At 40.1% G+C, this 67,282-nt stretch overlaps 2 protein-coding genes and 1 non-coding gene across 4 annotated transcripts; 1 reads left to right on the plus strand and 2 right to left on the minus strand.

Moving 5' to 3' along the window:
- Positions 1-7,045: 7,045 nt before the first annotated feature.
- LOC133305616 (uncharacterized) lies at positions 7,046-53,681 on the minus strand. Of its 2 annotated transcripts, none has more exons than XM_061505871.1 (6): positions 53,281-53,681; positions 52,185-52,355; positions 35,109-35,343; positions 10,714-10,936; positions 10,367-10,519; positions 7,046-7,362 (listed from the first exon to the last, which is right to left on the minus strand). In XM_061505871.1, the coding sequence occupies exons 1-5, from the start codon at positions 53,647-53,649 to the stop codon at positions 10,384-10,386; spliced, it is 1,134 nt and encodes a 377-aa protein (XP_061361855.1). In that variant the 5' UTR covers positions 53,650-53,681; the 3' UTR covers positions 7,046-7,362; positions 10,367-10,383. The 2 variants fall into 2 exon arrangements, with proteins under 2 accessions (XP_061361855.1, XP_061361856.1); XM_061505872.1 differs by lacking the exon at positions 53,281-53,681 and adding an exon at positions 52,445-52,512.
- A 6,169-nt stretch (positions 53,682-59,850) lies between these two features.
- Positions 59,851-60,384, plus strand: LOC133305614 (uncharacterized). The gene has a single exon (XM_061505869.1). It carries the CDS (start codon positions 59,851-59,853, stop codon positions 60,382-60,384), a length of 534 nt encoding a protein of 177 aa, XP_061361853.1.
- Positions 60,385-63,374: 2,990 nt separating this feature from the next.
- Positions 63,375-63,479, minus strand: LOC133305620 (small nucleolar RNA R71). Its single transcript, XR_009750772.1, has one exon. It is a non-coding gene; the product is annotated as a small nucleolar RNA R71 (small nucleolar RNA).
- Positions 63,480-67,282: the final 3,803 nt, after the last annotated feature.

Here is a 67,282-nt window from a genome sequence, read left to right on the forward strand (position 1 = left end):
ACTACACTACACACATATATATAGGAGGTTTACCAATATTATCTTCATGTTGTAAACCCATCTCAATTATATTTACTATTCACAATACCACAATTTTCACCTATGATAAAACTGTACCTAAAATAGGTTTGTTTCCTTAAGTCCCCTTAATATTCATATTTTACTTACCGCCATCTCTGTCCAAGGAGCAGTCAACACTGCAGCCTCAACATTAGGCTAAGGACTTACATTCGGTACTCCAGGGTTGCCACGCAGGCTTCTTATGATGACCACACATGTAACAGAAAGGAATGGGTTGATCAGACCCCCACTAAGAAATCACATATGGAATAATCAAAAAGAGTCTACATACAACTATACAACACTTATCACAATCATACAAAATCAGAGTTCCCTAGCAAAACTGCTCTGATACCATAAAATGTAACAGCCCATTGTACACCGGTATTGTTAACATTGATTATGATATTAAGCGCAGTTTCAATCACAACAATTCATTCATAAAAATGCGAGTAAACTATTTCAGTTTATTACGCGAGCATTTAAAACAATAAAAAGCGTAATAAATAAAAGTTGTGACCACCTGTAAACTCTTTCTGGAATAATTATTTAAATTAATTTTACATCATATATTACTTCTCTCAAGTCACTAAGGGGTTCCCATAAACCCACTTAGCTAAAATCTCACTTTTACATTTTCTACCTATCCGAACATGGTTCGGTCTTTAATTTTCTGCGGACAGACCCCATACGACAAGACTCTCATCTTTTAGTATGTTATTCTAGACTTAATTACCTTTCTAGGAAGCTATCACATGAGTCATAAAGTTCTCGTTTGCTCCGGATATCGCCGTTTGAAGTTGGACAAACGAATCTGCCAGCCAACTCCAAAATGGCTCCAAACAGCCTTCACTCAATCAATTATTCTGGAAATTCCACTCAACCAATTGCTCTTAAATTCTTATACAAGAAACTAGACACCTCAAGCTTCAATTTGACATATCATACACTTAATTTTACTAAAAAAAGAAGCGGGAATAGTTTTCCCAATTTCGCACCAGAACTGCCACATGTGCAGTAACCAAATGGGCAGTCCATGTTCTCTGCCTTCTACAGGCCGACGCACAACCCAGAAAAATCCCGAATTTTACCACAACGTAGAGGACATCTCAAGCTTCAAAACAGTGTATGGCACGTCCCTATCGGACCTCTGTGGAGGGAGATATGCTCTTCCAAAGTTCGCCTAAATTCTACCATTTTCTAGAAAATTCGCCAAAGTTTCCTTTGTTTTTCCAATAATCCCCAAGTTTGCAAAAGTGTTATATGACCTCAAATTGTACCTAATAATCATTGGGCGGCACACACAAGGACCAGCAATGCCTTGGGGCTCTTACAACCCATCACAGTTTATATCAAATTACTCATTTCCCATCACTTTACTTATATTTTCAAATTTAACATATTTCAATCACCATAATCCATTTGCATGCATTCTTTGAATTATAAAGCATCATTCACATCCTAGAATAGGCCTATTGCCCTTTCATCATATTACATACTTCATGGTTACATCAATTCATGTACAATTACAAATCTCTCAAATGACATATTACACTTTACAAATCATAACATTCAAATAACATAATACATACCCCAAAATAAACATGGTACTCAAGACTAAACTTAGACAAAATATACATCATGAACAAAATGATAATAATTCTCCTAATCATATGCATTGTTCATGACCTAAGTCTAGCCTAGGCCCAATGGTCAACAAAATGCAAAATAGCAAACCCTACGTCTAATCACCCTACGGGCTTCTTGCCCACCGCTCCAGCACCACTGCTACCTCCTGAAATAAAGTCCCCGAAGCGGGGTGAGATATACGAATATATCTCAGTAACCCAGAGGTTCTAGAGAATACTCCGCCAAATGGCTCACTTCGATGCATATAAATAACATAACATCCGAAAACGGGATAAAGCAAGGGATTTAGTGAAATAGGGGAGCATAGGGATACAAAATACGACGAAGCTGGAATGGTCAATGCGAAAACCACGCAATGTCCAGCTTATTGGCTCGGCATATAAGCCTACGGGTTTCAAACCAAGGCGTGTTCCCAGAACATCAAATCAAGGCACTCTCCATCCATATCCACCCGAGACTTCCTAGTGTGCTCCTATCCGGATCACACACCACGACCCCAGGTCAACTGGAACTCCCTCTCGGAGACCTATCCAGTGGAAGTCCGTAACGCCCGAAGGCAAACCGTCTATTGGCCAGAGACACAGTACATCCTATGATGTACCAACACACATACAATATGCATGAATATTGTAATAACCCAAAAATCATGTACTCGAAATTAGCCTAATGGAATGAAATGAAAAGGGATCAAGCCCATATTCAGTGAACATAACTTTGAATAAGCAACATTAGTCCTAAGTTAGAACCCACTTTAAATAAGATAATTAATAACTTAGCCCAATGTGGTTTAAAGCCCAAATAAAGTTAAAGCCTTAACCATGCATGTGATTTCCTTTCTCCAAAAGCAACTCTCCTTTCCATACCCACCTTGGATGACACAAACATGATGAGAAAAGGAAGTTTGCTTCTTCCACACTCCAAGCCATGCATGACACATTCCAAAGACCAAGGTCTTCCCTTCTCCCTAAGCACACTCTACACGGCCACCAAGGAAGGATCACATGATCAAATCTTCTCCTCTCCTCACACATTCGGCCGAACCTTCTACAAGGATGACAAAGAAGACCTATCACACACTCCACACTCAAGCACCATCACCCACCAATGCATGTGAGTAGCTTCCTTCACACTCACAAGTAATATTCAAGCACCTCTAACCTAATACCCCAAGGAAATGATGACTAGCCTTGAATAAAAGAACAAGCAAAGAGCTTCCTCCTCCCCCTAAGGTCGTGAAGCACTAAGCATCGAGACAAAGAATCCTTCTCCCTCACACCTTGGCTTCGGCTCCTTTTCCCAAACAAACCAAGCAAGTAAAATACTCAAACACTTCATCCTTCTCTACTCCTAAGCCTCAGCCATAGCAAGTTCAAGGACCTAGGATCATCTCAAAATTATTCTAAGCTCTCCAAACCCTCTTGTCTTCACCCACATAGGTAAGGTAAAGGCTTCACCTCATTTAGTTTGGTGTAGACTAAGGATCCCTAAGTTTCCACTCTCTTTGTGTAGCGAGAGACCAAGAGGTTGTTGGAAGCAACTCTCAACTCAAGGCTCCTTGAAGATCAAGTGTGAAGCATTAGATAAAGTTGTATTATCATAATTAAGGTAAGACCTCATCTCTTCAAGCTAGTAGAATGAACCCTAACCACTCTACATGACTAGATCTTGGACTAATAAAGCCATGCATGCATCTATCATCCTAGAAATCATCTCCTATGTATACCATCTCTACATGGCCGAACTTAAATGATATGCATGCACTCTCCAAATCTTCAAAACATTGGCTAAACAACCTAAACCTAAAATGGCCGAATGTGATGTATAGGGAAGTATAGTCGAAAGTTTGATTTAAGGATCAACCATTTTATATGAGCATTTAAGCCATGAACATGTTATCAAAAATGTCCTATAGGTATACACCCCTAAATGGCCGAACCCTAACAAGCTTAGAAAAGAAATTTGTGAATGTTTTCTTAAGTATCATGATGTATGGCCGAAATGTATAGGACCTATGCATGAGAACAACTAGTGAAAATCATCTCCTAAGGCATTTCATCTAAAAGGGCCAAACCTATGTCAAGAGGAATATTAAGTTTAGATCTTTAATTTTAGAACTATGTACTAAGGATGGTTATGTTATTAGGCCGAACCAAAGGAACAAGAAAGGACCAGAACCACCTTGAACTCTTGGGAAGTGATAAGACAAGACTATTGAGTAAGTGATTTACGGTTGTTGTAGTGGTTTCCCTATGGTTGCCACCCCTTTATGTTAAAGTGTGGTCTGACTGCAATTTGTTGTATGATGTTGTACATGATATGTTTGGCTGTTTGGAACTAATGTTTTGTTCATGCAAGTTGTATTATGATGGCCTGTGCACTAATACCACAGAGGCAACCTGACGAGGACCCTGGGTATTCGTCCGTAAGACCATGGAGAGTAATTGTCATGGCAGGATTGGTATGATGAAATGAAAGCATGATTATTTTCCAAACTATGTTTCAAATATTCTCCATCATATTATTGTATATGTTATTATATGACAGTTGCAGGAGTAAGCATCATGGTTTGGAGGTTGCTCCAACTGTGAGTCCTTACTGAGACCCCCAATCTCACCCCTCTTTGGGGAATCCCTTTCAGGTAAAAGTCAAGAATGAAGATGCGGGTAAGGGATGGCAAGCGACTAGTACGCCTGGAAGTAAAGAAAGATGCATTACGTTTATTGTCGGATGACTGTACTAAATTAGTTCGTAACAAGTTATATGTGCACGCTATGTATTTCGTTTTGGATGAGATGTTAGGATATTATGAGCTTTTGGATGGATCTCTAGACATTGAGTAGTAGTACTTACTTTTGGATGAATGTACCTAACTATCATACTTTGAGGTTATCATGATTAAGCTTTAGACGTCTTATAATTTTAGCTAATATGATTGGAATTAGTGTGAGAAACCTTACCCTTATACAGACGTAACAATAATTGAAAGAGAAACCTATGCAAGGAACGTTTTTATAAGAAATCTTAAAGGTTTCAAATTATATGACTTAGATTAAGACCAAGCCTTTATGGTAGGATAAGTCACCATCCGCATAAGACACTTAAGCAGCCATCTAATTAGTAGTAGTCAAAGACGAAATTTATTCCGCTGTGATTAAGCTCCCGAAGTAACATATAAGTACAAGCAATGTTAACACAACAGCTAATAAAAATAGGGTGTTACAAACATGTTATCCTATATTATTTACATACACTTCCTACCACTACCCTCAACGGGCATAGTGGAACACACAAGGGGATCAAACCCCAGTACCAAGAGGTTACCTGTATAATCCTCTCCTGCAGCTCCAATGCAATATATTTTCCGAGCTAGTTACACAACAGAAATGCCTACACAGAGGACATTCCCAATCAACTTTCATTCACCAATTACATGTCAATTCTCAAGCATAAATGCATGATTTAAAATACTCACCACAACCCCTTTTGGTCCGGGACCAAGGGCAACCAACCGAGCTCACGGTTCGGGGTTCAAATCCACGAAAGGCAACCTACATTGATCATATATGGACCATTAAAACACGACAAACCCACCAAAGTACAAAAACATCAAAATCTCTTCCCCCCACTAGTGAGGTTCGGCCTTTATAGTGTAAAAACACAATATTTTCTTTCATTTTCTTTTTCTTTTTCTTAAGCATTCTAAGGTTACCCCAATGTCATTTTAGGTGCCAATTTGCATCCTATATCATCACAACCTCATTTTGTCATTAATTTCACGCTAGGTTCAATTTCCAATTTCATACAATCCAACCATTTTTCTCTTGGTTTCCAAAGCATTAATTTATCACACAACCCTTCTAATTATCAATTAACATCACAACATACCAATCATACAATTCCACAACCTCAAGTCCCCATTTTCCTACATATGGCCGAATTGCACCTTGTCACCCCTCGAGGGTTTTTCAATTCAATTCAATTATTCCACACCTCATACAATTCTATTATTAAATCATACAACCATACAACAACTCAATTACACGATCCTAAAACAATTCAAAATCACAAAGTGTTGGATTCCTCATCAAAATTTCCTGAGTTATGAGCACATTTCCTCAATAATTTTTATTGCATTTATCACTCCAACACATCATTCTAAGACATATTTATCTAATACACAATCTCAATTTGAGCTCTCTAACTCCATAAATCAAGCATACAAGCTCTAGGTTTTCATGAAATTAAATTCACCAAATCAACCATGAAAGGTGTTGAAACTTACCTACAATTAAGTCACAAGACTCCTCCAATTGATCTCCAAGCAATGGCTTGAGCAAACAACCCCAAATTCTCCAAAAAAAACTCCTCAAACTCATGGCTGATTTTTCCTTCTTTCTCACAAATGAGAGGGTTTCAAGGCTAATGGATGGTATAGTTGATTCCAGATCGTCGTTTACTTGAAGATTGGTGACAAACTTTTTGGATTTTGGTGGTTGGATGTTGGAGTTTCAAGTTGGCAACTTCCCCCCCCCCCCCTTTTTCTTCATGGTGTTTCACAGTTTTGAGAGAGAGAAAGAGTGATGAGAGTGATGATGAATAGTAATGAACATGTCTGTTTAAGTGACTTAAGTGAGGTGGGCCCTACCGCCAACTCACGCGATTTCAAACTAATTCGAATTTCTCTCCAATTTCACTAAACGTCCATAATTTCATAACCTATTTAGAAACTCTAATTTTTAACATTAACCATTGTCCTTTAATTACCCTTGATCAGATGAATCCGAAGTTTTCCGGTCGTTTAGAGAAATCGCAATTTTAAGCTGTTACGCACGCCGTAGGCACGCTTCCCCAAACTCGCTAATTTCCGTCAATTTTCATCAGAAATCATATTTCCTAGTCCTATTCACCATTTATAACCTATATCCAAACATAGAGTTCAAAACTCAATCAGCACGCTTTACGGTGCAACTGTAACGTGATATTTTTACTCGGTAAAAACACTATTCACAGAATTTTCTGAAACTTGCATAACCACTCAATTTTTCGTTCTGAATCCATTTCCAGGGTTAGTTTTCCCATTTGAGACCTTCTACTCAATTTTACCTTCTTAGGATTGCGTGTTTGGCTAATTACCGTTTTACCCTTCCTTTGTATTTTGACCTAATTTTTAAGATTTTCACTAATCCTTCTCTTTAATCCATGTTTAATATATTAATATATAATTTAGAAATGCGAGGTGTTATATGAAACTTAAACCATTTCAATTACATTATCTCATTTGCATGCATTCTTCCAAATACAAATAATCATAATTTAAAATAGGTTTATTGCCCTCTCATCATATATCATGCTTCAATAATACACAAGGTTCAATATTTACAAATTACATTTCTTCAATGAAAAGCATTAATACAATAAGTCCTCCTAGATACAACATAATAACCTCAAATACAACATGATAAATATACAACTAGACTTAGGCAAAATATGACATGAACAAATATGACAATATGCATAATCCTAAATCCATATACAATATTCATGCCCTAAGTCTAGCTTATGCCAAATGGTCTCAAAATGCAAAACAAGCTTTATATCCAAGTGCTCATCCCGTAAGCTTCTTGCCCACAGCTCCAGCCCCACTGCTACTACCTGAAATAAATGCCCCAACACGGGGTGAGATATACAAATATATCTCAGTAACCCAGAGGTTCTGGAGATTACTCCTCCCAATGGCTCACTCAGATGTAAATCAACAATATATTACAACAACCAAGGAGGGATAAAGAAAGGAATTTAGTGAAGTAGGGATGCATATGGAGTAAAAATACGATGAAGCTGGAATGGTCAATGCCAAAGCCACGCAACATCCGGCCTATTGGCCTCAGCATATAGCCTACGGGTTCTCATCCAAGGAAGTGTTCCCATAACAACAACCAAGGCACCCTCCATCCATATACACCTGAGACATTCCTAGAGTGCTCCTTAACGGATGACACTCCATGACCCCAGGTCTACTGGAACTCCCTCACGGAGACCTATTTAGTAGATGTTCGTAACGCCCGAAGGCAACAGTTTACTAGCCAAAAATACGGTACATCCTATGTACCCAATATACATACATATATGAATGAGCATGTTATAACACATTATCAACATACACCTCCAATCACTACCCCCAAGGGCATGGTTGAGCACAAACGGGAATTAACCCCAGTACCAAAGGTTTACCTTATGGAAGCTCCCTCTCTAGGTAGCTCCAATCAGAATACACCCGAGCTTGGTCCAACCAGAAATGCCTACACACAGGTCATTCTTATACCAATGAGACCCACATAACCACATCAACTTGGTTACACAAGAATATATGAAATTTCCATAAGTACTTACCACAATCCTTTTGGTCAAGGACCAAAGGCAACCCACCAAGCTCACCGTTCCAAGTTCACTTCCGTGAGAGGCAACCTACAATGATCATCAACACAATGGTGCAACCAATCAAAATACAAAGCACCATATACCCACCCACACACCATGATGGCCAAATGGCCCAAAAATACCCATGTTCTTAATTTTATTTCAAGATTCCACTAGCTTCCTACGCTTACCCCAACACCAATTCAATTCCTTAATTCCATTCCATTAACATTTAACATCATTTTCCTAATTATCTTCCTTCAGGCCAATTTCTACACTTAGACATATCCAATGGTTCCACTTCCAATCCACACGCATCAAACCAACATACAACCTTTTTAAACACAATCCACAACCACACAACACCAATCACATGATTTTTACATAATCTTTTCCTTACTTTCCTACATGGTTGAATTCTTCATGCAAGTATACCTAGGAGTATTCAATCCAATTTCACACTTCTACACATCATACAATCCACTAATTAAATCATACAATTACACCACAACTCAATTACACAATTCTACAATCATTCCATTTCACAAAGTCTTCAATTTCCACTCATGAAATTGCCTAAGTTATCAACTTTTTCATCAATAAATTTTATGAGTTCACTCACTATAAAACATCATTCTAAGACACTTTTATCTAATGCACATTTTCAATTTGACGTCTCTAACCATATTAATCCATGCACACTAACCCTAGGTTCATAAATTTCAATCCACCAAATCAACCAATTAAAAGGGTAGAAACTTACCCACAATCAAGGCCTAGGACTCCTCCACACAATACCCAAGCAATGGAGGATCAATCAACTCCAAGAACATTAAAATCCTCACCAAGGCCGCGGACATGGGTCATGATTTTCTCCCAAATTAGTGAGTTTCAAGCCTTGAAAATACTATAGTTGTATTTAGAAGATTGTTTACTTAAAGTTTGATGTAGTGGAAGTTGTGTTTTGGTGGAGTATTGATCGTGTTTAGAGGAGATGAAGTTTTGTACAAAAACTTGCACAATGACAAGGGGGTCGCGGGTTTGTGGAGAGAATGAGAGGAAGGAGATGGTGAATAGTACCTTGTGCACATGTGGCTCTGTCCACTTATGAAATAATAATTGCTAATTATCTTTAAGTTTCGAGTATCTTTGCCTACTGCATTTTTACCGCAAAACTCTCAATATTTATCCTTTTCTCAAAAGGTGCTTTAACTTAAAATAATTAAAATAATTAAATCTTCCATTTAATAATCCTTATTTAATTATTATTTAATTTCTAAAATTATAATTTAACGGTGCAGGTTCTTACAGTACTGATGGTCGTAATGTAACTGTTTAAGTTCTAATGTATTGATTGTTATATCATGATTAAAATGTGTTGTGGCTTGATATGCTGTGAATCATTTGTTTGATTCAAATACATGTACATCTGGTTGTGTTATGTGTAAACAAGCTGTTGTCGTCCGATCTAGTGCAGAGGCCGAGTATCGTGCAATAGGAGTTGCTACCTGCGAGCTAATATGGTTAAAGCAGTCAATTCAGGAGCTCCATCTTTATAGACAGAAACAGCCCATGACATTCATTTGTAACAATCAAGTTACGCTACATATATCCTCTAATCCTGTTTTTCATGAGAGAACCACCAAACATATAGAGATCGATTGTCACTTCATCCGAGAAAAGATTCAATCAGAAGAAATCAAAATGGCATTTGTCAACTCCAATGATCAACTTGCGGATGTCTTCACTAAAGCTCTTAGAGATCCTCGGGTTGAATACATTTGTAACAAGTTGGGTGCTTACAATATATACGCATCAACTTGAGGGGGAGTGTTAGAATAGTTGTTCTAGGTTATTTAGTCTCTTTAAATAGAGAGCTACTGTACAATTGTAATACTCAATTATTCAATCTAAGTATTATTCAATCTCAACTGGTCCTAATTGACTTGTTTGGCTTGAATTGTATCCTTGATCTCATAATCATGTTAATCACATGATTAACTTGTCACAAATTCCATCAAATACTTCCTTAACTCTTGTATATGAAACCAAAAGTAAGCAGCACAACCTATTCTTTTAAATGAATACTATTAGGACAACCATAGTTCCTAGAGTTATCAGTATTCTGAATTTATATTACCTACAGTATAATAAGCTAATGTGTTAAGTGATTAGCAGACTTCTCTAACCAAAAATATGGAACGGTGTGAATCTGATAGAATATATTTGTAGCAATCACCTGCATGCCTTCAAACATTATAATGGTTGTCTGGTGTTGTAAGTGAGCTCCTTACTTTCTTCCAAATATTTGAAGAAGGTAGATAGTGCAAATGTATCATTGTGAGTGTCTCTCTCAATCAACCAGTCCTCATGAATTTGGACATTTACATCCCTGTCAGAAATTGTGGTCCATGGTTATTAAAAGAACATAGGATGATTGAAGATAAGAGGAAACGCAGAATGCCAGCATGGATTTTCATTTATAGGCATGAACAGTGCTCCAGGAGTAAATGAACACAGCGCGAATGGAGATAAAACAACAAAAGCAAAGATGTGAAGGACAACTTAGAAAAGAAACATCAATACTTTTTCAAGGCAAGAACTTCATAGTTTCTCCGTAGGTAATCAGCATACTTTTTAAGGGCATCCTGTGCATATGGTCTGCCCACAGTCCTTACTGCAGCCGCATTCAATAAAGTCTCCAATGAACCATGCTTTTTAATAAGTTTTAGAGCAGTCTTCCGACCAAAACTAGGGACAAGATGTTGGATACCAGGAACGCCATCAACTTCATCCCCTACAATGCATCCTGCACATTCACAGCATGAACAAACAGAAATCTTAGTCATAATGGCATTAACATTTAGCAAGTAAATAATAACGCAATCATTTTTTGAGAGCTGTCAGAAAGAAATCAGTTAGGGGGACCTTATGTATATAGAAATTAGAAGAGAGCCCAGGTCTCAAATAACTGGAACAATGAAGTTAGTACATCTGCACTATGTTTGTATCTTCATTTTCTCAAAGCTGGAGATACAACTCCAGTTGGGTGTATATCAAAAGAACCAAAGTCAGATATAGAGGCAAGTGGAAAGGTAAAGTAAAAAGGTGGAAAAAAGACTGCAACACGAAGACTAAAAGAAAACTAACTGACGTCAGCAAATAAATACAACTAATATCGTTTGGTTTACAACAAACTAAACATATTAACCTAAAACTAAAACTAAAAACTGATTGTGTACCCCCCCCCCCCCCCCCCCTCTTTTTTTTCTCCCTCTTCCTCCAAAGATGGAGAGTAGATGTCTTTCTTCCCATCTTGGACAAGAGTGGAAACAAGGAAGAAGATGGTAATGGTTTTGCGTAAAGAACAATTTCAAGCTTAAGTTGTTAGGTGAAACTACATTAATAATTTTATGCTTCTCTAACACTCCCCCTCACACGAGACTCACAGGGCTTGAAGGGTGGATAATGCACATTTCAAGCAATGGGATCTCGAGATAAGACCCTCTCCAGTAAATCCTCACCTTGAGAACAAGGCGAGAGTTTTTGCGGGGGAAGGGGAGAGTCTTGATACAATATGTCCACCCTACAAAAAGAAATTCAATTCAAGCTGAGTTAGCAACCAGGCAGTTAGAAGGGAATATTCTCAATAATGACAAGGGCAAATTCAGTTAAAGGAGAGAGAGAAAGGATTGCTCACATAAAAATTAGTTGAGAAGGCTATGTATACGTGAGGGAAGGAAAAAGAGGGGGCATCAGGAAATTGGTACACACTTGTGCTGGGAAACCAGATTTGGGAGACTCTAGAGCCTCTCAAATTGCTCCAGAAGCCTATCTTTACTTTCTTGCATTTTTACCTTTTCAGTATTTTTCTCTGTTCTACACCATAACTTGTACTGTTGTTGATGAATTACCAACCATAGTTAATACACAGTCTCATTTTTCCATCCAATTCTTATTACTGTATTTCGGTTCCTATCAGTTTGCAAGCCAAGAATCTTGTATCTTCCATTAGTTGCAAGGTATAATGTCTTTGAAGAGCACGATACCTTGTCCTCAAGGTATGTCTTTGAAGTTGGTGTGGAGGAATTGCTTGACAGAGGCAATAGGGGTAGAGAAAGGTCTAATAATAATTATATCATCAACTTTGAGTCGCAATGCAAAAAATGAAGGGCCACATCCCTCTATGGAGAGAGAATAGTAAGACTTAGATTGCGTAAAACCAAATTGAAATAGAAAACTAGAAAATTTAGAATTCCATTACCAAGATGCCTGTTTTAGGCAATAGATACATTTGTGAAATCTGCAAGCATGCTTGATATTTGGGTTATGTTAGAATAGAAAATATTACATATGATTAGATTTGAATAGATTACTTCTTATCTGTAAATATTCTTTTTGTATTAGATCTGGGCTTCTCACTTAAGCCCATTACAATCTCTATATATTGTAACTCTTTGTATTAGCTTAATACACAACACGTTATTTTATATTCAAGTTGGTACCAGAGCTCTTTTGTTTTGGGGACCCTTGCTTCCGCTTAAAACCTTGTTTTCGCTTTAAAACCTAAGCCCACTGCTTAGGAGTCCCCTTTTCTTTGTCGTGCGTCCTTCCGGCAAGCCATCTAGGGTTGTCAGCCCCTTCTGAGTGATTTCCGAACGCGTCAGCACCTCCGACCGCCACTGGAACCACCGTCCGTCACTGTTCCGGCCGCCGGAGAAGTTTTCTGGCGAGTTTACAGCCCAGACAACCTGCGATCAGGACCCTCTCTCCCGGCGACCAGTTCTGTGGAGGTCCGACCACCGTCACGTCAGTCATGCGCCTTCACGCGCCGCCCGTCTCCTTTGCAGGTGGTGCTCACGCGCCACCTTCAACCGGCGCGTGTACGCTGTTCCGGTAGCTTTTTCCGGTCGTTCTTGGACAGAGAAGCTCGCTTCCTCCTCCTCTTTCCAAATCTGTGGTTGGTTCTTTGTGGGTCTCACTTTCTGTGCGTACCTCTTCTTGCTTTGCGATCAGGTTAGTTTTTATTCGCTTGGTTGTTTATCCTTGTGATTTATTATAATGGCCTGCTCTCTCGGAGACCTGTTCTCCCTCTCGTCCTGCCAAAAGTTCCCCTAATGTCATCTCCACCAATGTTCGGCCCATTACCTCTTCAAAGCTGAAGGGTTCTGTTAATTACAAGAATTGGGCCACCTCTGTTCGAGTTTGGTTCTTTGGACTGGGACATGAGAACCATCTCACAACTAAATCTACTGATATTCCTAAGGAATAAAATTCTGATTGGGAAAGGATGGACAACCAGCTTCTGAGTATCCTTTGCCAGTCTATTGATCCAATCGTCTTGGATATTTTCTATTCTTTTCAAACCTGCAATGACGTGTGGGAGGAAGCAAAACACCTCTACACTAATGATGTTCAGTAGCTTTATTCCATCATGTCTCAATTTATGGATCTGCGCAAATCATCTGACACTCAGATGGAGACATATGTTGGCAAAAGTCGATCTCTGATGCAGGCATATTTGGATATGTTGCCTACCCTACTGACGCTTCTGCATATCGGAAACAGGTGGAACTTCTCTTTATGGTTGCCACACTTTCTGGTCTCCTCGAAGAATATGATAATGTACGGGATACTATCTTGACATTGGGATCCATGGGTGTATTAATTGGTTTACACCCCAACATACCAATCTCTTCTAGGATATCCAAGGCATATTTCCTTTGACAGATAGAAATGCCCTGTCTAGATTATGCCACCTCAATTCCCAAGAAGTAACGCAGCTTCCCAAGGTCCTTTGTTTGAAATTGACTGAATAAATGCTGTTTTAACTGATGAATTCCAGCTTGATCAGTTCCGGTGAGAATGATGTCATCAACATAGACTAACAAATAGATGCACTTATCAGGAGATGTGATCCTATAAAATACAGAATGGTCAACTTTACTGCGGATTAAGCCAAACGCCTGAACAGCAGAACTGAATCGACTGAACCATGCTCGAGGAGACTGCTTGAGACCATACAAGGATTTGCGAAGACGGCACACCTTCCCACCTAAGCAACAAAACCAGGTGGTTGCTCCATGTAAACTTCTTGTTGTAAATCACCATGAAGAAAGGCATTTTTGATGTCAAGATGAAGGAGTGGCCAGTGACGAACAGCAGCAAGAGCAAGAAACAAGCGAACCGATGCCAGCTTAGCGACCGGAGAGAATGTGTCGCTATAATCAAGGCCGAAGATTTGAGTAAAACCCTTTGCAACTAAGCGTGCCTTGAGACGATCAACATGGCCATCAGGTCCAACTTTCACAGTAAAAACCCAGCGACAACCAACTATAGACTTTTCTAGAGGAGCAGAAACAAGGTCCCAAGTGCCATTGGAATGAAGTGCAGTCATCTCATCAAGCATCGCTTGGCGCCACCCTGGATGGGAAAGTGCTTCACCTGTGGTCTTAGGAATAGAAACAGAAGAAAGACTAGAAACAAAGGTGAAATGAGGAGGAAAAAGATGGTCATAGCTCAAAAAGGTATAAAGAGGATAAGGGTTACAAGTAGTACGTGTACTTTTTCTTTGAGCAATGGGAAGAGCCTCTGGTGAAGGAGCCGGAGGGGAAGAATCAACAGCAGGAGGCGATGAGTCAGCAAGAGTCGAATCGACAGGAGGCACAGTTTTACGACGCTGATAGGTGAGAAATGTACGGTCCTCAGGTATGGAAGCAATAGGTTGCTCATCTGGAATAGAAGTACCTGCAGCTGGCAAAGACAAGTCAAGAAAAGGAACAGGAAGAACATGATCAACCTGTGACAATTGAGATGGGATAGAATTAAAGGGTTGTTGATCAAGAAAAGTGACATCAGCGGAAACAAAGTAACGCTTAAGATCAGGAGAATAACAACGATAACCCTTTTGAAGACGAGAATAACCAAGAAAAATACACTTAAAGGCTTTGGATGTTAACTTGTCCTTACCAGGAGTGAGATAATGAACAAAACAGGTACAACCAAAGACATGTGGGGATAAGGGATAGAGAGGAACATTTGGAAGTAACAAATTATAAGGAATGTCATTATTAAGCACAGATGAAGGCATACAGTTGATGAGAAAACAAGAGGCAAGGACTGCATCGGCCCAGAAGTGAAGAGGAACATGCATGTGAATAAGAAAAGTATGTGCAGTCTCAATGTGATGCCTATTTTTACGTTCAGCGACTCCATTTTGTTGTTGAGTGTAAGGACAAGTAGTTTGGTGTAAAGTACCCTGTGTGGCTAAGAAATTAGAAAAGTCAACAAAAACATATTCCTTAGCATTATCAATACGTAAAATACGAATAGAAGCACCAAATAGAGTTTGAATTTCTTTGAAAAAAACAAAAAATAATTCAGAACGGTTTTTCATTAAATAAATCCAAGTACAACGTGAAAAATCATCAATAAAGGTAACAAAATATCGAAACCCTAAAACAAACACTACGACTTGGACCCCAAATATCTAAATGAATAATTGAAAAAGAAGCATCAGCTCGTTTATTGACTCGATTGGCAAAGGAGGAGCGTATGTGCTTCCCTTGCTGACATGACTGACAATCTAAAGTCTAAAGACCAGATAAAAGAGGAACCATCTTCTGCAATTTTGAAAGACTAGGATGACCGAGACGACTGTGGATGAGTTGTGGAGATTCTGTGAGAGAACAAGCAACTGAAAGTCTCGGCACAACCAGGTAGAACAGACCCCGTGACTCACGGCCCACTCCAATTGTCTTCCCCGTACCTGGATCCTGCACAGAAACATAATGGTTTGAGAAGGTAACAATACAATTAAGAAAGTTGATCAATATACAATACAATGTCAAGTTATTACCTGGACAGGGGGAGCCGTTATCTGATCCTGGTCGTTATCAGAGGCTAATTGGGAAGCTCAATTATCTTACTGTGACTAGGCCAGACATTTCTTTCGCTTTTAGTATGGCTAGTCAGTTCCTTGATTCTCCTTGTGATTCTCATTGAGATGCTGTTGTGAGGATCCTCCGATACATCAAAGGAGCACCAGGAAAAGGTTTGTTGTATTCGGATCATGGAAATACAGAAATTTGTGGTTATTCAGATGCTGATTGGGCAAGATCACCCTCAGACAGACGCTCTACTTCTGGCAATTGTGTCTTCTTTGGAGGAAACTTAATTTCTTGGAAGAGCAAGAAACAACCTGTTGTTGCTCGATCTAGTGCAGAAGCTGAGTATCATACAATGACAATTACTACCTGTGAGTTAATCTGGTTAAAGCAGTTGATTCAGGAGCTTCATCTTTGTGAACAGAAACAACTCATTACACTCATTTGTAATAATCAAGCTGCGCTACATATATACTTAATCCTGTATTTCATGAGAGAACCAAACATATAGAGATTAATTGTCACTTCATTCGAGAAAAGATTCAGTCAGGAGAAATCAAAACAGCTTTTGTCAACTCTAATGATCAACTAGCGAATGTCTTCACTAAAGCTCTTAGAGGTCCTCGGGTTGAATACATTTGTAGCCAGCTTGGTGCTCACAATATATACGCACCAGCTTGAGGGGGAGTGTTAGAATAGGAAATATTAGATATAATTAGATTTGATTAGATTTGAATAGATTACTTCCTATCTGTAAATATTCTTTTTGGACTAGATCTGGACTTCTTCTCACTTAAGCTCATTAGGGTCTCTATATATTGTAACTCTTTGTATTAGCTTAATACACAACACATTATTTTATATTCAAGTGGTTAAAAGTCTCCCCTTGATGTTAATTAAAATGTACGAATGTATTATATTCAATGGTTTATAGAACTGTACAAAAGTCCTCTATTTAAAGAGGTTAAAAGACCAAATGGGCCAAGCCCAAATAACCTGCTAGAATAACAGAATAATAAATATACAATACTATTTAATATAATATTATTTCTAACACTCCCCCTCAAGCTGGTGCGTATATATCATAAGCTCCCAGCTTGTTACATATATGATCTATTCGAGGACCTCTAAGAGCCTTGATAAAAACATCTGCAAGTTGATCACTGGAATTGACAAATGTTGTCTCGATCTCTCCTGACTGAATCTTCTCTCTAACAAAGTGACAGTCAATTTCTATATGTTTGGTCCTCTCATGAAAGATTAGGTTAGAGGATATATGTAATGCTGCTTGATTGTCACAAATGAGCTTCATGGGCTGCTGTTCACAGAGCTGTAGTTCCTTAAGCAATTGTTTAAGCCAGATGAGCTCACAGGTTGCATTTCCCATTGCCCGATATTCTACCTCTGCACTTGACCTGGCGACCACATTTTGCTTCTTACTCTTCCCAGAGATCAAGTTTCCACCCAGGAGAACACAATACCCCAAGGTTGATCGTCTGTCTGAAGGAGAACCTGCCCAGTCAGCATCTGAATAGCTAGACACCTTTGCATTCCCTTTATTTGTGTATAATAAATCTCTTCCAGTTGCTCTTTTGATATATCGAAGAACCCTGATAACTGCATCCCAATGGGAGTAACAAGGAGAGTCAAGGAATTGACTTGACACACTAACTGCAAAAGAGATGTATGGTCTTGTCACAATAAGATAGTTCAACTTTCCAACTAGCCGGCGATAACGACCAGGGTCTGCCAATGGCTCCCCCTGTCCGGGTAACAGCTTAACATTAGGATCCATAGGTGTATCAATAGGTTTACATCCCAACATACCAGTCTCATCTAGGATATCCAGTGCATACTTCCTCTGACAAATGGAAATGCCTTGCCTAGACTATGCCACTTCGATCCCTAAGAAATATCGAGGTTTGCCAAGATCTTTAGTCTGAAACTGATTGAATAAGTATTTCTTTAACTGATCAATCCCACTTTGATCGCTACCAGTAATAATGATGTCATCAACATAGACAAAGAGATAGATGCACTGGCCAGAAGACCTATGCCCATAGTAGTCAATAGCGGCGCTATTGCGCCGCAAGCCGCGCCAGTTGCACTTTGCAGAGCTTCGCCGCAACCATTTGCGCCGCGCCGCACCAAATCGCAATAGCGGCCGTTGAGGCCACATTTGCAGCCAAATCTCACCGCAATAGTGTCTTTTTATGGTTTTAACCCTAACCCACTCTCTTTCTGCCTCTCTGTTGTGCGTCTCTCTTCTGCCTCTTTTGCTTTCTTTATCGCGCTCGTTTCTTCCCTTCTCTACTTCTGTCTTATAGTATTGAAGTTCAATGTGGAAGTCATGACCGAAGAAGCAAAGCTTCAAGTGAGAGAAAGAGTGAGAGAGAGAGAGAAATAGTGAGAGAAATAGTAAGAGAGAGAGAGAACAGATGAAAGAGAAAAAGAGAAGCTGTGAGAGAGAGAACGGATGAAAGAGAAAAAGTGAGAGAGAAAGAGATTCTGATATATCTTTATTCAAAGAAAAGAAAAGTACATATGTTACAAAAGTGATTCACAAGTGTTATAGTAACAATGGGTAAAATTATTTCTATATCCCCAACAAAAAAAGAATGTATCATTAAAAGGTAACTAAGGTAAAACACTAAAGTAACTAAGATAAATTTGGTAAATCAGTAAAGTATAGTTACAACTAAAGGTAGTACAACTATAGCTAAAGTTTGGACACTTATTACTAAGAGGTAACATGTCAACTCTGCCTTTATTTTTAAATTTTTTTTATTATTTATCTTTATATTTTTTTTATTATTTGTACTTTTTTTAGGTGTTATTATTTTTTTAATAATTTATTATGTTACACACACACACACACAGAGATATATATATACATATAAATTGTTTTTTTAATAAATATATTTTTTCCGCTATTTCCGCAACCGCAATAATTCTATAGCGGTTTTGAGGGTTGGCCGCATCAGGCCGCAATCCGCATTTGATAACTATGCCTATGCCTATAGAAGACAGAATGATCGACTTTAAATCTGGTTAAGCAAAAGGATTGAACAGCAGAACTAAAGCGACTAAACCAGGCCCGAGGGGATCGGCCACTCTATTTTGTTGTGGAGTGTGTGGACAAGTGGTCTGGTGTAACGTCCCACGTTTCTCCAAAAAATTCAAGAGACACATACTATTTTGCATTATCACTACGCAAGATTTGAATAGAAGCACCAAATTGAGTATTTACCTCAGCACAATTTTTGATAAATTAAAAATAATTCAGAACGATTTTTCATTAAATACACCCAAGTACAACGAGAGAAATCATCAATAAAGGTTATAAAATACTAAAAACCCAAAGCAAACATTGTTCGGCTCGAACCCCAAATATCAAAATGAACAATAGAAAAAGGACCATCAGTTCTTTTATTGACTCTATTTGCAAAGGAGGAGCGGGTGTGCTTTCCTTCTGACACGACTGACAGTTTAAAGACTTAAAACTGGATAAAAAAAGGAAACATATGCTGAAGCTTGGAGAGACTTGGATGGCCTAGACAGCTGTGAATTAGCTCAGGAGACTTTGTGAGAGAACACGCTACTGGAGAAGGTGGTGCAATCAGATAATAGAGACCTCGTGCCTCAATGCCTGCTCCAATCGTCTTCCCCGTACTAGGATCCTGCATAGAGAAAGATTGTTTAGAGAAGGTAACAGTACATGAAAGAAAATGAATCAACTGGCTAACAGAGATTAAATTAAAGGGAATGCCAGGTATATAACAAACAGAGTTCAAAGTTAAAAAGGGAGTTGGGTTGGCTTCCCCAATTCCACGAGCAGAAGCCGTAGCACCATCAGCAAGAGTGACAAAAGGTAGGTTTTTAGAATAAGAAAGTGAAGTGAAGAAATCCTTATTACCACAAAGGTGATAAGTAGCACCTGAGTCTATTATCCAGGGCCCAAGAGATGATTGAGAAAGACAAGCAACATGATTGAGAAGTGGAGTTACTGATCCAGTAGAAGGTGGTGTAGCATCAATCTAAGCAAAGTAGGCAGTCGGTGTGCTTGCATGCATGGTCTGTTCCAAGCCAAGATAAAGGAGGAGGGTTGGCGTCAGGTGTAGCGAACCGGCCATAAAAAGCAGCTATATTTATGAGATGAATCCTTATGATTTTTTCGTTGGGGCGTAACCTTTATAGCAACGCGTTGCATCGGGCCCCGGGTGTAGCGAAAAATGGGATAGGGCCCTTGCCACAAGGCAAGGCACTGCATCGGGCCCTGGGTGTAGTGATAAATGTGCTAGGGTCCTTGCCTCAAGGCAAGGCGCCAGGTCTTCACCCGGATTTGGTGAGAAGATTTTCTTAGGAGGAGATCTAAATGGTCATGTTGGTAAAAGCAATGGAGGTTTTGGCTATAGGACGAGAAACGTGACTGGAGAAGATATCTTGAATGTCGCACTAGCCTACGATTTGATGCTAGCGAACACCTTTTTTTGAAAAAGGGAGTCACATCTAATCACATATCATAGTGGCCAAAATCGTAGTCAGATCGATTTCTTTATGGCTAGAAGGGAAGATAGAACTTCTTGTGTCGACTGTAAGGTCTACCCTGGAAAGTGTGTTGCTACGCAACATAAGCTGGTAGTCCTGGAGGTTCGGTTCAACAAAGTACTTACAATGAGGAAGAGGGCCCAGAACCCAAGGATAAGATGGTGGAAGCTTAAGGAGGAAAAGAGAGAGAGTTCAATGAAAGAATGTTGCATGAAGGACCTTGGGAGTTTGATGGAGGAGTAAATGCAATATGGAATGAGATGGCTATGTGTATTCAGAATATGGGAAGGAGAGTGTTAGGAGAAAGCAAAGGAATTAGATTTCATACAAAGGAAACATGGTGAAATGCAGAGGTGCAAGAGGCAATTAAACATAAGAAGGAATGCTTTAGATATTTGCATAAAAGCCCCAACGAAGAGAACTTGCAAAAGTTTAGATTGGCGAGAAAAAATGCTAAGAAAGCAGTGCGGGAAGCTAGAGGCAAGGTTTTCGCTGATTTGTATAAAAATCTTGGGAGCAAGGATGGTGAAAAAGGTATATATAAACTTGCAAAAACAAGACATAAGAAAAGTAAAGACCTTACCCAAGTTAGATGCATCAAGGATGAAAATCAAAAACTTTTGGTGAGAGATAAAAATGTAAATGAAAGATGGATGAACTACTTCAATAAGCTGTTTAATGGAGAGGGCGATATAAGCGAGGTGGACTTGGAGGATGCCTATGATGATTTGAATAGAAGATTTGTGCGCAGAATTGATACACATGAAGTTAAGGAGGCTTTAAAGATGATGAAGACTAATAAAGCCTTGGGACCTGATGGTGTCCCTATTGAAGAGTGGAGAGGTCTGGGGGATGTGGCAATAAAATGGTTGACTAATCTTTTCAGTAAGATTCTTCAGACAAATAAGATGTCTGATGCGTGGAGGAAAAGTATGATTGTGCCTATTTACAAAAACAAGGAAGATATACAGAATTGTTCTAACTATAGAGGCATAAAGCTAATGAGCCATACTATGAAGTTGTGGGAGAGAGTTATTGAACATTGCTTGAGGAGAAATACCAAGGTTTCTGTAAATCAATTTGGATTTATGCCATGAAGATGTACCATGGAAGCCATTTTCTTGATGCGACAATTAATGGAAAGATATCGAGAAAAGAAGAAGGACTTACATATGGTATTCATAGATCTTGAGAAAGCATATGATAGGGTTCCAAGGAAAATTTTATGGTGGGTTCTTGAGAAAAAAAAAGTACCATCAAAGTATGTAAAAGCAATCAAGGATATGTATGATGGGGCTACTACATGTGTGAAAGCTTGTAACGGAACATCAAGTTATTTTCCTATCACGGTAGGTGTACACCAAGGTTCGGCTCTAAGTCCTTATCTCTTTGCCTTAGTTATGGATGAACTAACAACAAATATTCAAGAGAAAGTGCCATGGTATGCTTTTTGCAGATGATATTGTGCTTATTGATGAGAGCAAAGACGGTGTTAATAGAAAACTTGAATTGTGCAGAAGCACGTTGGAATCTAAAGGATTCAGGTTAAGTCGGAGCAAGACTGAGTATCTGAAGTGTGAGTTTTCTCTGGTAAGAGATGTAGACCAAGATCCCATACATCTAAGTGGTCAAGAGGTACCTGAGAAAGATGCTTTTAGATACTTGGGATCCATTTTGCAAAAAGGTGGAGAGATTGATGAGGATGTAAATCATAGAATCAGAGCATGGTGGATGAAATGGCGTAGTGCATCTGGGTTTTTGTGTGACCGCAAAATCCCCCTTAAGTTAAAAGGAAAATTCTATAAAACAGCAGTAAGGCCTGCGATGTTATATGGAGCTGAATGTTGGCCAGCACATAGGCAACATGAACATAAAATGGGAGTAGCAGAGATGAGGATGTTAAGGTGGATGTGTGGTTATACGAGGATGGATAAGATAAGAAATGAACATATTCGACGAAAGGTAGGAGTATTACCGATGGCTGAAAAGATGAGAGAACATAGATTGAAGTCATTTGGGCACGTAATGAGAAGGCCCCTGGATGCTCCCGTAAAAACAAAAGTCTGTTACCAAGAGCTCAACACAAAGAAAGGTAGAGGTAGACCGAAACTTACTTGGGGGAAGGTTGTAAAACAAGACTTAATAGAGTGGGATATAGATTGGCGGACGGTGTGCCTTAGAACGGAATGGAGAAGAGCTATAAGCATGGTGGAGGGTTAGACCCGTTGTTATTCCTATATTCCAGATGGTCCATTTTTAGTTCTTTTCCTCTTTATTTCCCCCTTCTTTTAGTACTTTTATATTTAAATATATATATATATATATATTATTACAATTTTATTTATTTATTTTTATTTTTATATTTTATCTTTTTTCAATCTTTTTCGTATCTTTTATTCGGGTTCATCTACCACCGACCCCAATTAATTTGGGATAAAGATGTAGTTGATGTTGATATTGTTGATATTGTTAGCTACTGACCAAAGGCTAAAAAATAAGACCAATTGATTCATTCTGAAGCTCATCCTGGATTTAAAACTCAAGGGAGCATACTTACAAGGAGAATTTCTATCATTTCTAAATCGATTCCTCATATTATTCGTTAGTTTCATTACATGTACAGGAGGGCATTGTGGTTTACTGAGGACATTTTTATGCATTTCATTGGAGGTTTACCCAGGTCACAAATAGTGGATAACCAATTGGTGGTTATGGAAAGGCTTACAAAGCAATCACATTTCTTGCTCTTGAAGCATCCGTATACAACTAAGGAGATGGCCGAGTTATTCGTATAAAAGAAGTGATTAGGCTCCATGGATTCCCCATATCCATTGTATCGAATAGAGATAGACTATTTATTGAGTAATTTTTAGTAAACTAAATTCATGTTACTAGAACCTAGTTAAGGTATAGCACATCCTATCATCCACAGTAAAAGGACAAACCAAAGTTCTAAATAGATACTCAAAAACATATTTAAGATGCTTTTGCAGCCCAAAACCTAAACAGTGGCCTTCCTGCATCCTCGAATTTCACTCTCCAATATCTTGCTTTGTTTACACCTTCCCCTTCTTCCAATCCAACTCCTCCCTTCCTCCAAAATTATTTACTTGTGTCGTGTTTGTCCATATCTCTTCTCATTAGAGGTCCAAGGTCGAAAGTATCTTTTACTTAAGTAAATCCTTCCTATATCTCCTATATAAGGATTGTATAAACCTAGGTTGTCAGTAGCGGCCCGTAGCGCCGCTAAACCGCTACCGTAGCGGGTAGCGGCGGTCGGCCGCTACAAACCGCGATGCTACGCGACATTGGCCATAGCAGACGATAGCGGCGTAGCGTACACCACTCCCATGTTGGAATTTGATGGAGAATCCAGAGATGATGATGATTTTCTTCATTAGTTCACTTCTTGTACTTGACTATTTGACAATTTTATTGTTCATTTGTGTTTAGTTTTGGATCCTTCCTTGATGTTCCTTGTATTTGACATTGATTGTGGAATTATGTGTTTGATTTTGTGTGACTTCTTATGTTTGAGCATTAATACTAAAAGCGGTATTGCCTCGTTTCTTGACTGTTAGTATAATATGTGGAATTAATACTTCACCGTAGCGGCAATACTGCTACCCGCTACACCGCTATACCATTTTTGGGGTCGGCCGCTACCGGCCGCAAACTGCTACTGACAACTATGGTATAAACTTAGGATTTGATTTGTATTATTCTCATTAATTTCCAAGTTTCATATCTTCTTAGTTTCCTAATATTAGAGATTGTAAATAATGCATATATAGAAGGTGATACCATACTCCCTAATCTATCTCATCACTACTTCCCTACTGAGTTCCCTAAAATCTGGAGCCCTCTACTTTAATTTCAAGATTATTTTCCTCAATCTTCAATTTCAACATGTCAACTTTTTTAGTCACCGCTTTTGCATCGTCTTTCCGAAAGCTAGTTTCACGTTTTTTCAACCATCATCTACGTTTTAGTTAAATGTAAAAGAATACGTTGTGTATTGATCTGTGTCAGGGAGTTACAATATATAGAGATCCTAATGGGCTTAAGTGTAAGGCCCAAACCTAATCCAAACCTAATCCTAATACAGTCAGAATACAGTCAGACTATTTACGGATAAGACAGAATCCAATCATATCTAATCAAATCTAATCATATCATATCTAATATTCTAACACTCCCCCTCAAGCTGGTGCGTATATATTATGAGCACCAAGCTTGTTACAAATGTATTCAACCCGAGGACCTCTAAGAGCTTTAGTGAAAACATCTGCTAGTTGATTAGATGAGTTGACAAAAGCTGTCTTGATTTCTCCTGACTGAATCTTTTCCCGAATGAAGTGACAATCAATCTCTATATGTTTGGTCCTCTCATGAAAAACAGGATTAGAGGATATATGTAGCGCAGCTTGATTATCACAGATGAGTGTCATGGGTTGTTTCTGTTCACAAAGATGAAGCTCCTGAATCAACTGCTTTAACCAGATCAACTCACAGGTAGTATTTGCCATTGCACGATACTCAGCTTCTGCACTAGATCGGGAAACAACAGGTTGTTTCTTGCTTTTCCATGAGATTAAGTTTCCTCCGAAGAAGACGCAATAACCAGAAGTAGAGCGTCTGTCCGAGGGTGATCCTGCCCAATCGGCATCTGAGTAACCACAAATTTCTGTATTTCCCTGATCCGAATACAACAAACCTTTTCCTGGTGCTTCTTTGATGTATCGGAGGATCCTCACAGCAGCATCCCAATGTGAATCACAAGGGGAATCAAGGAACTGACTGGCCGTACTGACAGCGAAAGAAATATCTGGCCTAGTCACAGTAAGATAATTGAGCTTCCCAATCAGCCTTCGATAACGTCCAGGATCAGATAACGGCTCCCCCTGTCTGGGCAATAACTTAACATTAGGATCCATTGGTGTATCAACTGGCTTACACGCCAACATACCAGTCTCTTCTAGGATATCCAAGGCATACTTCCTTTGACAGATAGAAATGCCCTGTCTAGATTGTGCTACCTCAATTCCCAAGAAGTAACGCAGCTTCCCAAGGTCCTTTGTTTGAAATGCACTGAATAAATGTTGTTTTAACTGATGGATTCCGTCTTGATCACTCCCGGTGAGAATGATGTCATCAACATAGACTAACAAATAGATGCACTTATCAGGAGATGTGATCCTATAGAACACAGAGTGGTCAACTTTACTGCGAATTAGGCCAAACTCCTGAACAGCAGAACTGAAGCGACTGAACCATGCTCGAGGAGACTGCTTGAGACCATATAAGGATTTTCGAAGACGACAAACCTTCCCAGGCTCCCCCTGAGCAACAAAACCAGGTGGTTGCTCCATGTAAACTTCTTCTTGTAAATCACCATGAAGAAAGGCATTTTTGATGTCAAGTTGAAGGAGTGGCCAGTGACGAACAGCAGCAAGGGCAAGAAATAGGCGGACGGACGCCATCTTAGCGACCGGAGAGAATGTATCGCTATAATCAAGGCCGAATATTTGAGTAAAACCCTTTGCAACTAGGCGGGCCTTGAGTCGATCAACATGGCCATCAGGTCCAACTTTCACAGTAAACACCCAGCGACAACCAACTGTAGACTTCTGTGGAGGAGCAGAAACAAGGTCCCAAGTGCCATTGGAATGAAGTGCAGTCATCTCATCAAGCATCGCTTGGCGCCACCCTGGATGGGAAAGTGCTTCACCTGTGGTCTTAGGAATAGAAATAGAAGAAAGACTAGAAACAAAGGTGAAATGAGGTGAAGAAAGACGGTCATAGCTCAAAAAAGTATAAAGAGGATAAGGGTTACGAGTAGTACGAGTACCTTTTCTTTGAGCAATGGGAAGAGCCTCTGGTGAAGGATCCGGAGAGGAAGAAGCAACAGCAGTGGGCGATGAGTCAGCAAGAGTCGAGTCGACAGGAGGCATAGTTTTGCGACGCTGATAGGTGAGAAGTGGACGGTCCTCAGGTATAGAAGCAATAGGTTGCTCATTTGGAATAGAAGCACCTGCAGCTGGCAAAGGCAAGTTAAGAAAAGGGACAGGAAGAACATGATCAACCTGTGACAACTGAGATGGAATAGAATTAAAGGGTTGTTGATCAAGAAAAGTGACATCAGCGGAAACTAAGTAACGCTTAAGATCGGGAGAATAACAACGATAACCCTTTTGAAGACGAGAATAACCAAGAAAGATACACTGAAAGGCTTTGGATGTTAACTTATCCTTACCAGGAGTGAGATCATGAACAAAACAAGTACAACCAAAGACATGTGGAGTTAGAGGATAAAGAGGAACATCTGGAAGCAATAGGTTATGAGGAATGTCATTGTTGAGCACAGATGAGGGCATGCGATTGATGAGAAAACAAGAGATGAGTACAGCATCTGCCCAGAAGTGAAGGGGAACCTGCATATGAAGAAGAAGGGTACGTGCAGTTTCAATGAGATGTCTGTTTTTACGTTCAGCCACCCCATTTTGTTGTGGAGTGTGAGGACAAGTAGTTTGATGTAAAGTACCTTGTGTGGCCAAGAAATTAGAAAAATCAATAGAAACATATTCCTTAGCATTATCACTACGTAGAATATGAATAGAAACACCAAATTGAGTATGAATCTCAGTATAAAACTTTTTATAAATGGAAAATAACTCAGAACGATTTTTCATTAAATAGACCCAAGTGCAACGGGAAAAATCATCAATAAAGGTAACGAAATACCGAAAACCTAAAACAGACAAGGTACGACTTGGACCCCAGATATCTGAATGAACAAGAGAAAAAGGGGCATCAGCTCGTTTATTGACTCGATTGGCAAAAGAGGAACGTGTATGCTTCCCTTGTTGACATGACACACAATCTAAAGACTGAAGACCGGATAAAAGAGGAACCATTTTCTGCAACTTCGAAAGACTTGGATGACCGAGGCGACTGTGGATAAGTTGTGGAGATTCTGTGAGAGAGAGTGCCACTGAAGGACGAGGCACATCCAGATAGTAAAGCCCCCGTGACTCACGACCCACTCCAATCATTTCCCCCGTACCCGGATCCTGCACAGAAACAGAATGGTTAGAGAAAGTAATGGTGCAAGTGAGGGAATGGATCAACTTACTAATAGAAATTAAGTTATAAGGGATGCCAGGAATGTAATAAACAGATGTCAAGGCCAAGGTAGAGGTCGGACGAGCTTGTCCAATCCCACGAACTGGGGCTTTGGTTCCATCCGCAAGGGTAAAAGAAGGTAAATGATCAGAATAAGTAAGAGATGTAAAAAGTTCCTTATTACCACAGAGATGATCGGTAGCACCTGAGTCAAATATCCAAGTGCTAAGTGATGTAGAATGAGAAACACAAGCAACGGGATTACCAGTATATGGTTGAGACTGAGGAGAAGCTTTCTTGAGAAGAGTTTGGAGTGCAGCATAGTCCGCAAGTGAGAGAGAAACTGAACCAAATGATGCATTGTCTGACTGAGCTATATTCGCAGCAAGAGAGGTAGAATCCTCCGAGAGATCAGTGGACGCTGCTGCCATTTAAAAACAGAATATAAAAGCCGTAAACGAAGGCAAACGATATCCAATCAAGGAGAACCACGCGTCTAAAGTGAGACCCACAAAGAACCAAGCACGGATCCAGAAAGAGGAGAAGAAGGCGAGAAGTTCTGTCCAAGAACGGCCGGAAAAATCCACCGGAACAGTGCACACGCGCCGGTTGAAGGTGGCGCGTGAGCACCACGCGCAGAGGAGAAGAACGGCGCGTGGAGGCGCGTTGATGACGCGACGGTGGTCGGACCACCACAGAACTGGTCGCCGGGATGAGACGGTCCTGATCGCAGGTAGTCTGGGCTGAAAACTCGCCGGAACAGTGCTCTGGTGGCCGGAACAGTGACGAGCGGCGGTTGTTGGCGGCCGGAAGTGGTTCCGGTGGCCTGAACAGTGACGAGCGGCGGTTGTTGGCGGCGGGAAGTGGTTCTGACAGTTGAAGAAACAAGCCGGAGAGACACACGGCTTAGAGAGAAACTCGCCGGAAGAATGCACGGTAAAGTAGAAGAGAACACCTAAGCAGTGGGCTTAGGGTTTTAGCGGAAGCGGATCCCCAGAGCGAAAAAGCTCTGATACCAAGTTAAATGTAAAAGAATACGTTGTGTATTGATCTGTGTCAGGGAGTTACAATATATAGAGATCCTAATGGGCTTAAGTGTAAGGCCCAAACCTAATCCAAACCTAATCCTAATACAGTCAGAATACAGTCAGACTATTTACGGATAAGACAGAATCCAATCATATCTAATCAAATCTAATCATATCATATCTAATATTCTAACAGTTTTCATCCAACATCTTTTATGATCGGCCACCCAGGGATTTGACTCATCTCCCTCTACCCGGCCAAGCCCCAATGGTTTCATAGCCAAGTGTTGTTGCACACGCCATGTTTCTCCTTCGCACCGCTCCATATCTAAGCTTGTGTGAAGGCCTATTTTAGACTAGACCTTTGTGCTGATAATCAAGTTCTATCCCTAGATTCGCCCATACCTAAGCTTGTCATTCGCTTTAGAGTCTGTTTGGGGTGCTCCTGTCTCTGTCCAGCTTTGGGCCTACGTGTCCAACATGCCCATAGTGTCCTCTCATCCTTGAGCCTAACCATAACATCTTCGTTGGTGAAGCCAGAAAGCACCTCCTTCCACACAAGGGCTTTTGGTGTTCACATATTATACAAACCCAAGCAAAGCCATGGATTGGGATCCCACAAATCCAAAGATGAGTTGGAGTCAATGCCCTGACCCTCATTGATGGGAATTGTTGACATCCTTGAATAGATTTTGGAGCAACATAGTGTGCAATGAAACCCACACCTGTGGCAATTGCTTATTACCTTTATCTTTACCTATGGTTTTACGGCAAAAATTTTCATAGATGCAGGTTTTTCAGGCTTGTTTGGAGGATTTTCCTTTTAGTTTATATTGGTTCTTAGTTTCTCGGTTCAGAACCTGTGTTTGCATCATCTTAGCATAGATTTTTGGTTTCTTCTTCTCCATGTTTCTTTGTTGTTTGTCTCTTTTCCAATGCCAACATGGCATTGAAGGGGAGAAATTTCGAAGATGAAGTCTATCATGCTAGTCTATTATAATATATTCAAAGCATATTTTCTCTATAAAATCAAAATATTATTCCTTGATTGAACTACCTCAACTCTTTGCTCCAAAAGTGACTAAACATATGCTTCTTCAAAGACTTGTATGACAATTGACTGGTACAACAAACAACAAGTATATTGGCACTCAAATGAATCTAAACAATAAAGTATTGCCAGATCAAAGGGAACCATATCTCAATAGGTATAGGAGATTAGTTGGGAAACTAAACTACCTTACATTATTAACCAAATCAGACATTTCCATCACAGTCAATGTAATGAGCCAACTCATGCAATCTCCATGTGTTTATCATTGGAATTTTGTATTATGAATCATACGAAATATTAAAAATGCTCCATGTCAAGGATTGTTGCATGAAACAATGCTAATGCTCAAATTGGGGGTACTCTGATGCTAATTCAACTGGTTTGCCTATTGATTGGAGATCAAGTTCAGGATATTGTGTCTTTCTTGGTGGTAACCTTGTATCCAAGAAATGCAAAAAGCAAAATGTGGTTGTGCAATCCAGTACAGAAGTTGAGTATAGAGTCATAGCAATGGTCACTTGTGAACTTAATTTACTTCATGAGTTGAAGTTTGGAAATATTGATCATATGAAGTTATATTGTGATAAACTGATAATCAAGTTGCTTTACACATTGCATGAAATGCACTTTTCCATGAAAGGACCAAGTATATAGAAATTGATTGTTACTTTATCGGGGAGAGAGTTCTCTCTAAGGAAATTATCATTGAATTTGTTAATTCTAATGATCAACTTACTGATGTTCTCATAAAGTTGTTGTGGAGACCTCAAATACATTTCATCCTTGGAAAGTATCTTCTATTTAGGGAAACTCTTCATATATCTCCTATTTAGGGATTGTTTATACTTAAGATTTGGTCAGTATTATTATTTTCATTAATCTTCAAATTTCCTTATCTTCTTAGCATGCTAATATTAAAGATTGTAAATTCCTAGCTTCCAACTATTAGAAATTATAAATCATGCCTAAAAAAAAGGTGCTACAGAGGATTGTGTTGTAAATAATAGTATTTTCATACAATAGCTGTAGCTGATGGCTCACATACATCAGTTGCGAGTTCCGGTAACATATTTACAGCCTTCCTTACATCTCCAAAATGTTCTTTATGTTCCCAAACTCTCCACTAATCTTCTTTCTATCCATAAAATTACCAAAGATTTGAATTGCACTGTAACTTTCTTCCTTATTCACTGCGTTTTTTCAGGATCTCGCCACAGGGAAGACGATTGGGGGTGCTAAAGAGCAAGGTGGGTTGTACTATCTGGTGCCAAAATCTTCTGCAAAGTATGCTAAGATCACACCTTGTTGACTCAGTCTCAGTCTATTGCCGACTCTTTGATTTGGCTCCATCATAAACGCTTCGGGCATCCTCCATTTGTTTGCTTAAGTCTTTTGTAAAGAACCTTGAGATACACCACCCCAAAAACTAGCTCAAAGGGTGGGAGTGCCCAAGGTCTTATAAAGGCCACATTAGTTGCACATACAACCAATGTGGGACTATATATCTCAACACGCCCCCTCACACGAGAGCCCATTGGGCTTGAAGAGTGGACAATGCAACAGGCCCAGCCTACCTGTGCTAAGAAACTCCACAAGAGAAAGTGAGGAGCGGCGAAGCTCTGATACCATGTAAAGAACCTTGAGATACACCACCCCAAAAACTAGCTCAAAGGGTGGGAGTGTCCAAGGTCTTATAAAGGCCACATTAGTTGCACATACAACCAATGTGGGACTATATATCTCAACATCTTTATTTCCATAATTATTTTTGTCTAAGTTTGTTGAGTGTTTTCATTGTGATGTTTGTCAGTTTGCTAAACATCATCGTGTCTCTTTTCCTTCTAATACCATTAAAACTGTTGAGCCTTTTGATCTTGTTCATTCTGATGTTTGGGGTTCTTCTAAAGTTCCTCATACTTCTGGTAATAAATGGTTTGTTTCTTTCATTGATGATTGCACTCGTGTAACCTGGGTTTATTTAATGCATGAAAAATCTGAGGTACCACAGTTATTCTTTCGATTTTATAAAATGATTGAGACCTAAATTGGAAAAAGAATTAAAAGGCTAAGGTCTGACAATGGTACCAAATATGTCAATCAGTGTCTTTCCAAATTTATCCAAGATCAAGACATGATTCATGAACTTACTTGTGTGGACACCCCTCAACAAAATGGAGTTGCTGAGAGAAAGAATTGTCATCTTCTTGAAGTTGCTCGTGCCTTACTTTTTCGAAATCATGTACCCAAATGCTATTGGGGAGATGCCATTCTTACTGCAGCTTTCTTAATCAACCGTTTGCCCTCTCGGGTCCTTGACAATGTAAGTCCTATTCACTCAATGACTTCATTCTTTCCCTCTGTTCCCTCTATGCAGAGTCTTCAGCCACGAGTGTTTGGGTGTGTTGTCTTTGTCCACGTTCATAAACATCTTCGCAGTAAGTTGGATCCTAGTATCTTCCTTGGTTATGCCTCTGATAAGAAAGGCTACAAGTGTTATCATCCTGCTAGTCGGAAATTCTTTGTCCCAATGAATGTCACATTTCATGAATCTGAATCCTTTTTCCCAAGTCCTTATCTTCAGGGGAGAGCAGTTCTTCAGTAGATTCATCACCTTCTATCTTTGAGTTTGGACCTTCCATGCCTTCTCCTACACCTCTTCCTCATGTTTCTGATTATTTTGTGTCTGACCCATCTGATACACCGAAAATACGGAGGATTGTGACACCTAAGTTGCTATATCACAGGAGAAAGCAGCCCACACTACTTCACCAGCAACCTCAATTGTCTGAACCACTGGTAAGTCCTGAATCTTTTGTTTCTGATTCTAATATTATTACTTCTCTTGTTTCTGAACCTAATATTGTTGCATCTAATGATTTGCCTGTTGCTTCTGATAGCTTACCCAGTTCCTCTGATGACTTACCTATTGCCCTAAGAAAAGGAAAAAGATCTTGTACCCAACACCCTATCTCTCATTTTGTCTCTTCTACTAACCTTTTTGTGCAGCACAAAAACTTTATTTCAGCACTAGATTCTATCTCAATCCCAAAATCAGTACATGAAGCATAAAAAGATGAGAATTGGGCTCGAGCCATGCAAGATGAGATGAATGCCTTGGAAAAAAATAAAACATGGGAGGTTGTTGATAGACCTAATAGAAAGAAAGCAGTAGGGTGCAAATGGGTTTATGCCTTGAAATATAATTCTGATGGTACTCTTGAGAGATATAAGGCTCGATTAGTTGCCAAGGGCTACACTCAGACCTATGGCATTGATTATGAAGAAACATTTGCCCCAGTTGCAAAGATGAATACTGTGAGAGCTTTGTTGTCCCTTGTTGCCCATTACAACTGGGATATGAATCAATTTGATGTGAAAAATGTTTTCCTTAATGGTGAGTTAGAAGAAGAAGTCTACATGAAAATCCCACCTGGCTTTGGCTCTATGGATGAAGGAAATAAAGTTTGCAGGTTAAAAAAGGCCTTGTATGGATTGAAACAGTCTCCTCGTGCCTGGTTTGGGAGATTTACTAAGGTTATGCTGGTCTTAGGATATAAACAAAGTCAAGGAGATCACACACTATTCTTCAAGCACTCCCAAAATGGGAAGCTAACTATACTCCTTGTATATGTTGATGATATTATTATAACAGGTGATGATATTGCTGACAAAACATTTTCTACAAGCACGGCTAGCCTCTGAGTTTGAAATTAAAGATCTTGGGAGATTGAAATATTTCCGAGGGATAGAGGTAGCTCATTCAAAGGAAGGAATTTTTATCAGCCAGAGGAAATATGTCTTTGATCTTCTTAAAGAAGCGGAAAAACTTGGGTGTAAACTCTCTAGTACTCCTATTGAACAGAATCACAAGATGGGTTATGAAGAGGACAGTCCTCCAGTTGATAAAGGACAATATCAACGGTTAGTTGGGAGACTGACATATTTGGCTCATAATAGACCAGATATTGCTTATGTTGTCAGTATTGTAAGTCAGTTCATGCATAATTCAAAAGAAAAACACATGCAGGCAGTGGAGCGAATTCTTCAATATCTTAAAGTCACTCCTGGTAAAGGACTGTTGTTCCGGCATAATAGCAATATCTCTTTAAAAGTTTATCCAATGCTGATTATGCTGGATCTGTAACTGATCGTCGATCTACCACTGGTTATTGTATGTTTCTTTGTGGTAACCTAGTGACATTGAGGAGTAAGAAGCAGGACGTGGTTGCTAGATCGAGTGCTGAGGCTGAATTTCGAGTTATGGCTCAAGGCGTTTGTGAATTATTGTGGTTGAGAATTATACTTGGTGATCTTAAAATAAGATATGAAGGACCTATGAAGTTGTTTTGTGATAATAAGTCTGCCATTTGTATAGCTCATAATCCAGTTCAACATGATCGGACTAAGCACATTGAGGTCGACGGCCATTTTATCAAAGAGAAGCTTGATAGCGGGTTGATCACCACTCCATACATCCCTTCTGGACGTCAATTAGCTGATATTCTAACAAAAAGACTTCCCTCAGAAAGGTTTCAAGAGCTTACTAGCAAGCTGGGAATGATAAATATATATTCCTCAGCTTGAGGGGGAGTGTTGTAAATAATAGTATTTGTTTATTTATTTTCATTCTAGAATCTTCTTTGGGCTTAGCCCATTAGGTTATTTAGTCTTTTTAAATAGAGAGCAATTGTACAGATGTAATATATAATTTTATCAATAAGACTATCTCTTTTTTCAACTGATTGTTTTGAACAATTCAAAAATCTCTTTAAAATTTCACCTTGAGGACAAGGCGAAACCTTTACGACATCGTGTAAGCCAACTAAGACAGTTGGGAATTGATTGAGAGAGAAAGTTAGAGGAGAGACCAGGTCTCTTGAAAACTTGGAACAAAAGGGTAAGTGCATCTACACTATCTTAGTATCTTCATTCTCTCGTCTCTGATCTTGTATTCTGTTGACCTTGATACAGATCTAAAAATAGAGATTTTCTGTCAATAAACAATGTTTTTCTTTTTACATTCTGCTCCAGTTCTATCAAAATCCTCTTTTTTTATTTTATCTCCGTGATTACATTCTAGTTTTTCATGCAACTGGGTCCGTTGGATCAGCACACTTACAAAGAACGTAGTTTTGAGAAACGCCCTTCTAAGAGTAAATCAATACAACTTTAACATACAAATAATTAAAAAGAATTCAATTTTTTTTTTCTAATAGAAAACCTATAAATTGGTGCGAGGCATATTACAAGTATTTCATATATAGCCAATGGATATGATAACATAAAATGTAAACAGCACATATCAAACATGAATATAGCTAGTGTGTATGTTATACTTACTAAGGCTCAGATCAGATTGTGGGTCACAATCATACTGATCTCTGTAGTGCCTTAGGGTGTAGAAGGACCACCTTCGTAACTCAGGCAAAGGCATAACTATTTGCACATCTTCAGAAATAAGTTGCTTAAAATCCTTATCAGGGGAGGCAATCACCACTCGAAACCCTTTATTGAGAACTTGTCCCGCAAGTGTAGCTACAACATCATCGGCTTCATGGCCATCAACTTTTATAACCTGCATGCTTTAATCTTGTCACTAATGAATAATGTGATTGAATAAAAGTTAAAGGAATGATAATTCACATAATCTTCCAAAATTATTGATAAACATTAACGGTAACAATAATTTCCATATTGATACTTATCTGTAATTATAATATAATACACTCACTAGTCGGGTTTAATGGGGAGTGGTTTATGTTTATGTTTATGTTTATTAAGATAAAAAATCAAGACAAATGGCACCAACTGGTGTTGTCGCCATGTGACCCTGGAGGTCACAAATGCAAATCATGTAATCAGCATCTTGCAAAATGCAAGGTAAGGCTACCTATTAGATCCACACAATGGATCTAACCCTTTCCTGGACCCTGCGCAGAGTGTGAGCTTTATAATACCAGGTTATCCCATTTTTCATAAATAAAACCAGTGAAGCAACTGTACAATCATGACTAAGGTAGACATGTGACAAAAAAGAGCAAATTAATGTTCTCATTTCCTGTCAGAAAATTGTATCATATTTTAAGAGATTTTATTGTTTTAATATTCACAACTACGACATTTAAAATTATTACTTCAATTCTCATAATTTTTTATTTTACAGGTCACTTATTATTTGTTACAAATTGATAGGATTAAACTCTTTCTATCCAAAAATAGGGAGAAAACTGTATATTAACTGTATACTAACTATAAAACAAATAACAATTAGCTAAATCTGTATTCTCTCTCCAATCGCGCATGCACAATCCACGCAGATTCCTCCAAGTCATCATTTCCTCTGCTCCTCCACTTTGTTTTTGGGCCTCCTCTGATATACTATCAATGGGTCAGATCCCTTCTTCCGAACGGGCTTTGGATCAGCCAATGATTCAGCCACTATACCATTCTCATTCCTATCAATACCACCAGCTCTTGAAACTGCCTTGTCCTCAAGGCAAAATTCAGGAAACCAACCTCTAATGTCACTTTCCTGCTCCCAGGTAGCCTCCTCAAAGGTTTGGATTTCCGCAGAATAAGCCACTCCTCACAAGTCTTTCCTTGATCCACCGAACTGCGAAATGCCAATACAGATTCAGGTTCAAGAGAACGTGAATCATCCGTAGCCAATTCTGAGGGCAGATTACCCTCTACCACCACATCTCCAACAACTCTTTTCAATTGTGAAACATGAAAAATAGGATGAATCCGGGCAAATTCTGGAAGCAGCAACTTGTATGCAACAGCTCCTATTTTTTCCACAATCTGAAATGGGCCATAAAAACATGCAGAGAGCTTGGGATTATGCGTCGAGAAACTGAATTCTGACGATGAGGGCGTAGCTTCATATAAACCCAATCTCCTATAGCAAAAACCACATCTTCTCAATGGGCATCAGCCTGGCGCTTCATAGAATTCGGAGCATGTAGAAGATGATGTTTGAGTTGGCGCAAAGCCTCATCCTTGTCATACAAAACCCTCGCCACGGCATCTACCTGAGTTTCACCTGCCAAGTAATGCACAATATTGGGAGGGGGTCGTCCATAAACCACAGCAAAAAGGGTAGTATTAGAAGAGCTATGATATGATGTATTGTACCAAAACACTACCCAAGACACCCACAATGACCACTGCTTCGGCTGTTCAGAGGCAAAACAGTGAAGGTAAATCTCCAAACAGCGGTTAACCACCTCAGTTTGCCCATCGATTTGAGAATGGTAAGACGTACTCATACGTAATGTAGTACCCCGCAAGCAAAAAAGTTCCTTCCAAAAATTGCTAAGGAATAGAGGGTCACGTTCACTTAAAATGGAGCAAGGCAACCCGTGTAAACAAATAATTTCCTTGGCACATAATTCTGCAACATGTTTGGCTGAAAACGGATGCTTGAGCAGCAGAAAATGGGTATATTTTGACAGCCTATCTACAACCACCAAAATAACTTCAATCCCTGTGATTGCAGTAAACCCGTAATAGAGTCCATGGAAACATCCTCCCAAATCAATTAAGGGATCGGAAGGGGCTGTAGAAAACTTGTTGGTGCTAAGGTTTCATATTTATGGCATTGGCAGATATCGCAAGCCTTCACAAAATTCATTACTTGCTTATGCATTCCCCTCCGAAAAACACCATTTGCCAGCCATTTATAGGTTTTTGTGAACCCCGAATGTCCACCTGCAGGAGTAGTATGAAATTCTTGTAGCAAATTAGGAATAAGAGAGGATTTAGAAGACAACAACATACGCCCCTTATAAAACAAAAGGTCGCCTTGCAAAGTATAGTCATGAGGAGCATTCTGCCCAGATTTAATAGCTGAAATCAGATCCTGCAACTCTGAATCCTCCTTATATCCATCCTTAACTTTACTCAGATCTAACCAGTATGGAGTGGAAACTATACTCGACAGTTACATAGGTTCCATTACCCGGGACAGCGCATCAGCCGCTTTGTTCTCGAGTCCAGGTTTGTAAACAACTTCAAATTCATACCCCATTAATTTGGACAACCAACAGTGTTGATCTGAAGTTGTAATACGCCGAGTAAGTAAATGTTTGAGGCTTTTATAATCAGTATAAACAATAAATGGTCTACCCAACAGATAGGGCCTCCAATGCTGAATGGATAATGCAAGAGCCATAATCTCCTTCTCATACACAGATTTGGCCAGATTACGTGAAGCTAAAGCCTTGCAAAAAGAGGAAATACGTTTGCATCAGAACTGCTCCTATACCCAAACCAAAAGCATCGCATTCAATCACAAATTCTTTGGAAAAATTTGGTAAAGCCAACACTGGAGCAGAAGTCAGAAGCACTTTTTAATTTGTCGAAAGTCGAATTAGCAGCTTCAGTCCATAAAAACCCATCCTTCTTAGTTATCTCAGTAAGCTGTTTAGCAATTTTACCATAATACTTGATGAAACGACGATAGTAGCCGGTAAGACCAAGGAACCCGCAAACTCCTATAGCATTCATAGGTTGAGGCCAATCTAAAACAACTTGAATTTTGGAAGGGTCCATGGCTACCCCTTTGATCGAAATGACATGCCCCAAATACTCAATGGAGGTTTCACCAAACAAACATTTTTTTGATTGGACTACTAACTGATGTTCTTGTAACAGTTGCAACACATCAGTTAAATGGGATATATACCCAGGAAGGACTATAAACCGAAGTATCATAAAAAAAAAAACAGTCTAGCGAGCAGTTGCTTGAGTGAGAAGGAAAAGCTTGCGGGCTTGCTCGCTTAAGCAAGCAGCCTAGTGAGCTAATTATGGAGATGGCAATAGCTATTGTCTAGTTGGGAATTTGCTCGCAACCATGCTCGCTTGTGCGAGTAGAGCAGCAAGGAAATGCAATTGCTCGCTGATGATGCTCGCACAAACGAGGGACTTAACGAACACATGAAAATGAAGAAAACTGAGAATTAGACCATGAATGCTTATGGGAGCTTTATGGTAGCCAGTTAAGGTAAATGTATTATTGAATTGAATAAGTTTTAAGTCTTTCGCATAATGTTTAAGTTATAATTACAATTTTGACTTGAATTAAATACGGAATGAATTTAAATTAGAAATTGTTAACAAAAAAGGAAAAAGTTAGTCGTAATTTTAATTCAACTGCTGTAATCGTAGCTGCGCTTAATACCATATGTGATGATAACTAACTGGTACGTAACGGGGTGTTACAATTCACGATCATCTTAGTCATCCTAGCTTCTCTAAACTTCAACAAATGGTTCCTTTTTGTCCAGTCTTAAGTCATTAAATTGTCAATATTATCAGCAAGGAAAGCATAATCGCTCTTCCTATACAAATGAAGTCAATAAACGAGCTGATGCTCCATTTTCTAGTGTTCATTCTTATATTTGGGATCGGAGTTGAACTATAACTGCTTTGGGTTTTTAGTATTTTGTTACTTTTATTGATGATTTTTCTCGTTGTTCTTAGGTTTTACATAATGAGAAATCGTTCTAAATTATTTTCTATATATCAAAAAAAAATTTGCTAAAATTCATACTCAATTTGGTTTTTCTATTCATATTCCGCATAGTGCTAATAGCAAAGAATATTTATCCTTTGAATTTTAAGAATTTTTTGCCAAAAAGCGAACTTTATATCAAACTACATGTCCTAATAGATCCTAGCCATTATTGAAGACTGGTGCCGAAGTTGAATTATCTTATTGTAACAATACCAAACATCTCTTTTGCGGTAAGTGTGAAAAGTGAATTCCTTGGTTCTCCTTGTGACTCTCATTGGGATGCAATTGTCAGGATTCTCTGATATGTAAAAGGAGCATCAGTAAAAGGCTTATTATAAGGGACACATTGAAGTTTGTGGCTACTCAGACGCTCATTGGGCAAGATCTCCTTTAGACAGATGTTTGGCGTAAGGCTACTGCATTCTCTTTGGGGGAACCTGATATCTTTGAAAAATTAAGAAGCAAACCATGGTAGCTAGATCAAGTACAGAGGATAAATACCGAGTGATGGGAATAGCAACCTCTGTGCTCATTTGATTAAGGCAATTAATTAGAGCACCAAACCTCTACGAACAATAGTCTATGAAATTGATTTGTAATAATCAAACTGTGTTACATACATCATCTCACCTTGTCTTTAATGAGATAACCAAGCATATTAAAATTGACTGCGATTTAATCCGAGAAAAAATTCAATCAAGAGAGATTGAGACAGCATTTGTCAACTCCAACAATCAACTTGCAGATATTTTCACAAGGCTTTTAGGGGTCCCTGGGTTGACTATATTTGTAGCAAGTTTGGTGCCCATAGGATATATGCACCAGCTTGAAGAGGAGTGTGATACGAATCAACCAAGAAAAATTTGAAAACTAAGAAAAGAACAATGAGTCTTGCATTAACAATAGAACTGTGATACAAGCAGAGACAAATTACAAGTAATGAAGAACCAACACATGAAAACTATAAGAACCTGCACCGTTAATTTAGGAAATTAATTAATTAATTATGTGATTAACGAGATAATTCCATAATTGACCCTAATAATTATGAGAAGGCTTAAATAATTATGGTAAGTGATTAAAACTGCTGAAAGTCGCTTTTCGTCACGAAAAGCGCAGATACCGGTTCTGCCTCACGATATAAATGCGTACCGATGAAGTATCCCGGAAAATTATGAAAAGTATGTATATATTACTAGAATAATATATAGGACTTGTATAACAAGTTTGGGGTCAAAATAATGAGAATTTGTGCCAGAACTGATACTAGCTATGTAAAAGCGCGTACCGGAAAGGTGCTGCGAAAAATAAAATAAAAATATGACAAATCTTAAAAAAATGAGTAGGTTCAAAATCCTAAGTTTCGGATTAATATGCTAAGCGTAACTATTAGCGCTAATACTGTGCGATTAAAACTTAAGTGGCCTATATAAGGCATTGGCACATGATCCTAGGTTAAACTGCTGGTGCTTCTTACGTGAGTTTTGGACTTAGCTGCTGCCACCTCCATTCCTTGGCCATCCTTGCTTGAAAATCTCCCAAGTCTTCACCTTTCCTCTCATTTTCTTCATCTAAACACTTGGTTAGGTGTGGGTTAGCATTGTGAGGGAGAGGGTCAGCTACTTTCTGAGTGGGAGGTGCTGTTTATGAGTGTTTTAAGGGCTGACTTCACTGTTTATAGGTAAGGAGCCATTGTTCCTTGCTTATATGTGGCTTCAAGAAACAACCTTTGAGAAGAAAGGTCATTGCTTGCTTGGCATTTTCGTGTCTTTGTGGAGTCAGAGTCTTGTGGCTGTTGTGAGAGCTCCAAGAGCATTCATTTCTCTGTTTTGAACTGTTGGTAAGCTTCACCAACCTTGATCATGAGTTTCCTTAGTTAAAAATGAAGCCTTGATGCATGTAATAAGCCAAAGTTCGTAACTTAAGGTTAGGTAAGGTTAAACACACCTAGAAATGCATGTTTAAGCTTCTGGAATCATTAAAAGAGCAACCTTTGGGAAGGATATCTCGCGAAATGCAGAACTGCATTCTGTCGCGAAATATCCAGATATGGTATCCGGATATTGATATCCGGATATTGATATTCGGATATGGGGTCTTGTGATATCCGGATATGGATATCCGGATATGCCCCCGACATATATCCAGATATTCTGGAAATTTCGAGACAGTAGCCATACTGTTTATACAGAATGATATTTTGGGTTTCTGGACCCATGATTGATTAATGTGGACTTCTGTAATATTTAATCTAAGTCAGAATCTAAGTGGTTAAAGGCTTATGGCTTTGTGAAAAGCCTAAAGACATGAAACGTAAAAGGAAGGCATTGCCTTTGAGTCATATGCTTGTAGAGTATGAATATTGATATGAATATTGGTCTAAAACAGATTGTGATTCTGCTGTTTCTGGACTTTGAGCTCTATTGGACTCTTACTTGGATAGTTAGCTTGCGAGGTAAGCTTTTGTGTCCTCGGTTAGCCATTGTTGGTTCCACCATACCCCAAGGGGGAATGGTTTTTATGCATGATGTGTTTTCATGTATTGATTTATTGAAATGCTTTTGAGTTGTTTAGTGTCAATGCCCTATGATATGTATGTGATGTTTCGCCTAGACAGGAAGATGATCCTGTGAGCAGGTACGACGTGGGCGTGTACTATTGTGGGTTGTAGACGTACGTACATCCTGCATTTCTCTGGCCAATAGAATATCTTGACACACATGACATGATTATCTGTTGCATTGCACTGATTTTGGAACTGATATGGTATATTGCTTTTAGAACTTATATTGCACATGTAAGAGCTTGGGGTGGAGAAATCCTTGAGGACCCCTTGTCTTACTGAGATTTCTGTTTAGAGATCTCACCCCACGTTTGGGGCACATATTTCAGGTTCAGGTAACCCAGGAGTTGAGACCTCTAGTGGCAGGAGGCCGGAGCTTAGTTGATTGATATGCTTGCTGACTATGCTGATGTACCTGTTTAGTGATTATGCCTTATCCATAACCATGTTGTTTGTATTGAGACTTGATGAGTATGCTGTTTATTTGGTGAGCATGGGGATTGCCCATGCTACATTGATTTGACGATGTTTAAGTTTAACTGAGTTGTATAAACTATCAGGATCTCTCCGGTCTACGTGTGGTAGTTCCGTGACTAGAGACGCATTCAGTTATTTATTTATTGAGGTATTTCAGTTAGACGTGTAATTGCAATTTACATATAGGCGATGTTTTATGAAAAAGATTAAGTAATCAACTTGGTAATATTAATGACGTCATAATTGAAAAGAAAAAGTTATGATGTATTGCAATAACTTAGGATGTTCTGCTGTGAGTCTGTCTTGTGTGTTTTCTCTGATGGGTTTTGCTATGATGATGCATGGGTGACCACATTGCGTGAGCCTGATCAACTCATTCTTTGTGTAACTGGTGCAGAGTCATGGTAATGCCTAAGAGAAACCGAGAGACGAACGAGGATCAACCTGATCCTGTCCTGACTGCATTAGCCGCGATGCAGGCGGCTAGACTAGCCGATCAGGAGGCCGCTAGATTGGCCAACCAGGCTATGATGGATGTCATTAGAGAGACAAACCGGAAAGCCATTGAAGATGCTGTAGAGGCGAATCGACTGGCGTATATGACCACGGTTCGGGTCATATTGGAGGAGATGAGAATTGGTTGTTATGACGGCTAACATCCTCCGCTGCCACCACCTCCATCCCCACAGCAGTGTGGGAGTGGAGTTAAAGAGATGTTAGTTGGGAATGAATCCTCGCTGCTTAAGGGCATCCCGTGTGGAAAGACTCATACGGGTATTTGCTGGCAAGGACAAAAAGTATGTTTCAGATGTGGCAAGCCAGTTCACCTTATCAAGAGGCGCGCTGCCAAGGCGGGCAAGCTGCAGGAATACAAAATGTTTCAGTATGTCGCATAGAAAGGATAGCTGGATCAACCTCTAAAGATTTTGATACTTGCTTTCAGCAGGACAGTGATCTCGGGAAGATTCGTGTGAATCACGAGGCAAAGAAAGTCAAAGAATCTGAGGCTAAGGGAAACAGTGGTTCCACTTCCTCGAGGAACAGGAAGTTTGGAGGCAAAGGTAAAGGGAAGCAGCTACAAGTCAAACAACTGTGCAACAAATTCAAGAGGTCTGCTACTCTGGCAAACAACTTTGCTAGACCGTTGATTATCCCGAAGTGTATAGGTTGCAGAAAGGAGCATTTGGGACGATGTGCTACAAGAGAGTTGCTATGTCACAAGTGTGGGAAGAGTGGCCATATAGCCAAGGATTGTTATACTTTAGTTGCTAGGGCTGCAGCAATTCAGGCGGCCCCTCTTCAGATGATTCCAGCACCACCAAGGACGGACCGAGTCTATACATCGGATAGTCAGCAGATGGACCGAGCTCCGCACCTTGCGAGAGGTAATTCATGTTGGAGATACTATGGTGATGTATTGTTTGACTTATGGACAGCGCACTTATTTATTGCGAGTCTGATTGTTGTGGGGCTGAACTTGCCCATAATTGAGCTTTCTGCATTTCTGAGGGTTATTACCACTACGGAAGAGAAATGCGATACTTCATCTATTTATTTGGATGTGGTATTTTAGTTAGATGGCCGAGACTGCGTAGCAGGTCTTAAGTGTCTACCCATGGTCAATCGTGGGATCATTTGGGTATGGACGGGCTGTTGAGAAATTGTGTTGAGTTGTTGTGATTGCATAATATGATGTGTGAATTATGTTTATACATTGAATGTTGTATTGAAGTGTTTGATAATATAACCTGAGGAACTACGTTGATTGAGTGGGTTATTGGCCATCAGCGTATTGTGGACTATCCCTGGAGGGGATGTATCCGAAGAGGGTGCCTCTGAGGAGTTTAATTGGACGCTCAGTTGAAGTGTAGTTCATTGAATGGTCCTTGTGTACAAGGTACACTGGATTTGGGGATGGGATCCTAAGAGTGTTGACTCTTGGAAGTCCCATGAGGCACCGATTTGAGTTCGACTCATGGGTGATCCGGGTGCACGAGGTGCACAGATCAATCAATTTTAGTTTGCCTCATGGTAGAATAATGCATTAAGAGACTTGAAATATGAGTTTAAACTCTTCAACCACCAAGTGGTGGGAGGAGTAAAATATACGAAGAGTGATAGGTCAAGTTTGGCATGGAAGGTAAGATGCCTTATGCCATTACATGTCGTGATGGTGCTTTACTTTAAAAACGTAAGAGAAGATATCTTATGTTGGTGAGTGAGGAACACTCTCTTGTCAGGTTTGTTGAGAATGTGAAATTCTCTTTAAGGAGTTAAGTGTGTAACACTTAGACTTCGTGGCAAGGCCACGCGCGATCTGACATATGCGAGGCAAGTGTCTGTACAGTTGGTTTGTGGGTTGAGTGGTCTCCATGACTCTAAGTTAATATGAAATTAGTGATTTGTTCCATATGTAGATTGCATGCGAACACCACGAATAGTACTAAGCATGAAGTAAATGCCATGAACTGGGTTAATACATCGATGTTGTACCATCCTTTATTGACTTTTGATTTTGCAGATGCCATGAAGATTGAGGTATGATGTTGCATAGAGTAATTATTTATTATGTTATTTGAACGCGAACTAAGGCACGTACTATGTGAATTGGTATATCAATTAACATGTATTAACTGAAATGAACATGAATATGATTTTGTATTGCGAAAGTAATATGATTTCATTTTGAAAGAATGAATTATAGAAATTGTAAGTCAAGTCGAGACTAGAGTCATGGAATAGGACCTAAACTCACCCAAGTTATTGTGAGGAGTTTGAGTTATATTGTGACGCCTCCGGAAAGGGGTTGGGCGGTATGTGGATGCAGCTGGGCAAAGTGATTTCCTATGCAAGAGACAATTGAAGCCCAATGAGGAGAACTACCCGACTCATGATTTGGAGTTGGCTGCTATCGTTTTTGCTTTCAAGATTTGGAGGTATTATCTGTTTGGCATGAAGTGTGCCGTGTTCAGTGATCACAAGAGCTTGAAGTATTTGTTTGATTAGAAGGAGCTGAACTTGAGACAGAGGAGATGGATGGAGTATCTGAAGGACTACGACTTTGAGTTGAAGTACCATCCTGGCAAGGCCAATGTGGTAACTGATGCTCTGAGTCGGAAATCCGTGAGTCTATCCAGTTTGACTATAGGTGATTATGATATTATTGAGCAGTTTCGAGATCTGACACTGACCTCTTTGTTTGGGGGTGCACTTCTCGAAATAGAGATTGTGCAAGTTGAAAGTGAGCTCACGGAAAAAAATAAAAAAAATAAAATAAAATAAAATTTAAAGAGGCGCAAGTGCAAAGAGAGTTCCTGATTACATGAAGAACCAGGACGGTGTGTCTTGGAGTGAGGATGGATTGTTGACATTTCAGAAGAGGATTGTGGTTCCTCGAGGTCCTTTGACTGTTGAGGTGATGACAGAGGCTCATAAGGGCCAGTTTACTGTCCACCCTGGTGCTACAAAGATGTATCAGGACTTAAAGAGAAACTACTGGTGGTCGGGCATGAAGAAGGATATAGCGATTTTGTGTCCAAGTGTCTGATTGGCCAGAAGGTGAAGATAGAACACCAGAAGCTGTCTGGTAAACTTCAACCTCTTGAGATTCCGGAATGGAAATGAGAGAGCATTTCCATGGACTTCGTGGTGGGTTTGCCGAAGACTTAGGCTGGTTGTGACTCTATCTAGTGCCCGAGAGTATCATCAGTGATAGGGACCCGAAGTTCACATATCGGTTCTGGGAGGCGCTGCAAGGAGCTTTTGGTACTCAGTTGAGATTGAGTAAAGCCTATCACCCTCAGACTGACGGACAGACTGAGCGGACCATCCAGACCTTCGAGGACATGTTGAGGGCTTGCACTTTGGAGCAGGGTTCAGCATGGGATAGGTACCTACCATTGATTGAGTTTTCGTACAACAACAGTTTCCATGCTAGCCTGAGCATGGCACCCTACGAGGCGTTGTACGGTAGGAGGTGTCGGACTCCTACCTGCTGGTCTGAGGTTGGAGATAAGGAGTTTTTTGGCTTAGACTTTGTCCAAGATACTACCCAGCAGATCCAGTTGATTAGAGAAAAGTTGAAGCAGGCGCACAATCGCCAGAAGAGCTACTATGATGTTAAGCATCGACCGCTAGAGTTCAGTGAGGGTGAGCACGTGTTTGTGAGACTTACACCTGTCACCGGTGTTTGTCGGGCCCTCGGAGTGAGGAAGCTTAGCCTGCGATTCATCGGGCCATACCAGAACCTTGGTAGAGTAGGACCTGTTGCCTACCGGCTTGCCTTGCCTCCGAACTTGGCCAACATCCACGACGTGTTTCACGTCTCAGCTTCGGAAGTACATAACAAATCCTTCGCACGTGGTGCAACCTGATGATGTGGAAGTTCGGGAGAACTTGAAAACTCTCGTCGAACCACTCAAGATTCTCGATCGTGGCGAGAAGAAGTTGAGGAACAAGATCATTCTAATGGTCAAAGTGCAAAGGACGGGAAGAACTCCTAAGGAGTGTACTTGGAAGCGAGAGGACAAGCTTCTCCGGCAATACCCCGACTTTTGGGACAGGTATGTTTCTGATTTTGAATACAAAATCCTTAAAAAGGTGGGGTGAATGTAAGAACCTGCACCATTAATTTAGGAAATTAATTAATTAATTATGTGATTAACGAGATAATTCCATAATTGACCCTAATAATTATGAGAAGGCTTAAATAATTATGGTAAGTGATTAAGAATGCTGAAATCCGTTTTTCTAACGAAAAGTGCAGATACCAGTTCTGCCTCACGGTATAAATGCGTATCGATGAAGTATCCCGTAAAATTATGAAAAGTATGTATATATTACTAGAATAATATATAGGACTTGTATAACAAGTTTGAGGTCAAAATAATGAGAACTGGTGCCAGAACTGATACTAACTATGTAAAAGCGCGTACTGGAAAGGTGCTGCGAAAAATAAAATAAAAATATGACAAATCTTAGAAAAATGAGTAGGTTCAAAATCCTAAGTTTGGAATTAATATGCTAAGTGTAACTATTAGCGCTAATACTGTGCGATTAAAACTTAAGTGGCCTATATAAGGCCTTGGCACATGATCCTAGGTTAAAATGCTGGTGCTTCTTACGTGAGTTTTGGACTCAGCTGCTGCCACCTCCATTCCTTGGCCATCCTTGCTTGAAAATCTCCCAAGTATTCACCTTTCCACTCATTTTCTTCATCTAAACACTTGGTTGGGTGTGGGTTAGCATTGTGAGGGAGAGGGTCAGCTACTTTCTGAGTGGGAGGTGCTGTTTATGAGTGTTTTAAAGGCTGACTTCACTTTTTGTGGGTAAGGAGCCATTGTTCCTTGCTTGTGTGGCTTCAAACAACCTTTGAGAAGAAAGGACCTTGCTTGCTTGGCATTTTCGTGTCTTTGTGGAGTCAGAGTCTTGTGGCTGTTGTGAGAGCTCCAAGAGCATTCCTTTCTCTGTTTTGAACTGTTGGTAAGCTTCACCAACCTTGATCATGAGTTTCCTTAGTTAAAAATGAAGCCTTGATGTATGTAATAAGCCAAAGTTCGTAACTTAAAGTTGGGTAAGGTTAAACACACATAGAAATGCATGTTTAAGCTTCTGGAATCGTTAAAAGAGCAACCTTTGGGAAGGATATCTCGCGAAATGCAGAACTGCATTCTGTCGCGAAATATCCAGATATGGTATCCGGATATTGATATCCGGATATGGGGTCTTGTGATATCCGGATATGATATCCGGATATGGATATCCGGATATGCCCCTGACATATATCCAGATATTCTGAGAATTTCGAGACAGTAGCGATACTGTTCATACAGAATGATATCCGGATATGAATATCCGGATATGCCCCCGACACATGACATGATTATCTGTTGCATTGCACTGATTTTGGAACTGATATGGTATATTTCTTTTAGAACTTATATTGCACATGTAAGTAAGCTTGGGGTGGAGAAATCCTTGAGGACCCCTTGCTTTACTGAGATTTCTGTTTAGAGATCTCACCCCATGTTTGGGGCACATATTTCAGGTTCAGGTAACCCAGGGGTTGAGACCTCTAGTTACAGGAGGCCGGAGCTTAGTTGATTAATATGCTTGTTGATTATGCTGATGTACCTGTTTAGTGATTATGCCTTATCCATTACCATGTTGTTTGACTTGATGAGTATGCTGTTTATTTGGTGAGAATGGAGATTTTCCATGCCACATTGATTTGACGATGTTTAAGTTTAATTGAGTTGTATAAACTATCAGGATCTGTCCGGTCTACGTGTGGTAGTTCCGTGACTAGAGACGCATTCAGTTATTTATTTATCGAGGTATTTCAGTTAGACGTGTAATTGCAATTTACATACAGGCGATGTTTTATGAAAAAGATTAAGTAATCAACTTGGTAATATTAATGACGTCATAATTGAAAAGAAAAAGTTATTCCGCATTTTTTTATTAAGCGTGGCATAATACGATGACATGATAACAAACCGGGTATACACGGGGTGTTACAATAGTTGTCAGTAGCAGTTAGCGGCCGGTAGCGACCGACCCCAAAAATCGTATAGCGGTGTAGCGGTATTGCCGCTACGGTGAAGTATTAATTCCACAAATAATACTAACAGTCAAGAAACGAGGCAATACCGCTTTTAGTATTAATGCTCAAACATAAGAAGTCACACAAAATCAAACACATAATTCCACAATCAATGTCAAATACAAGGAACATCAAGGAAGGATCCAAAACTAAACACAAATGAACAATAAAATTGTCAAATAGTCTAGTACAAGAAGTGAACTAATGAAGAAAATCATCATCATCATCTCCAGATTCTCCATCAAATTCCAACATGGGAGTGGTGTAGCGGGTAGCGGTATTGCCGCTACGCTACGCCGCTACCGTTCGCTACGGCCAATGTCGCGTAGCGTCGCGGTTTGTAGCGGCCGACCGTCGCTACCCGCTACAGTAGCGACGCTACAGGCCGCTACTGACAACCTAGATGAAAACAAAAGAAAACAAAGATATTCATGAGCAATTCGAGAGGCTCAGGGGTCTTTCCCAATATCCAAAAGGATCTCAATACTTCCCAAAGATGATTTCTCTCCCAATACAACTTTCTTTTATAATAGCCACATAGTCTTCATGTTGCCCACGCTGCCTAGCACATTTTCTTCCCATAGTAATTATCCAATGGCCCAATTCATGAATATTCCATCCTAACTGCCCAATTGCTGACTCAACCTAATTGGTTTTCCTAAATTGACCTTATGGCGATATTGTATTAATACTCCCCCCCCCCCTTTTAAGCACCTTGTCCTCAAAGTGCAGGTTATCGTAAAAAAAATATCCTCCTAGATCCCACAGTTTGAATTGTAGGACCCCACAAAAGCACCACCAGCTGTGACAACTTCCACTTGGATCCCATACCTTTTCTTCAATTTCCTAGAAATCAAGTCATCAACCATACCCATAGCCCATTTGTTCCAGTTAGATACATCTACCTTCTAAACTAACAGGTAAAAGAATTCAACATCAGCCTGCATTAGCAACCAACCAAGTGGGAGACCCCTCCTATTACCAGGAGTAAATATACAAGCTTGGACCTCAATAAGTCTATTTACTGCTTGATTTTCACTATCATGATCAAGAGAAAGAATGTTGTAACTAATTAAGTTTTCTATTTTCTCATCAACCTTATTTTGAGTCTCCAAAATATCATCATAAACCCGTATATACTTTCGTTCAGGCATAACCATGGAGTCTCCATAATGTTGCTTACCTTGCCTTACCTCTGGTCGACTATGGACAAGATAAAAAGGGTTCTTTTGCTTGCTTACCTAGATGCACTGCTTTGGTGTTATCATGGGCTCCAACTCACCTTCGATCCCAACATGGAAAACCTCTTCGAATGGCTAACCACCCCTTAATCGCACCTCCATGCATCCTAACGGTTCCTACGACCACCATGGAATAGCAACAGCACCGCTTCGATAATCTTTGCTCTTGTATTGTTCCCTGCACCCATTGGGTTGGTTTGCATTATTCCATTTCACCTTAGTTTGCAGGTTGGAGACGTAGTAGATCAATGGATCACAAGCTAACTGAATGGGTTGGCTTGTGGGTCTGCATTCCATGAAAGTCCAATCCAGCCCACTTTGAGGGCACCCTATTTTTTTAAGTCAATTAGACCTAGGTAGACTGGAGGGTTCCCATGCCTCTTCCATACATAAAATAGACAACTAGGAACCATACACTTCATTTTGGGCTGGCCTACCATTTCTGCATAAAATATTGGGGCAAGATCTATCATTATTAGGACTGGGTCATTCATTTGATGCATTTCCCTTTTTTACCCAAGATCTTTCTCCTAGCGTTTTAATTGTTGCAGGCTCTGTCAACCGTTGCTTATAGCGTTTCGAACCCAGTCTCTTAGGCAATGACAGTGGGTCCACTACCACCACCTGTGGGTATGGCGTCTCAGCTACCAGTGGTGCCTTCATTGAATTCATGTCCTTCCTCGGCATCTCTTCTTCTTCTATGTGATTTTGTTGCGGCTTCTTCTCAATGGTTTCTAGTGAACATTAAATCTCCCCTTCTACTTTTTCTTTTTCATCTTCACTTGCATGTGTCTTTTGATTTTGTTCACAAATGAATTGGGGGGACTCCTTATACTCATAAAGATCGAAGTTTGTTGGCTGTGTCGACAACGTTACTTGCACATCCTTCATTTGCGACTGTTTTTCTTCTTCTTTTTTGTTCTGAATTTTCCTCTCCACACAACAGCCGAAATCTGGTTGTCCGAATGAAGATGTCGGTTGCGCAACCTCCACAAGAGCTTCCTCTTTTACAATCTCTATTTTTGGTTTTAGAAATTCCAGTTCATCTTCCTCCTCCTGAGTCTCGATCGTCTTGTTCTCCTCAAAACTTTTGCCCCTCCCTCTTGTACGTGATCGTCTTCTAGAGTGACGCTTGGTCTTTTGAAGAAGCTCTTCAAGGAGTCCGAGTATCTCTCTATGATTTGCTTCAACTTGTCTTTCTCTTTTCTTCCAATTTTCAAATTTGTTTTCTAGTTGCTTCTCTTCTTTCTTCCAATCTCCAAATTTGTTTTCCATATTTTTTCTTTTTCTTTTTCTTTTTTTTTCTGGTTTCAGCGCTCCTGGATCTAGAGCTCTGATACCAATTGATAAGAATCAACCAAGAAAAATATGAGAATTAAGAAGAGAACAACATGAGTCTTGCATTAACAATAGGACTGTGATACAAACAGAGACAGATTACAAGTAATAAAGAACCAACACATGAAAATAAAAGAAAAAAAAGATATTTTTGAGCGATTCGAGAGGCTCAGGGGTCTCTCCCAACAATATCCAAAAGGATCCCAATACTTCCCAAAGATGATTCCTCTCCCAATACCTTTTTCTTTTATAACAGCCACATAGTCTTCATGTTGCCCACGCTGCCTAGCACATTTTCTCCCCATTCTATTAGTAATTATCCAATGGCCCAATTCATGAATTACTCCATCCTAACTGCCCTATTGCTGACTCAGTCCAATTGTTTTTCTTAAGTTGACCTTAAGGGGGTATCATTTCGAAGTGTTAGAATATAGATTGTTTAGTTATTCTTTATTAGCCCTACATCATGTAAATAGGACCCAAACCCATGTACTCTATTATTATAAGTATAAGCCTTGTGTCATACTGTCATCACATTAGACACACAGTTCATTAACTTCAAATAATATATTACAATAGATGAAGTATATTACTCATCAGAAATAAAAATTATATAGAAATATACCTAAAATATAGAAAAGAAATAGAATTATAATGATGATGAACAACTCACTGGCACATTGCATTTTCCAAGAACATCATTGATAACTTGATAGGACCTCCCAACATGACCTCTTGAAAATCTTTGCAGAGGTGACAAGTGTCTCATGAATTTTTTCCTATGCGCTTTATAAGAAGGTAGCAACTTTCTGCGATTCTCACAGCCTCTTTCTCCATCAACAACCTGCTTAGTCATATGCATGCCTAAGAAAGGAGGTAAAAAAGTACAAAAAGGACAAGGAAAAAGAAGAGATGGAGAAGGAAATACTAGACCTAATCAAGCTTTTTCTTCTTTTTTATTTTGATTTGAGAGAAGTGTTATTGATGAGAATTGAGACAAGAAATATATCCGGGCAAGGACAACGTATACGCAAGAGCTCGAAAAAATGAGACAAAGCAAAAAGAAAAAAATGGAAGCTGGCAATCCAGGAATGCAGCAAAGCAGCCTAATCCATTTGCAAAACAGAAATTACAACAACCATGGGACAAGCACCAGATAGAAGCTAAGCTGATAACAAGGATAGAGGAGTGTTCAATGATGCTTGTGTTCTGCTCCAACCACATGCACCAAAAAAATAGCAAAGATTACACATTGCCACATAATTTGTCTCCTTTAAAAAAAACAACCCAGCAAGAACTTCTCAAGGATAGAGGAGCACGCCAACTGCTCATAAAAAAACTCAAAAAACTACCAACTGGAATACTTGATTTCTGAACCAAAATGGTAATTGCTAAGCACTTCAACTAGTGCATCCAAAGTTCCTCCAGTTGACAAATCATACGAAACAAAATCACTCCACTGATGTAAAATTCTTAAACTTTTTTTTTGTTTTCTTCATTACCAATTGTTTATACACAAAAACAGCCAGCCTTATTGTTAAAGGTTAGTTTGGTATACCCTCAAAAAGTGGGGATGAAAAACTAAGGGATGAATGTTCAATGTAATTTTATACAATCAATTATTCCCCACCCCCCCCCCCCCCCCCCCCCCCATTTTTAAGGGTATACTACATTGGCTATAAGACCGACCATGACTAAACTTAAGGGCACACGCGCAATAATAAAGGGGCAAACGGAGAAATATAATAAACACCAGAGAGAGAGATTACAGCAATAACAGGGTCGGCGTGACTGACTTGAGAGAGAAAAAGAGAGAGCCAATGACCAAAAGAGTGTAAGCTTGGCTTGCTTCCTTCATAACAGAGCGGGTTAACGTCTAAAAAGAATACCCTTTTCTTCACAGTCTTCTTTGGAGGCAGAGGTTGCGCACCAACTGTTTGATTGAATGACCCACTAAATGTCTTTCCCTTTCGTTGTTCTGTTTTCTTGGTTGCGGTTATGCTTAGTGTTGCAGTCTTTTGAGTTTTGCAGCAGGAAACAGAAAGGGTTGGGTTGCAATTGCAAGGGAAACGAGGTTGAGTGTAAGGGCCTGCCAACAGGGTCATTTCGAATGTTCTTATCTTCTCTACAAACATCATTGTTACCCTCTCACCTGTCACCACTCTCCTGCGGTATGCCCAATTGGAAAGTTATTTTTCTCTCGTTTTAGTAAGGGCCGTTTGTATTCACTTTTTTTAAAAGTTCTTTTTATCACTTCTTTATTTTAAAAGTATTTTTTATAAAAGTTACAGCTATTTAGATTTTTAAAAAAATATTTGATTTTTGAAAAAAAATATTTGACTTTTGACTTCTGCTTTTTTGAGAAGCTAAAATTTTTAGCTTCCAAAAAAAATAAGTTTTTGGCTTTTTTTATGACTTCTGCTTTTTTGAAAAGCAGGCATCCAAACAGACTTTTTTCGAGAAGTGCTTTTTTTTGCTTAAAAAAAACAGCTTTTGAAAAAAAAAAAAAGCTCATCCAAACGGACTCTAAATACAGTGAAGTTTGAGCAAGTATTGACTCTTATCCGGTTTTTAATTTGAGTAAGGTTTAAAAAACCCTTTATTATTTTCCTTGGAATCACTTAACGCCAGCGTATACTTCTTTTTAATTACATTTATTTTTAACACAATTAAAAATTTAATTATTTTATTTATTTTATCCTTCTATAGAAAAAAATAGATTGATGATAAAAATAAAACAATACCAAATATATTAGACGCTCATAATGTATTATTTATGAGTTCGCTTTTTCTGCAGTTACTGTAGATAAATTATCTGCAGTAAGCCCAATACGACGTCGTTTTGGGACGAAAATCATGGTATTTTTATAATTTTAATGTATTTCAGGGTTATAATAGTATTTATATTTATAATTTTTTAAGATTTTAATACCAAAACGACGTCGTTTTGGGAATAAATGCAGATAACTTATCTGCATTAACTGCAGAAACATTTTTTCCATTATTTATTATGCGTGAACATTTCTTTTGGCCTTATATGAAACGTGATGTGGAGAAAGTATGGGTGTGTGTATGACAACCATTTTATTCCCTAGCATTGTTTCTGAAAAGAAACAATTCTTTTCTATTTCTATTCCTTGGAACAATTTCTGAGAAAAAAAATGTGTTTGATAACATGTTCTATTTTTATTCCGAGAATGAGAATTACGTTTGATAACCTAACAAATAATATAATAAAAAATAATTCTTATTAAATGTACAAAAAATTCGGATCATCACTTTCCTTTCTATATGATGTGGTTGTGGTGGTGGCTGCGGCGGTACGGTGGCAGTGACGTGGTGGTGATAGTGGTGGTGGTTGTGATGGCAGTGGCAGTGGTAATGGTGGCGGCGGTAGTGGTGGGGGTGGTGGTGGTGGAGGTGACAGCAATGGTTGCGACAATGGTGGTTGGTGGCATTGGTGGCGGTGACAATGGTAGCGGTGGCATGGTGGTGGTGGTTATGATGACATCATGGAGGTGGAGGTGGTGGTGGCGGCGGCGGCGGTACGGTGGTAGTGACGTGGTGATGATAGTGGTGGTGGTTGTGATGGCAGTGGCAGTGGTAATGGTGGCGGCGGCGGCGGTAGTGGTGGGGATGGTGGTGGTGGAGGTGACGGCAATGGTTGCGACAATGGTGGTGGGGATGGTGGTTGGTGGCATTGGTGGCGGTGACAATAGTAGCGGTGGCATGGTGGTGGTGGTTGTGATGAGATCACGGAGGTGGTGGTGGTGGTGGCGGCGGTATGGCGGTGGTGGCGTGGTAATGATAGTGGCGGTGGTTGTGATGGTAGTGGAAGTGGTAATGGTGGCGGCGGCGGCGATAGTGGTGGGGATGGTGGTGGTGGAGGTGACGGCAATGGCTGCGACAATGGTGGTAGGGATGGTGGTTGGTGGCATTGGTGACGGTGACAATGGTAGCGGTGGCATGGTGGTGGTGGTTGTGATGACATCATGGAGGTGGTGGTGGTGGTGGCAGTGGCTGTGGCGTTAGGTGATAGTGGTGGTGGTGGTGGTGGTGGTGTAATGGTGGCGATGGTGGTGGTGGTGACGGTAGTGACTGTGACGATGGTGGTGGTGGTGACGGTAGTGGCTGTGACGATGGTGGTGGTGGTTGGTGGCGGTGGCGGTGGTGGCTGCAGCAATGATAGTGGTGGTGATGGTAGCGGCGGCGTTGTGGTGGTGGTAGTGGCGTGGTGATGGCGATAGTGGCGGTGGCGGCAATGATTGCGATGATATTGGTGGTGGTTGATGGCGGTAGTGGTGATGGTGGTGGTTACGGTGATGGTGATAGTGGTGATGGTGGTTGCAACAGTGGTAGTTGTGGTGGTGGTGATGGTGATGGTGGCATGGTGGTAGTGATGGGTGAAGGTGGTGGTGATGGTGGCGATGGCATCATGGTGGTGGGGGTGGTCACGACACCACTAATGGTACGACGGCGGCGGTGACGATGATTGTGGTGGTCGTGTTGGGAAGATGGTGGTGGTGGTGGTGATGATGGCATAGATGGAGAGTAATTAAGCGAGATAAGTGTTTCTCATTTTGTGCCCGGGAAAAAAAAAAGCAGAAATATTTTGATTCTTTTTTCTGTTCCACAACACAAAAATTAATCCGGTTCATCCCGGGAACAAAAAAATAAACCGGTTTTACCAAACGAGTTTTCTATCCATTGCTGTTCCCGGGAACCGAAATTAAAAAAAAAAATTTGATTCCGGGAAGGTTGTCATGTGCACCCTATGTGAGGGATGCATTTCTTGTAAACAAGCTAAATCTAAAGTTAAGCATCATGGGTTGTATAATCCTTTGTCTATACCTAATGAATCTTGGGTAGATATATCCATGAATTTTGTTTTAGGATTGCCTAGGTCACAAGAGGGTAAAGATTCAGTGTTTGTGGTTGTTGATAGATTTTCAAAAATGACACATTTCATTCCATGTCATAAATCCAATGATGCATCACATATCTTTGACTTGTTTTTCAAGAATTTGTAAAATTGCATGGTATTCTCAAAAGTATTGTTTCCGATCGAGATTCAAAGTTCTTAAGTTATTTTTGGAAAACTTTATGGGGTAAACTAGGAACAAAACTTTTGTTTTCTACTACTTGTCACCCACAAACAGATGGCCAAACAGAAGGGGTCATAAGACCTTATCTGCATTATTGCGTTCTTTGAATTAAAAGAATTTGAAATCATGGGAAAAATGATTTCAATATGCTGAATTTGCATATCATAGGACAGTCCATTCAGCATCTAAGTTTTCACCATTTGAAATTATATATGGGTTTAATCCATTATCTCCTTTGGATTTAACTCCTTTACCAGTAAGTGAACATGTTAACTTAGATGGAAAGAAGAAGGCTGAACTTTTTAAGCAGATTCATGAAAAAGCTCGGCAACACATCGAGAGGAAAACTGAACAACATGTCAACCAAACCAATAAAGGGCGCAAGAAAATAGTTTTTGAACCAGGAGATTGGTTTGGCTACATTTGAGAAAGGAAACATTTTCAGCCCAAAGATGTTTCAAACTACTTCCAAGGGGAGATGGACCATTTCAAGTGATTGAGAGGATAAATGATAATGCCTACAAGCTTGACCTTCCAGGTGAGTACAATGTTAGTGCAACCTTTAATGTTTCTGATTTATCTCTTTATGATATAGGTGCAGATTTGAGGATAAATTCTTCTAAAGACGGAGGAAATGATATGAATAAGGAGACAACACCCAATGATCTATTACAATTACCAAATGGGCCAATTACAAGGTCAAGGGCCAAGAAGTTTAAGGAAGATCTTAGTGGGTTGATCCAGCAAATGTGGGCTAATCATGAAGACATCAAGTCCAAATTAAATCATAATCAAAATTTAGTTAATGTCATCAATGCAAGGAAAGTTTAGTGGAATAATTAGCAATTTTCAATATCATTAACGCTTAGTGGGGCTGATTAGCACTTTCAATGTTATTAATGTTTAGTGGGCTGATTAGAGTCTTTTTCATTTTTCAAGTTGTCAACATTAAATTAGTGTCTTTTCATTTGTTTGTTTGTTCCTATTCTTGGAGGGATATTCCAAGTATAAATAAGGGAGGATACAACTCTTGTAATCAGACTTTTGAAATTATAATAACAATAGAGAGGTTTATACTCTTTGGTTCTTATCTAGAACTCTAAACTTATCAAGAAGCTTGTTCTTGTGGCATTCAAACTAGACTTATCAATCACCTTCTTCTTTCTTGAGTGTGGCGTCTTTATCCTTTTTTATACCTTTGGTTCTTATTTTCCATAGATAACGGGTCAAGGTTCTTTATTTCTTATTTAAATTTCTGATTATTGAAACTGTTATAGACTCGTAAAAAAGACCCAATCCAAGATTCAAATCAAGTATAATTACGGATAATATCCATCAAGGATACTAATCCTAATATGACAGCTTAGCAGACAGGCCTGGGCCCTTATCAGAGGTACTAAAGGCCCACATCATACTACCCACATGTAACCTCTATAAATGAAAGGTAAACCCTAAAGGTACATTACGCTCTCTCCCTTACTGTTATGTTGTCACTGTGTCCACACGCACACCCCATTGGCAAAAGCCGTTATTAGTTCGTTATGCACAGTGATCTGCTTGGCTCAAGGGTATCTTCTTCATATATACCTTGGAGAGGGAACTAGATCCAAGATCAACATACCAGTCTATTGGGCTGGACATCTCTGTCTCCAAGACAGGACATTGGCGCCGTCTGTGGGGAATTCTTCTTTGAATTTGACATTTTGACTGAAGATGGCAGTCCGAACAAGGAGTAATAGCCAACAGTCACGCCCTCAGAATCAGCCGCTGGATCCAGTTCTGGAAGAGGTGAATCAACCTCGAAACCAGCCTGAGAATGAAATAGATTATAATCATGTTCATGACAGTGAGGATGTATCAGATACAGCCTCCACCCCAGCACCCCACGACCGAGTTGCAGCTCCAGCTCTGAATAATCCTCCCCAACATCCTAGGGATATTGCTGATGCTGCTCGCTTTGCCCAACCTGCGGATCTTGATTCCAGACTCGCTCAAAATGCGGTGGCTGCAGTTTTACGGTGAATGGAGGAGATGGAGAATCGTAACAACCTCCAGCGGCAAGATTTCCAGATAATGCAGGAAGAAAATACCATGAAGATGCAGGGGTTGGAACAACGCTTAATGGGGATGACATGGCCTAGAGTGAGAGAGGTCCAAGGCCGAGATGCTAATGGCAGAGAAGGGAACCAACACCCAAATCATCAAAACCGAGTTACTGGGGTAGAAAACCAAGGAAGGCCCAATCTTGGGATCATATCGGGTACGAACCCGAGAAACAATGGAAGGCCCAATCTTGGGAGCACGTTGGGTCCGAACCCGAAGAACATTGGAACAGGTGATCAGAATGTTGTTGCGTAAACTTTGACCTAGAATGCTTCAGCAGAGGCAAATGGGCAGAGAAACCGGGATGGTACACACCCCAACCTTAATGCTCAAACCACTAGAGGACGCGTGGAACCCGGTCGGTACAGGAGGAAATACAGTAGGGGGCAATATAATAACAGCCTCATCACTGGCGAGATACTGAATGCTCCTTTTCCATAGGATTTTGATTCAGCACGCTTGCCGAAATATGACAGAAGTCAGGACCCACAGGTCGACATAGATGCCTTTGACACGGACATGTATATTCAAGGAATAGATAAGCCCCTCATATCTCGGATATTTTCCATAACCTTGACTAGGGCAGCGCAGGCATGGTTTTCAACCCTTCCTGCCAATTCCATTGGATCTTTTGAGGAATTTGGAGAAAAGTTCCTTCTGAATTTTGCAACCAGCAAAAAGCACCCAAAGTCCAAATTCGCACTAGGGAAGATACGACAACAACCCGGAGAAACCCTCTAGAGGTATCTCAACCGGTTCAAGGATGCTGCCTTGCAAGTGCCGGGTTTACAAGAGAATGTCCACGTCCACCTCATTGTGGCTGGCCTAGATGGATCATCTAGGCCAGCCAAGTCGGTCTACAAAGACCTTGTGAGGACGTTGGAGGACTTCAGAACTCGTTCCAAGAAATACTTGGAACTCGAACAAATGGAGATAGCAAATGCGCTATCAGAGGAAGGTAAAAGAGAAAGTCCAAGAAGGAGGAGCCCGACCCCATGAGAAAAGGAGCGACCCGATAATAAATAGAAAGACTCCAGAAGCAGGATCCTGGATGATAGAGATCGAATTGGAAGATATGATAAGTATACACCGTTGAATGCCTCACGCTTTCAAATTTGGAGGGAAGTGACAATGACGGAGATGAAGAAAGTAGATAAACCTCGGCCCATATTTGATAGAGGAGGTTTGGATAAGTACAAGTATTGCGCCTTCCATGATGGATCGGGTCACAACACTGATCGATGCTGGGATCTCCGAGATGTTGTGGAGAAATTTGTTAGAGAGGGGAAACTACGCCAGTATGTGATCAAAAATCAGGGTGCCAAAAACAACAAAAGAAAGTCTGGAAATCGGAAGAGGAGCAAGAGTCCGGTCCCTGAGAAGAAAAAGAAAGAAGAAAGGAACCAGAAAGATGATTCCAATAACGATGAATTCCCGGTAGCCGAATTCGATTATAATGTAATCAGTGGAGCTTTGGGAGGAGGAGGAGACACGGTAAGTGCTAGGCGAAAGTACCTAAAAGAAGTGTTGTCGATCCGAGATCGTCCTAAATTTAAGGAAAATCCCAGCAAACCAGATCCTCTTCTGCTCTATTTTACAAAGGAAGATATGCAAGGGGTTTTGCCAGGGCATGTAGATGGACTAGTTGTCACTGAACCCTGGTGAATTGCCGGGTTAAAAAGATCTTCATAGATGCAGGAAACAGTGTCGACATCATACTATGGGATGCCTTCAAAAAAATGAACCTTGATGAGGAGGACCTCAAACCCTGCAAGACAACCTTAATAGCTTTTAATGGCGAAAATACACCTCCTAAAGGCTACATAGATCTAAGGTTGACCTTGGGAACGAAGGAAGCGTTCAAATCAGAACGAGTGAGATTCGGTCCTTAGGCCATCATTTGGTGCCTCTATTTTTTCGCTTAATATAACACCACCTACAAGAATTAAGTGTGAGCTATTTAGGCTTTTAGCATGCTGTCTACATCATTTTTATCACATGTAAAGCTTGATAAATTCGCTAGTCCAAAAGAACAGTCCATAAAATGATGAGGTTGTTATTTTCCAAGCTCCAAAATCGATTTTGGCTTGCATGCACCAAGGGCCATGGTGTTTTCCAACGAAACAGAAAGCAAGGAAGGAGAATGACAAAAACATATTCTCCGTGTTTACATCTACAAAGCCGAAATAGTGAGGGTGAAAGGGAAAGTTTGATTTGCGAAATATACCTCTTGCATGTACCCAAATGCTCCCAAATCGGTTAAGGAAGACAACCACCAAAGGATGAGCAAGCACTGATAGTCCTCAAGAGTTGAGGCCCATTAAGTGTAAATTGTTCCACAAAACCCATGTTTTGGTTATAAATCACTCTCTCCAACCTTCTTCTTTTCATATAGAGCAACTGTTTTGAATAGTGGACCAGAGCAATGCCGAAAGTGGGAATTAAGGTAGACCTGGAGCAAATTTAACATTATCTTTTTCACATATAACTATTGGGTTAGTTTGCTTTGTTCAGGACACCTAAGGCCCATCAAAAGGAACCACAAAATGAAGAGAGAAGAAGGAGTGTTGCGCAGAAAGGAAAAAGAAGTCTGCTATAGTACAACAGCAGTCAAAGGAAGCAATGGGGAGCCGCCACGTCAGCTACAACAGAGAAGGTGGAGGTGCTGCCTCTGCTACAGTACGAAAGCAAAGAAGCTGAGCAATGGGGAGCCGCCACGTCAGCTACAGCAGAGAAGGTGGAGGTGCTGACCTGAATCCGATACCCCTACTCACAAAAGGAGCCAAAAGCAAGGGGGGACCACTTCCATTTAAGGCCAAGCTGGCAAGAAGCAAAGCTACCATTGGAGAGGATTTAGACAAAGCGCAACCCTTGATGAAAGGAACAATGGAGATCAAATGAAGAACCCTATAAAAGGAACAAGCAATCCTCATAGAGAGGCAGAATCAGCACCCATCCTAGGACCGGTTGTCTCTTTGTTTTCCTATTTCTTTGTAAAAATGCTCACTAGGAGCTAACTTCCTCTAAGTAGGTGAGGGTTCCATAGAAGTAATCCCTTTTGTCTTAGGATAGCTTTGTAAGGAACACATATTTTATAAATGAATTTTGAGTTGCTCTTTGGTTTAATTTATTGATTTTGTGAAACCCTTTGGGCTGGCAACCTCATCCCGGGACCACTCGGTTGATGAAACACTGACAAAGGCGTGTGGAGCATTCTCAAAATCCTGGGGTAGTTTAGCCTGAAGAAATGAGGGATAAACACCTGGAATGGGGAGCACTGCCATGTGAATCCATGCTCTTTTGAGAAGGCAGCATGGTTTCCTTGCATATAACTCCAAGTACTATGGAGTAACGTGGAGAGTAAGGCCTTACCCTCTGCTTACCTATAGCAAAACAAGGGAAGGAGCAAAATCCACTTGTAAAATATGCTACCAGGCAGGGTTAACCAAAGGGATGAAAACATGGAACCCGTAACACCTACTTGATCTTTTTCTTCCTGAAATTAATCTTAACTCAATTCCTATCACAACCTTTTCCTCACGATAACTGAACTGTGTTTTACTAGCTGATGATCTTACTTTCATTTCGTTGACTGCTCTTAAAGTTACTTCAATTGATGCCATTTTATTCGATGACCATGCTAAGTCATTCACTGCTCTCATCTGGTTCAGAATGGTTAACATTGTTTAACTAGCTGCTCAGAGATTGCTCTTTGTGAAGCTTAGCTGAGAATAGTGATTCCCTTTATTGCTCCATTTTACAAATTAAGTTTCCTTTAGCGCTTCTTACTTCACAACTGCTCCCTGAGGACGATAAATCTGGGGCTATAATACCCTATATTGCTTGACACGTACGCTTGCGTATAGTTGAAGAGGGTTGCTCTTAGTCAGAGTAGATTGCTCCTGTTGGCAATCCTGATTACTAATCTACACTCTTGCTCTCTGAAAGAAATATTCCCGAGCAACTCTCGGTTCGACCAAGCAATTGGCGCCGTTGCCGAGGATCATTTGGCAAGAAATGGCGTTTTTAAGGAAACATTTTTTTTCTTTTTTTTGCTGTTTAATCGCAGTCTTTTTGTTTTAATAAACCTCCTCCATTTGTATGAGTACAGAACCTACAGAACTTGGACTGGAAATAGTACTTTTTGATCCAAAACCCGAGAGAACCTTCAGAAATAGAAGAAGAGTTCAAAGGTTGAAAAACAGTACAATGGAGGAGGTTGTAAACAATGGTAACAATGGAAATCATAATCATGAGCCTGAACCAGGACCGAATGGAGGAAGAGGGCCATCATTGAATGATATGGCTGCTCCCTTCAGAAATGGTCCAAAACGAGGATATGTTCCCCCTCCTCTGAATATCCCGAACTTTGAAATAAAACCTGCAATGTTCCAAATGATTATGAACGCTGGTCAGTTCCATGGACTACCCATGGAAGACCCTCACAGTCATTTGGACAATTTCACTGAGATAGTTGACAATTTCAAAGTTCATGGTATTTCGGAAGAAAACATGCGGATGCGGCTTTTTCCATTTTCCTTAGCTGGAAAAGCCAAAGAATGGAGGAGAACATTGCCCCCAAACTCCATCACTAGTTGGGAGCAATTGGCGGAATAGTTTGTTACCCGATTTTTTCCCCAAGCAAAACAAGCCCAAGTAAGGGCTGACATAGCTTCTTTTCAAATGTATGATGGAGAAAGTCTGTATGAAGCGTGGAAACGCTTTAAAGAGTTGATACGAATCTGCCCGAATCATGGAGTTTCTGATTGGGGCATCATTCACACGTTTTATCATGGTTTAACCCCACCATTGAAAGCAACTGTTGATGCAGCCGCAAGGGTAGATCTTTTGGATTTTACTTATCCAGAGACCTACCAGTTGTTGGAAAAACTTTCAAAAAAACATATTTCATGGCCTTCCACACGACACAGTGCTCCTAAGAAAGCAGGAGTTCTTGAGCTAAGCTCAGCTGATGCTCTTTCTGCACAAATGGCTTCGCTCCAGAACACTATAAAAAACTGGAAGCCCATGGAACAGAAAAAAACAACTGAGCAACTTCTTTTAACTCAATCAAGTCAGAGTTGCCCCACTTGTGGAGGTCCTCATAAATATGAGGACTGTAACAATCTAGCTGCTGTGTGCTATGCAGGAGGGTATGACAACAACAACAGGAGCAATGACAACCATCAAGGGAACAATAACCGAGGCTGGATGAATCAGAATAATGCTGGAGGTAGTGGAGGAAACTACCAGAACCGACCCCCGTATCCCAGGCAGAACCAACAAAACTGGGATAAGGGTGAAGGGAAGTCCCAATCCTTTGAAACTTCTGTCAAGGAGTACATGAATCAGAACAGCGCAGCCATGCGAAACCTAGAAACCCAAATTGGTCAGCTGGCTGGAGAACTCAAACAGAGGCAACCAGGGACTCTCCCTAGTGATACAGAAAAGCCGTCTCAAGATAACCAGGAGCATTGTAATGCTATAAGCCTGCGAGATGGAAAGACCTTACCATCCCCAGACTTAGTGGCACGACATCGAAAGCGTGAACCAGCAAAACAGCCCATAGGAAAGGAAGTTGAAGAAGCCACTGACCCTTCACACCTTGAAGCTCAGACAGGACCAGAAGAGAAGGTCCAAAGCAATGAGTCTGCTGAAATCAAACCGGATGACGCAACACCTGTAGCAGAACTTGGAGCAACAAAAGTCAGTGAACCAGTTTCAGTTCCAACTTATGTTCCCCCATGCAAGAGAAGGAGTGAACCGATCGAGCCTCCTTTTCCACAGAGGTTGAAAAAGCAACACGAGGATAAACAGTTTAGCTAGTTTCTTGACTTGATGAAACAACTTCACATAAATATCCCTCTAGTAGAAGCCCTGGAGCAAATGCCTTCATATGCAAAATTCATGAAGGACATTTTGTCAAAAAGAAGAAAAATCGAAGAGTTTGAGACCGTAGCCCTCACTCAACAATCGTGCAAGTACCTGACTAAAATTCCTCCCAAACTAAAGGATCCTGGTATATTCACCATCCCGTGTACAGTTGGGAAGAACTATCTTGGTTGGGCACTTTGTGATCTGGGCTCAAGTGTAAATCTAATTCCAGCTTCCATCTTCAAGCAGCTTGACATAGGAGCAGCAAGACCAACCACAGTCACTCTTCAACTTGCAGACCGATCTATAGCCAAGCCAGAAGGAAAAATTGAGAATGTCCTTGTCCAAGTAGACAAGTTCATTCTACCAGCTGACTTCATCATCTTAGATTTTGAAGCAGATCAAGAAGTTCCAATAATTTTGGGCAGACCATTTCTGGCTACCGGTGATGCTATCATAAATGTCAGAAAGGGTGAACTTTCTATGAGTGTAAACGGAGAAGAAGTGAAGTTTAATGTTATGAAAGCAATAAGGTTTGATGAAGATAACATTGAGGAATGCTCTAGCATTTCGATCCTTGACTCGGTCATACGAGAAGAACAGCAGGAGCATTTGCAGCCAGAGATAGGCATTAAGGACTTTGAGGAGCTGGAAGAATACCTTGCATCCATCAGTTTCAACCAACCCCAGGGAAGGAAAGAAAGGGTCTTTGAATCCTTAAATCGATCAGAGCAAGAGCAAAGACCAAAATTGCCTTCAGTAGAGCAACCACCTATCTTGGAGTTAAAACCCTTACCTGAACACTTGAAATATACTTATTTGGGTAAAGACAACACTCTCCCTGTGATTATTTCTTCTTTGCTAACCCATGAACAGGAACTTCAACTCACACAAAAGCTCAAAGATTACAAAGGAGCAATCGGCTGGACCATGGCTGACATAAAAGGAATTAGCCCAACAATTTGCATGCACAAGATTTTGCTCCAAGACCCTGACAGCTCATCTGTGGAGAATCAAAGGAGGCTGAATCCCAATATGAAGGAGGTGGTAAGAAAAGAAGTCATCAAATGGCTTGATGCAGGTATAATCTATCCCATTTCAGATAGTAAACGGGTTGCTCCTGTGCAATGCGTTCCAAAAAAGGGTGGCATTACTGTAGTTGAACATGAAAAACAGGAGTTAATAGCCACCAAAAAAATAACTGGGTGGAGGATTTGTCAAGACTACAGGAAATTAAATAATGCTACCCGAAAGGATCATTTCCCCCTTTCTTTTATTGACCAAATGCTGGATCATCTAGCTGGGAAAAAATTCTTTTGTTTCTTAGATGGGTATTCGGGATACAACCAAATCCCGGTTGTTCCTGAAGACCAGCACAAAACCACTTTTACGTGCCCCTTTGGGACGTTTGCATTCAGAAGAATGCCTTTTGGGCTATGTAATGCCCCTGCAACTTTTCAGAGATGCATGTTTGCTTTGTTTACTGATTTGGTAGGGGAAGCAGTAGAAATTTTCATGGATGACTTTTCTGTCATTGGTTGCTCTTTTCCTACTTGCCTCAATAACCTTGAACAGGTATTGAAAAGATGTGTCAAGAGAAATTTGGTGCTGAATTGGGAAAATGCCACTTCATGGTAAGAGAAGGCATTGTGCTAGGACACAAGATCTCGAGCAAGGGCCTCGAGGTGGACAAGGCTAAGGTGGAAGCAATTGAGAAGCTACCTCCCCCTACCACCGTAAAAGGGATCAGAAGCTTCTTGGGACATGCTGCGTTCTATAGACGTTTCATTAAAGACTTCTCCAAAATTGCCAAACCACTTTGTGAACTTCTGGAGCAAGACAGGAAGTTCAATTTTGATGAAAAATGTTTGACAGCCTTCCTGGAGCTCAAGTTGAGGCTGGTGTCCGCACCCATCATTCAAAGCCCAGATTGGAGTCTTCCTTTTGAACTAATGTGTGACGCCAGCGACTTCGGCTTGGGAGTAGTTCTTGGGCAGCGAAAAGACAAAGTCTTCAGAACTGTTTACTACGCTAGTAGAACTCTCACTCCGGCACAAGCCAACTACACAGTGACGGAGAAGGAGATGCTGGCAGTTGTATTTGCATGTGACAAGTTTCGTTCATATCTAATATGTTCCAAAGTCACAGTCTTCACTGATCATTAGCAATCAAGCAACTCTTTGCTAAGAAGGATGCAAAGCCAAGACTAATTAGATGGGTACTATTGCTCCAAGAATTTGACCTTGAGATCAAGGACCGGAGAGGAAGTGATAACAAGGTGGCTGACCACCTATCTCGATTAAAAAGAGCAAGCTCACAAGAAGGAGATCATATCAAGGAGACATTCCCTGATGAGCAGCTTCTAATGATCGCTGAAAAACAAGCTCCTTGGTTTGCAGATATTGCAAACTACCTGGCTGCCGGAATCGAGCCATACCACTTGAATCACCAAGGGAGAAAGAGGTTCCATCATGAAGCTAAGCAGTATTTCTGGGACGACCCTTTTGCTCTACAAAAGGGTTCCAATTACTTCGAAGGTGTATCCCTGAAGAACAACAGAAAATACTGGAGCAATGCCATAATTCCCCTTATGGAGGACACTTTGCTGGAGCAAGAACAGCAGCTAAAGTGCTGCAGTAAAAGGAAGTATAGACTGTTTGGGTAGTTGAGTCACTGTGTCGAAATTCGT

This window comes from Gastrolobium bilobum, unplaced genomic scaffold (assembly GCF_033153095.1).
Source record: "Gastrolobium bilobum isolate Gb01-03AN ecotype WA unplaced genomic scaffold, APGP_CSIRO_Gbil_v1 utg32150, whole genome shotgun sequence".
Taxonomy (NCBI): Eukaryota; Viridiplantae; Streptophyta; class Magnoliopsida; order Fabales; family Fabaceae; genus Gastrolobium; species Gastrolobium bilobum.

Excerpts from the sequence above, each read along its gene's own strand:
- LOC133305616 (XM_061505871.1), bottom strand. The coding sequence starts at position 53,649 with ATGATGTTTGTAGAGAAGATAAGAACATTCGAAATGACCCTGTTGGCA. Across the intron at positions 52,356-53,280 it reads ACGCCGACCCTGTTATTGCT|GTTGTTGATGGAGAAAGAGG; the intron begins GTAATCTCTCTC and ends ATGACTAAGCAG. Across the intron at positions 10,520-10,713 it reads GAAGTTCTTGCCTTGAAAAA|GGATGTAAATGTCCAAATTC; the intron begins GTATTGATGTTT and ends AATTTCTGACAG.
- LOC133305614 (XM_061505869.1), top strand. The coding sequence starts at position 59,851 with ATGACGGAGATGAAGAAAGTAGATAAACCTCGGCCCATATTTGATAGA.